Genomic DNA, 72,089 nt, shown 5'->3' on the forward strand with positions numbered 1-72,089 from the left:
ATTTTATGGATAATGCTTAAGGATATTGACATTGGATAGAATGATATATAAGCTAAAATTTCTACAAGATAATCCCAAGAGGAATTCTGGACATATGGATATAAGATTTCTGGAACATGTTTTTACCTAGATAGTAGAACAGATAGATGGGCTGAGAATCATAGAAGCTACAAATGAAAAGAAAGTGAAGTGACATGGTAATAACATGAGGAATCTTTCACTTACTCAAAATCAGTCATGTATCTCAAATTGTAGTTCTCTAAGATGTTTACTTTTTTGTGCCAATAAACCTAAAGCCAATTAATCAAAGAGTGATGGTATTCTGGATTTGAGTTTCCGTAGAAGGGAATTTCTAATCTCTAATATTCATTTTTGTTTTGTACTATACAGGAATTTTATAAGAGACTTATACATAAATAAATCTGAGGCCAAATAGTTTATACAAACTTTCAAATTATAACACATCAAAATTGCTCAATGATATATCAAAATTTACATATTAAAAATAAACATTAGTAATTGTGAATTCCAGTGCAGTACAGACACATATAATAAATATTGTTATAATTCAGAGATAATAAACATATAAGGAATATTATGCTTTTATATTTTATTGTTTATTTGGAAATTAGTTCCTGCTTTCTAATTCTTCACTATAATATATTGTATGGATTATGAATTTCTTTTCTATATTATTAAGCTACCACCTAAATTTTGGAAATGCTTTTTGTTCATTGCTCTTCTATTAGAATCAAGAGTAATATGCACTAGGCACAAATTTCTAAGAACTTCCTTTGTATGTGTGAGTGTGTGTGTGTGTGTGTGTGTGTGTGTGTATGTGTGTATGTGTCTGTGTCTGTGTGTAAGACAAATGATAGAAACAATGACCATCCATAGAAAAATGTCTCAAACAATCATCATCCATATCAAGTAATAGTCTGTAATTAGAGATTTTGTGTGGGTTTTGAGGTCCCATTGTTGGATAATATGATGTGTTCCAATTATTTTTCACATTCATAGGAGCTCCTTTTTAATTAGTTTGCTCTTGATCTTGTGGCTGGCTACATATATATGCCTAAGATTTTTGGACTAAGATGTGTTGCAGAATATTATTTTAAGATGTGTTACATTTGATTTTTGCTGTGGAACATGTGTTTAATGATGCAAAGATATGTTGTGTTCTCTTATGTTGTATTTGTTTAACTCCATGAAGCTGTATTACTTTGTCTGTCTAAATCACCTAATGGTCTAATAAAGAGATTAATGGCCAATAGCAAAGCAGGAGAAAGGATAGGCAGGATTGGCAGGCAGAAGAAGTCTGGGAGGAAAAAAAGAAAGAGCAAAAGAAAAAGGTGAAGAGGATGCTAGGGGCCAGCCACCCAGCCACTCAGTCAAATGTGGAGTGAGAAGGAAAGAAAATGTATACAAGAATAGAAAAAGAAAAAATCCCTGAGGTCAAAGGTAGATGGGACAATTTAAAGTTAAGAAAAGCTGGCAGGAAACAAGCCAAGCTAAGGCTGGACATTTATAAGTAAGAATAAACCTCCATGTGAGTATTTATTTGGGAACTGGTTGGCCCACCCCCGACAAAGAGAAAAAACAATCAACAACAAAGATGAGAGTTCTTTAATGAATATATTCACCTTGTATAGTGTCTGATTCAGTCCCATTATGTAAAATACATTCTCCCAGAAAGATTGAATTGTGTTAATATCTACATCACATAAATAATTGTCTGATGTCTTTGCAGACATACTTTGTGGTATGTAAGTTTTAGGGAAGACAATATATGTATCTCCTTTGATTCTTAGTAGCAAGTGGAATTATCCTGCAATATCCTCACAGTCTAATCATAAGCAGAGTTTGTTTAATGATGTGTTAGGTGAAGTTGGCAAATTATACTGCAAATCTCTGTTTTCATGTTACTTGTTCATTATGCTTTCTAAACTGTGTGTACTATAGGTAATAGTTGCATCTGAAATGGAGTCATGACCACTAATATTTTCTTATATTTTCTACTTTTACATATATCACAAAAATCTCATTGGGTTGGATGGACTGGGGCCCTGGGATTTCTTAATTTAAGTAGGCTGTTCTGATGAGCATTAGGAGTTCCCTATTGGACATTGCCAATCCACTGTCAGATGGGAAAATGGAACAAGATAAAAGAGGAGTAAGCCAAGGACTTTAATTAGAGAATATTTTAGTCATGGAAGCAGAGAAAATGCTTCTCATTGACACTGGTAGAAATGACCACAGTGGATTAGAGGGTTAGAGGAGAAGAGGGTTAGAAAGTATTCCAAGACTTAGCTATTCTCTTCTCTGGCTGGCTTCAAGACTTATAGTTAGCTGTCCGTATATCCCAAATTTTTTGAGGTTTTTGTTTGTTTGTTTTCTTTTTGAAAAAAAAAAAAAACATAAAGTAACAATGAGGGCCCACATTTGCTCCCTAGTAAGTCCTTACTCAAAGCCAGAAAGTCTGAGCTTGCTTTGTCCAGCAGGGTTACATAATTGGGATGCTTTGGCCAAGGGTATGTTTACCAGGTATTTTGAAGGGTCTGCATTTGCTGGTACTTATACCTCCACATTTAAAGGGGAGGTTTTTTCCCCTCCCTTTACTGATGTATGAAAAGCCCATCATGAGTAAAGTCAAAACGACTTGGTATTGACCCAGGTTCCTCCCAAAGATATCTTGTGTTGGTGTCTTTCTGGTCATCTCTGTCTGTATTTCTGTCTAACACTTCCTCATTCCACACTACTCTGCCTCAAGAATCCTTTGACAGGTCAGAGCCCGACTCCTATAAGTAAATGTAAATAATTCCTTCTTAATAAATTTGTCAGTCTTTCTCTTTCCTTCTACTAGAAGAACAAGTAACAAATATTTCTCTGCCTTGACAAAAGAGAAATTATAGCAGACATTTCTTTTAACAGGCTGGTCTGCAATGATGACCTTAGCTCTACAGTTTGTGTAATGGCTTCTCTTGCCTAAATTAATGCCTTGTTTTGATTTGCCTCAATTTTTCTACCTACTGCCCCTCAATAGGAACACTCTTAATTGTACCTGTGAATAACAGAAGACATGCCAAGGAACATGCAGGCATGGTTCTAAGAAAATAAGTATCCACATTTGTACTTTACAATTTCAAACTCCTGAATTGAGCTGCATCCAAACTTTTCCATTGTCAAGCCATCATTCAGATTCATTATTTCCTTTGTTCTTTCATGTTCACCCACATACAGAAACTGAAGGCAAATGTACTTTCTATTCCCCTTCAGACTGACTACCCTGCATGCGCCTTAGTTCTTAATAAAATCTCAGTATGCCAAACAAAGAAAAGTTCAAAGGAAAGGAACTCTTCTGAGATAGGGTTTCTAACCATATGCTAGTGCATTTCTTTCTCCATTTTGTACAATTTTGTGTAAAGAGAAATATATTACATTAAAAATTTAACATCAGGTTTATTTCAGGATATTTGAAATATTAGTACATTGCAAGGTCTGATATCATAAAGAGATAAGCTTAAACTGCTACAATCCCTAGGTGCTTAGCTCCAGGGCACATCCTGTACCCTTTGCTCTCCCACCTCAGCCCCAACAGTAGGTCAGCAGGTAAAAGTACTGTGGTCAGGCCACTCCACCATCACTGCCACCCTTTGGACTCTGTAACCTACAAGAACCACTGTACCACCCAAACCCATTGAACTCATCATCCTCTCCTAGCCAACCACCATTCACAAAATCAGCAGCCCCAAGAAGCACTCTCACCACGTGCAACAATTGGAAGAGCCCTTAGAGACACTAGCACCACCTCAACGAATTGGAAAAATAGCAGTCCCTAGAGCCACAAGCACCACTTCCACCATTTGGAAGGAGAATTTCTTGAGTCACAAGCACTACCTATACCAATTGGAAGAAGAGCAACCTCCCTGTGAACAGCCTTCTCCAGCAACATCAGCAGCTCCTATAGGCACAAGAGCCACCCACACCAGTTGAAAGAACAAGCACAGCCACAACCCATGCCAGTTGGAAGAAGAGACTTCATAGGCACAGGCACAACCCATGCCAGTAGGAAGAACAGATCCCATAGGCACAAGTAAAGCCCACATCAGTCCGAAGAACTGGACAATACACCTGATCTAGGTACCCAAACACCCATAAACCTCAGCCAAGACAATCCTTCTTGATTTGACAATCAGTCAGTCACCAGAACCCTTGACCATTCAGGCCAAAAAACAATAAAGGAAACAGACAATAAAGGAACAAAAGACCCATCCAAAACCACATCACAAAAATCAATACTTCTTCATATAATTATCCCAAACCCAGATGGGTTAAATGGCAGCATAAAAATACCAATACCTTCAACAACATAAAGAGTAATATGGCACTAACAAAACCCAGTAATACCACAAAATCAAGACCTGAACAACCCAATGCAGATGACACAGAAGAAAATGACCTAAAAAATAACTTTATGAAGATGATAGAGGTCCTTAAAGAGGAAAGAAAAATTCCCTTAAAGTAATCAAGGAAAAGACAAACAAAAAAGTTGAAAAAAAAATCAGTAAATCCCAAAAAGAAAGCCAAGAAAAAATGGAAACAGTGAGGAAACAGCTCAAGACTAAAAAATGAAATAGAGGCAATAAAGAAAACACAAGCTAAGGCAATTCTGGAAATGGAAAATCTGGGTAAGTGAACAGGAACTACATATGCAAGCATAACCAACACAATACGAGAGATGGAAGAGAGAATCTCAAGCATTGAAGGCATGATAGAGGAAATAGATTCATTGGCCAAAGAATATTTTAAATACAATAAATTCTTAACACAAAATATCCAGAAAATCTGCAACACCATGGACACCATGAAAAGACCAAACCTAAGAATAATAGAGATAAAAGAAGGAGAATTGCAGCACAAAGACACAGATATATATATATATGTGTGTGTGTGTGTGTGTGTGTGTGTGTGTGTGTGTGTGTATGTGTATATATACATATATATTTATATATATAAACATAGAAAAGAACTTTCCCAACCTGAAGAAGGACATGCCTATGAAGGTACAAGAAGCTTACCAGACACCAAATTGACTGGACCAAAAAAAGTAACCTTGCCACATAATAATCAAAACATTAAACACAGAATAAAGAAAGAATATTAAGAGCTACAATGGAAAATGGCCAAATAACATATAATGGCAGACCCATCAAAATTACACTAGACTTCTTAATGAAGGCTCTGACATCCAGACATTTCACAGACAATAAGAGATGATGGATGCCAGCCCAGACTACTATATCCAGCAAAACTCTCAATCACCATAGATGGGGAAAAACAAGATATTCCATGACAAAATCAGATTTAAACAATACCTATCCACAAATCGAACCCTATAGAAAGTAGTAGAAGGAAAACTTCAGCCCAAGGAAGATAGCTGCACTTATGAAAACACAGGCAATAGAAAAATTTCACACTAGAAAATTCCAAAGGAGAGAAACACACACACACACACACACACACACACACACACACACACACACACACACACTACAACCATCACCAATAAAACCAAAAAATAACAGGAAGTAACAATCACTGGCCATTAATAGCTCTGAGTAACAATGGATTCAATTTGTCTATAACAAAAACACAGGCTAGATTCAGTCCAGGCAGGTCCAGTCCCCTTTTTCCAGGCTGAACAAAGTGTCACCACATAAGCCCCAGGTACCAAACAGCGAGCTCATGAACTAAGGACGAGTCTAGGACCCAATGCCTGCGTGCCTCCCAAACAGTTCAAGCTATTCAATTGTCTCACTTATCCAGAGGGCCTGATCCAGTTGGGGGCTCCTCAGCTTTTGGTTCATAGTTCATGTGTTTCCATTAGTTTGGCTATTTGTCCTTGTGCTTTTTCCAATCATGGTCTCAACAATTCATGCTCTTACAGTCCCTCCTCTAGCTTGACAATTGGACTCCTGGAGCTCTGCTTGGGGCCTGGCTGAGGATCACTGCATCCACTTCCATCAGTTATTGGATGAGAGTTCTAGCACAACAGTTAAGGTGTTTGGCCATCCTATATGCAGACTAGGTCAGTTTGGACTTTCTCTCAACCATTGCCAGCAGTCTACAGAGGATGTATCATTGTGGGTTTCTGGGGACCTCTCTAGCACTTTGCTTCTTCCTATTCCCATGTGGTCTTCATTTATCATGGTCTCTTATTCCTTGTTCTCCCTTTCTGTTCTTGATCCAGCTGGGATCTCCTGCTCCCCTTAGCTCTCTTTCACCTCATTACCCCCACTCACATCTAGGTTGTTCATGTAGATCTCATCCATTTCTCTGTCATTGGGTGATCCCATTTTCTAGGTATCCTCCCTGGAGTTGTGTAGCAGTCTAGGTATCTTTGTCTTACATCTAGTATCCTCCTATGAGTGAGTACATACCATGTTTTTCCTTCTGAGTCTGAGTTACCTTACTCAGGATGATTTTTTTCTAGATCCATCCATTAGCCTGCAAAGCTCATGATGTCATTGTTTTTCTCTGCTGAGTAGTACTCCATTGTGTATATGGACCACATTTTCTTTATCCATTCTTTAGTTGAAGGGCATCTAGGTTTTTTTTCAGGTTCTGGCTATTACAAACAATGCTGATATGAACATAACCGAGCAAATGCCCTTGTGGTATGATTTAGCATTCCTTGGGTATATGCCCAAGAGTGCTATAGCTGGGTCTTGGGGGAGACAGATTCCCAGTTTTCTAAGGAAGCACCATATTGATTTCCAAAGTGGCTGTACAAGCTTGCATTCCCACCAGCAGTGGAGGAGAGTTCCCATTGCTCCACATCCTCTCCAGCATAAGCTGTCTTCTGTGCTTTTGATTTTAGTCATTCTGACAGGTATAAGGTGGTATCTCAGAGTCGTTTTGATTTGCCTTTCCCAGATATTTAGGGATGCTGAGCAATTCCTTAAATGTCTTTCAACAATTTGAGCTTCCTCTGTTGAGAAGTCTGTTTAGTTCTATAGCCCATTTCTTAATTGGATTGTAGGGCATTTTGATGTCTCTAATTTCTTGAGTTCTTTATATATTCTGGATATCAACCCTCTGTCAGATGGGGGGTTGGTGAAGACCTTTTCCCATTCTGTAGGCTGTCGCTGCTTTGTCTTGTTGACCATGTCCTTTGCTTTTCAAAAGCTTCTCAGTTTCAAGAGGTCCCATTGGTTGATAGTTTCTCTTGGTGTCTGTGATGCTGGTGTTATATTTAGGAAGTGATCTTCTGTGCCAATGTGTTCAAGACTACTTCCTACTTTCTCTTCTATCAAGTTCAGAGTAACTGGATTTATATTGAGGTCTTTGATCCACTTGGACTTAAGTTTTGTTCAAGGTGACAGAAACGGATCTATTTGCAGCCTTCTACACATTGACATCCAGTTATGCCAGCACCATTTGTTGAAGATGCTTTCTTTTTTCCATTGTACATTTTTGGCTTCTTTGTCAAAAATTGTATGTTCATAGGCGTGCGGGTTAATGTCAGTGTCTTCAATTTGATTCCATTGGTCCACATGTCGGTTTTTATGCCAGTACCAAGCTGTTTTTATTATTGTAGCTCTATAGTAGAGCTTGAGGTCGGGTTTTGTGATGCCTCCAGATGTTGTTTTATTGTACAGAATTCTTTTGGCTATCTTGGTTTTTTTCTTTTTCCATATGAAGTTCACTATTATTCTTTCCAGGTCTATGAAGAATTGTATTGGTATTTTGATGGGGATTGCATTGAATCTGTAGATTGCCTTTGGTAAGGTCACCATTTTTACTATGTTAATCCTGCCTATCCATGAGCATAGGAGATCTTTCCATTTTCTGATTTCCATCTTCTTCAATTTCATTTTTTTCAGAGACTTAAAGTTCTTGTCATATAGGTCCTTCACATGCTTAGAGTAACACCAAGGTATTTTATATCATTTGTGGCTATTGTAAAGGGTGATGTGTCTCTGACTTCCTTCTCAGCCTGTTTGTCTATTGTATATAGGAGGGCTATTGATTTTTTTTGAGTTGATCTTCTATCCTGCTTTGTTGCTGAAGGTGTACCAGGTTGAGCTGAATCCCCAGGGGAGTCTTTGTCCTGGAGGACATGGGAATAGGGGAGGGGCTGGGGAGAATGGGAGGCCTGGGGGAAAGGCCAGGGAAGGGTGGGAGTGGGGAGGACAGGGGAACCCATGCCTGATATGTAAAATTAAATTTAATTAAAAAAAAGACTAAAAAAAAGACACTGGCTAACAGAATGAATACAAATCAGGATCCATCATTCCACTGCATTAAAAAAAAAAAAAAGCATATCTCAACTTCAAAGATGGATATTACCTCTGACTAAAGGGTTTAGAAAGGATTTTTAGTCAAGTGGTCCTAAGAAGCAAGCTGGTATAGCTATTCTAATATCTTACAAAATAGACTTCAAACTAAAATTAATCAAAATACATGGAGAATGACATTTTATATTCATCACTAGAAAGATCCATCAAGATGAAGTCACAATTCTTAACTTTTATGCCCAAATACAAGGGTTCTCACACTAAAAAAAAAAAAATTACTGACGTTTAAATCACACAGCAAACCCCACACACTATTAATAAGATGCTTCAACACTCCACTCTCACCAATGGACGGGTCTGACAGACAGAATCTTAACAGAGAAATTACGGAACTTTCAAATGTTATGACTCAAATGGGCTTAACAGACATATAACATTTCACCCAAACACAAAAGAATATACTTTCCTCTCAGCACCTCATGGAACCTTCACTAAATTGATCACCTACTTGGTCACAAAGCAAATCTCAACAGATATAAAAAACTTTCAATAACCCCTTGTATCTTATTGTATCACCATGGATTAAAGTCAGAATTCAACAACACAAATTACAGAAAGCCTACAAACTCATAGAAACTAAACAATACTCAACTGAATCACCACTGTGTCAAGGAAGTAGTAAAAACATCTTAGAATTCAATGAATGCACAAAATAACTAAAATTAAGGGACACTATGAAAGCAGTGCTAAGAGGAAAGTTCATAGCGCTAAGTGCCTACATGAAAAATTTGGAGAAATCTCACACTAGTGATTTAATAGCACACCTGAAAGCTGTGGAACAAAAAGAAGCAAAGTCATCCAGGAGGAGTAGGTGATAGGAAATAATAAAAGTGAGGGCTGAATCAATAAGATAGAAACAAAGAGAACAATACAATGAATCAATGAAACAAAGAGTTGGTTCTTTGAGAAAATCAACAAGATAGACAAACCCTCATCCAAAGTAACCAAAAGGCAGAGAGAATATCCAAATTAACAAAATCAGAAATGAAAGGTGGAAATAACAACAGACACTGAGGAAATTCAGAGAATCATTAAGCCGTATGTCAAAAACATATATTCCAAAAAATTGCAAAACCTAAAAGAAATGATAGGTACCACATATCAAAATTAAATCAAGAACAGATAAACAATTTAAATACACAAGTAACTCCTAAGGAAATACAAAGCAGTCATTAAAAGTATTCCAACCAAAAAAAGTCCAGGGCCAGAAGGTTTCATCACAGAACTCTACCAGAATTTCAAAGAAGAACCAATTAACATCAGTCCTCCTCCTCAAGTTGTTCCACATAATAGAAACATAAGAAACATTGCCAAACTCTTTTTAAAAGCCTATAGTTACCTTGATACTAAAAAAAAAAACACCATAAAGATACAACAAAGAAAGAGAAATAGAGACCAATCTCATGAACAATGCAAAAATAGTCAAAAAAATACTGTCAAACCAAATCCAACAACACATCAAAAAATCATCTACCACAATCAAGTAGGCTTTATTTCAGAGAAGCAAGCATGTAGTTAGAGTTTTCCTGCCTGGCCCAGTCAGGACAAATCTCTCTTACCCGCTAGTCCCACAGTTGCTCAGACCCAAGCAAGAAAACACACAGAAACTTATATTGCTTAAAAACTGTATGGCCATGGCAGGCTGCTTGTTATCTACTTTTTCTATCTTAAATTAACCCATTTCTATTTATCTATGCTTTGCCACATGGCTCGTGGCTTACCAGTACCTTACATCTTGTCATGGCGGCAGCTGGCAGTGTCTTTCTCCAGCCTTTCACCTCCCAGCATTCTCTTCTCTCTTGTCCCGCCTATACTTCCTGCCTGGCCACTGGCCAATCAGAACTTTATTTACACAGAGTGATATCCACAGCACAAGCATGGTTCAACATATGAAAATCTGTCAATATAATCCACTATATAAACAAAGTGAAAGAAAAAAAAAAATGATCATCTCACTAGAGGCTGAAAAAGCCTTCAACAAAATCCAATACCCCTGCATGATAAAGGTCTTGGAGAGATTAGGAATAAAAGGATCATACTTAAATATGATAAAATATAATATGGCAAGCTAACAGCCAACAACAAATTACATGGAAAGAAACTCAAAGTGATTTCACTAAAATCATAAACAAGACAAGGCTCTCCATTCTTTGCATATCTATTCAATATAGTACTCAATGTTCTAGCTAGAATAAGATAACAAAAGGACATCAAGGGGTATAAATTGGAAAGGAATTAAACTTTCACTATTTGCAGATGATATGATAGTATATATAAGTGACCCCAAAAGTTAGGAAACTCCTATAGCAACAAACACCTTCAATAATGTGGTAGGATACAAGATTATCTTTAAAAAATATCAGTAGTCCTCCTGTTTACAAATGAAAAACAGGCTGAAAAAGAATAGTCAAAAACAATAAAAATATTTTGGGGTAACTGTAACCAAACAAGTAAAAACATGTATGGCAAGAACATTAAGTCTTTGAAGAAAGGAATTGAAGAAGATGTCAGAAAATGAAGAAATCACCCATGATCAAGGATAGGTAGGATTAGCATAGTAAAAATGGCAGTCTTACCAGAAGCAATCTACAGATTCAATGCAATCCCCACAAAATCCCAGCACAATTCTTCACAGACCTTGAAATAATAATACTTAACTTCAAATGGAGAAACAAAAACCCAGGATAGCTAAAACAGTCCTGTACAATAAAGGAACTTCCAGAGGTATCACCATCCCTGACTTCAAGCCTGCTATAAAGCTATAGTAATAAAAAACAGCTTGATATTGGCACAAAAACTGAAATGTTGATCAGTGGAATTGAATCAAAGACCCTGACATGTATTAACACACCATGGATACCCGATTTTTGAAAAAGAAGCCAAAACTGTACAATGGAAGAAAGAAAGCATCTTCAACAAATGGTGCTGGCGTAACAGGATGTTGGCATGTAGAAGAATGCAAATAGATCTATATCTATTGCCATGTACAAAACTCAAGTCCAAGTGGATCAAAGACCTGAACATAAATCCAGTTACATTGAACCTGGTAGAAGAGAAAGTGGAGGTATCCTTGAATGCATTGGCAGAAGAGACTGCTTCCTGGATATAAGACCAGTAGCACAGACACAGAGAGTGACAATTAATAAATGGGATGTCCTGAAACTGAAAAGCTTCTGTAAGGCAAAAGACACCATCAATGAGACAAAATGGCAGTTTACAGAGTTAGAAAAGATCTCCACCAGCCATAAATTTGACGGACGGCTGATCTACAAAATAAGTAAAGAACTTCAGAAACTAGCCATCAAAATATCATATAATCCAATTTAAAAATGGGGTACAGATCCTCAAATGCCTGAAACACATTTAAGGAATTGCTCAACATTCTTAGTCTTCAGGGAAATTCATGTCAAAAGGACTCTGAGATACCATCTTACATCTGTCAGAATGGGTACGATAAAAAACACAGATGACAGCTTATGTTGGAGAGGATGAAAAGTAAGGAGAACACTCCTCCACTGTTGGTGGGAGTGCAAACTTGTACAGTCACTTTTCTAATCAGTATGGTGGTTTCCCAGAAAAGTGGGAGTCGATCAACCTCAAGAGCCCAAAACACCACGCTTAGGCAAATGCCCAAAGGATGCTCAAGCATACCATAGGAACTCTTGCTCAACTATGTTCATAGCAGCATTATTCATAATAGCCAGCACCTGGAAACATCTAAATGTCCCTCAACTGAAGAATAGATAAAGAAAATGTGGTACATTTATACAATGGAGTATTACTTAGCAGTAAAAAACAATGACATCGTGAAATTTGCAGTCACATGGATGAAACCAGAAAAAAAAAAAAAAATCATCCTCAATGAGGTAACCCAGACACAGAAAGACAAACATGGTATTTACACTCTGATAAGTGGATAGTAGATGTAAAGCAAATGATAACCAGGCTATAACCCACAGTCATAGAGAAACTAGGTGACAAGGAGGATCCTAAGAGGTACCCATGGATAGCTCTAGGAAGGGGAAATATATGAGATTTCCTTGGTAAATTGAAGCAGGGTGGGAGATAGAAGGGAGAGGATATGAATGGGGGATGGGAACATGGGGGTTCAGGATGGTTGAGTTGGGAGCAAGAGAGAGGGAGAGCAAGAAAAAAGCTATCTTGATAGGGAGGGTCGTTATGGTATTATGGTGCCAGGGAGATTCCCAGGAATCCATAAGGATGAGCTCAGCTAAGCATCTTAGCAATGGGTGCCCGAAATGGTCTCTCCTGTAATCAGATTGGTAACTACCCTAATTGTCATCATAGAACCTTCATCCAGTAAGTGACAGAAGCAGATGCATAGATCCACAGCCAAGTACTGGGGCAAGCTCGAGGAGTCTCAATGAAGAGAGGGAGGAGGGATTCTATAAGCATGAGGGGTCAGGATCAAGATGGGGAAATCCACAGGGACATCTGACATGAGCTAGGGGGAGCTCATGGACTCTAGACCAACAGCTAGGGAGCCTATATGGAACTGAATTACGCCCTCTATCTGCGGTGGATAGTTGTGCAGCCAGGTCTGTTTGTGGGTTCCCTGGCAGTGGGACAAGAACCTCTTCCTGGCGCATGAGTTGGCTTTTGGAACCTATTTCCTATGGTGGGATGACTGACTCAGACTTGAGACAGTGGGGAAGAGCTCGGTCCTACCCAATTTGATGAGCCATGTTTTGTTGAATCTCACAGGAGCCCTTAATTTTTCTGAGGCATGGATGTTGGGGGTAGAAAGGAGATAGGAGAGCAAATGGGAGGAAAGGGGGAAGGGAAACTGTTGTTGGTATGTAAAATAAATTTTAAAAATTTAATAATAAAAACATTTAAACAAATAGACAAGCTTTTCTTTTCTGTTCAACAACATCTGCTAAACTTACATTAATACAGATCAATACTAAAATGTTACTGTCCATGTATTTTATCCACACCAGAAGAGCAATAGCAAGGGTGTTTCAATAAAATAAACATATTTTTTATGTATTAAGTGTATTCTTCCTTCATATTTAGTATTATACATGAAAAGCAAGGGTTTCTGCAGAGGCTTTTAGTTGTTTATATCTTTATGTACAAAAATATATGCACAAACATGTATATACAAAATAAAATAGAAAATTATTGAATGATAATTTTAAAATGAAATAAAATAATTGTTACCAGAAACTGAAGAAGTTTTTTGAAAGAAGTGTAGAAAATTTGTCAGTCTAGCGGTGTAACATTATAATGATTTCAATGCTATGGATTACATTATAGTGATCATACCAGTAAATCATGTAATACACATTCAAAATTAACTAGAGTAAAGGATTTAGAAAAGTCTTACATTAAAGCAATTTTATAGTTGCTTCTAATTCCTCATATCAACCTGGGATATATAGGGAAGACACTCCTGATTCTTCAGTTCACAGAAACCCTGAAATAATATGTATATGCTCTGTGAAAGAGATTTTTTCCCTTTTTTTAAATTATATTTATGTTTTAATTTTAGACATTAGCCATGGGTTCCCCTGTCCTCCCCCCTCCTGCCCCCACCCCCACCTTCTCCCCATCTCCTCCCCTCCATTCCCATCTCCTCCAGGGCCAAGACTCCCCTGGGGATTCATTTAAACTTGGTGGATTCAGTACAGGCAGGTCCTGTCACCTCCTTCCAGGCTGAGCAAAGTGTCCCTGTGTAAGCCCAAGGTTCCAAACAGCCAGCTCATGCACTAAGGACAGGTCCGGGTCCCACAGCCTGGATGCCTCCCAAACAGTCCAAGCCACTCAACTGTCTCACTTATCCAGAGGGCCTGCTCCAGCTGGGGGCTCCACAGCCTTTGGTTCATAATTCATGTGCTTCCATTCATCTGGTCTTTCGTCCCCATGCTTTTTCCAATCCTGGGCTCAACACTTCACACTCCCACAGTCCCTCCTCCTTCTCAACAACTGGACACCTGGAGCTCCACCTGGGGCCTGGCTGAGGATCTCTGCATCCACTTCCATCAGTCACTGGATGAGAGTTCTAGCACAACAGTTAGGGTGTTTGGCCTTCTGATCACCAGACTAGGACAGATCAGGCTTTCTCTCGACCACTGCCAGCAGTCTACAGAGGATGCATCACTGTGGACCTCAGGGGACCTCTCCAGCACTCTGCCCACTCCTGTTCTCATGTGGTCCTCATCCATCATGGTCTACCATTCCTTGTTCTCCCTTTCTGTTCCTGATCCAGCTGAGATCTCCTGCTCCCCCAAGCCTCCCTTCCTTCAAACCTTGCCCTTCATTTCTCCTACTCTCATCCAGGTTGTTCATGTAGATCTCATCATCCTGAGTGAGGTAACCCAGACTCAGAATGACAAACATGGTATGTACTCACTCATAGGAGGATACTAGATGTAAAACAAAGATGACTAGACTGCTACACAACTCCAGGGAGGTTACCTAGAAAATGGGACCCTAAGAAAGACAAAGGGATCACACAATGACAGAAAGAGATTTTTTTTATCTTGCAAATTAATAGAGATTGTACAAGAGCTAAGACAAAGTCTTAGGGACACATTGAGTAAAGAACATTATTATAGTACATATTTAAACAAGAAAAACAAAAACGCTATTTATTTAAAGCTCTTTTGTTTCCCAGTTTTGTTTGATACAGACATGAACAGGTTAGTGTAATTATGAAAATATATGTTCTCTGTACTTCCACTATGAAAATTTACACATCAGATAATATGTAGGGTGAAAGTGACCATTCTAGATTGACCAACATTGTAATAAATAATGAAGGATTGGGTGATAAAATATCATCTCACCCAAAAAATGAGAACAACTACTCATGTGGACCCTCAAAAATGATGCCTTGGTGTTGACCCCTACAGAAATAAATCTTAAGACATGTTATGCACAATATTCCATGCATCTTGTCACAGTCAAGTAAAAAGCATAATGTGTCATGATCCCATAAAATAGGACAACATATCTTAGCAGTTGAACATTTCTGAACCTTGAACTGGCCTCTGTACTTTAGCTGATCTGATTCTGCATTCTTTCCTTTAATAAACTATGATATTTTTTTAAGTGGAGTCTCAGGTATCACAGGCTGTTCTCAGTTTCTATATAGGTAAAGCTAATCTTGAACTACTGATCCTCCTGTCTTCTCCCCCTGGTTGCTATGATTACACATGTGAAACATTATACTTGAATAAGCTTTATAAGTTGTGCAATTTTTAATGATTCTATCATGAAAATGAGCAAATTTCAAGGTGGTTTAAAAATGCCCCAAATGTGCAATCATGTCAGAAAGAGTAGAAATTTCAAGAAGAAAATGTTGTCTTCTCAAATTACATAGCTGTGCTAAGTCTTGAAATAAGTTGACCATAGATGCTGGAGTTGGGGCATTGACTTTAAATGTGTAGTGGTTCACTGAATCAAGTATAAAATTTCTAGACCAGCTTTCCATTTAAGCTTATTTAAATTCTCCTTTGATCAATAACTTCTCATATAACCTTGAGCCTATCAACTGATCCAAGAGTAATGCACAGACAAGATGCCAGCCATTGAAGTTTTAGTGAATGTTCCTTACTTTCCTTTTCCTTTCTGGCTTTATCTGACTTTATCTCCTTTAAAGTCAATCAATTTTCTCTCAAGAGTGATCTTGTAGTTTATTTACTAACTGAGCTCAGATCCATTAAAATGTCTTTTAAATAAACAAGCATTCAAATATGATTACTTAAAATTTATGTGAAGTAAAATGCTTCTTCTTTCAATGAGGTCACTAGAGGATGAGCAGTGAAGTAATAAAGATACCAAAACACATTGTAGGTTTCCATTTATATTCTCTAAGGTGATAATTTTATCTACCACCTCCACACTTTCCAATCATAATAGGTTAAGGCATAGTTTTCAATTCTAAAGTTCATGTATTTTTTTTTATTTATTATAGAACAACAACCCATTTTGTCAGAGTGTTTTTCCAAAAAGAAATAGATTGTTCCATAACTATTAAGTCCAGTAATAAAATATTGAAATGAGAACTAGGATTCACTTCCTTCCCAGTCTGTAGGGGAGATATCATGCTCTTTTTTTTCTAGTTTCTAATGACTGGAGATTCCTTGGGTTATGGCTGCAATACTCTAATTTTAGTTGCTTTGGCCATATTGATCTTCTCTGTGTATGTGTGCTGTCCTTTCCTGTACATCTGTCATAAATTTCCTTTTTTGTTCATTGTGAGACACACAAGACTGCATTGACCTTCTACATGATGCACTACAATTATTGCCCCCAAAGATATTTAAGTTATATTGTTGTACATCTATGATAACATTCACAGGTTCTAGAGATGAGAATATGGATGTATTATTCAGTGTTGTCCATTTTGACTCCTTTTGGAATATTTAATTAAATAAGCAAGCTTTCAGTTAAACAGACTAATTTATACAAATGCTGTTTGTTCCTGTTTAATTAGCCAGTTTTCAAAGGCACAGTACTTCTTTCTATTGATTATCTTGAACAACTTTTTAAACCAGCAAAATATTAGTTTCTCATGAGGAATATAAAGATGACAGTATCTTCCTATGCTTAAGCTCTCAATTTCTGCTTCCTTTTGGAAGAGAACAAAAAATAAAGGTGTTGAATATATCTCCCATATACATTTCTCTTTCACAAGATTTGTCTTTTATTATCCTCAAAGTTAATTGTGGACAGCTTTTAGGTCACATAGCTTTTGTTTGATGAGGTATGAGCAGTATATAGAGGAGTATTTTATAATAAGTTTTGGAGGAAGTATGAAGGAAATCAATTTTCTTAGCAATAGATGTGAGGTGTATTTTGTTTGTATTGAAAGAACATGTGTCTTTTACTTTCCCTGGAACATTTTAAATGCACTTGAATGTTACATTCATTTTACAAGAAAGCACAACAAAGTCTCCAATGAATATCACAAAATAATTAAGAGTAATGTTAAGTGCAAGCTGAGACAAGAATGGAATGCTCTGCCAACTACATGTCCAAAAATAACTTGAAGATTACTTTTAAATCACAAAACTTAACAAATAACTTTCCCATACTGTTAAATGCTACTAAATGCAACTCTTACATTGTTGATACAAAACTTATGTAGAAAAAGCATAAAACTAAAGATGTGGATTTTTGTTAATTTTGACTTACTTTTCATAAGATATTTAAAAGTCCAAAGGGTTTTTCTTCCACCATATAACATTATTTAGTTATTACAGGGTTTTTTTTTTTTAACTCAACTCACAGTACCCATTTCATTTAGTTATATAACAATTTAAAAATATGAAAGATAAGTTTAATGCCAAATATAAATTTTTAGTGAACAATCCTAAATTATCTTCAGGTCTTTTTAGAGATCATCAAAGCCCAATCAGATTCAAGACCTTATGCCTATGTACTTGATAATAGCAGAAATCATGCTCACTTTTGACACAGCAGGTTTTGATACCCCTGTAAAATCCAGAACATCATTACTTCAGGCAAGGTGAGATGGGTAATCACTTTCTATAATTCATATTTTAGTGCCTGAACACCATTGAGGAAGCATTATGTCCTTGGTTACTACACCATATCATTTGCCCTCACGAAGGTATTTCAGAGAATTACAGGAATGACTCCAATTCAAAGAAGTAGTATTAGATTTTTGTCATTTTTTTTTAACATGCTGTAATTCAAAAGAATACTTGAATTGCTAACATTCAGTAGAGAGTTTATATCTTCCTTGCAGTAGTAAGTCTCTCTGGCAGTCTGAAAATCTGATGAGATCTTTTATCTGCATCTTTCTTTTTCAAATAAAGAGATACTGCATGAAAAATGTCAGAAGCACTTTGCATATAAAGTATATTGCTTTTTTTTCTTTTCTTTCTTTCTTTTTTTTCTTTCTTTTTTTTTTTTACTTAGAATTTTGTATCTAGCATATACAGTTTTGCTTGTTCTTTTTGGCAATGGTGCTGTTTTATCTCAAATGGCATAACTTAAAGTTTTGCGCTTCATAAAGGTATGAAAAAGAAGAACAGCTTTAACAAAATTATAGTGGATGAGATTCTTTAACTTCTTTCTATATGCATATATATATATATATATATATATATATATATATATATATATATATACACAATGTAAGTATGCAAGAGGGTTTGTATGGTGTTTGCCAAGGGGACTTGTCTTCTTCTGGTATGGTCTGACCATGTAAATGACTCATGCCATTTGCAACATGTAAATGTGCCATGCATGTTGTAAGATGTGTATTATAAGTCACTTTTTCTTTATTTCACATTTCCTAAAAAGACAATAATCATTGCCTTACATGTACATAACAGTCAAGGTAGAAGGTTTTGCATCTATTCTCTATGGAAGTTTACTTTTTCACTGGACACTTCCAGTTGCTTACTCTCTTGTTACCTATTGATTGCTCAGAGACCATTCTTATCTGGCCCTTGCCCACCTATCCAGGGATAGAACCACACACAGTGAACTGGGTACTCCCTCATCAATCACCAGTCAAGAATGTGTCCTCAGACTTGCCCACAGGGATAGCTTATGGATCTAACTTCTCAGGTGATCTCCCTAGCAAAGATATGTCCCAGGCCAGAAAACTCAGCCAAACTTTTTTTGTTTCTTCCTCTTCTATGTACTCACACTGTGTGTCACACCACTACCACTAACAATTGGAACTGGAGCTTCACTCTGGAGATGCATGTAAGCATTAGCTCATTAAGAGAAGTAGATTTTCATTCACTTTCCACCCCCTCAGCATTAAAGTTCAAACCCAGGGAATAGCAAATACAAGGCAAGCTGCTCTATACCTCAGGGCTACATTCCTACACTCTAATTTTATAAAAATAAAAATATTTGACTTGCAGTAAAAGTTGCCCATCTTCCTTCTTCCTCAACTAAAATGAGAAAACCTAAAATAGTGTTGCTTTTTCAGAAGTCTTCCATGTTGGCTCTAGGACCTGTGAGACCCTGATTACAAATAAGACTTGCTGGGAAATATGGATCATCATCCATACTTGTCTCACCTGCTTTATACTTAAATATCCTTGTCTTCATCTGTTGTTACTTGAGGAGCTTTAAAATGTATGTGATCCTAATTCTTTCCAGTGGAAACCTGTTTTAGGAGTGAAGTAATTGTTGACGATCCACAAGCTAACCTGAAGAACCAAAGTCACAAAATTTATGAAAGAAAGGGTCAATGAAATGATGAGGTATCTAATTACATGGCCTTGTGATGCCCTACCTGACATGGACAACATTGGAAATTGTCACTTCTAATCTCACAATGGCCTCTCCTTGCTTTTTACTGAGCTCGGCCATTTGCCAGCTGCAACGGCTGAAGGGAACAGCTAGTAATTGCAGCACACACTATGAAGTAGCTCAAGAAAGACTTGAATCATTTTAATAAGTGGAACATTTTAAAATTTTTCTATCACAAAGCATAAGGAAGGTTCTATGTATATGTCATATAGAATCAGAAAATGTATTATTTATATGAATTTTAAAATTTTATAACCCAAAAATGGATCAATTTTACTTGAAAACAGGACAGCTGTTTTTTTAATTTTTTTTCTGTTTTAAGCACAAATTTAAAGTTATCCAAGTAAAAAGGGTATTCTAGCTTAAAAGACTAACATAAAAATGTCAATATTTTTGATGTTTGTAATATAATTATATAAATATTTTGTTTTCTTGTATTTTATGTTTACACAGAATATAGATATATTAAATGAAGTAAGCAATCACTGATACTCAAACAAAAGTCTAAAATCATAAAAATTAGAACTTTCATTCAACATCAACTATAATAATATAATTGTCTTAGGAAGTATATGAAATAATATATATATGTAGCTAATATACAGTAATTTTATTGATGATTTTAGTTATTATATAAAACAATGGGTTTTATCATGACATTTTCATACACACATATCAAAATACTTTGCTCAATTCACATCCATATTGCACTATCATATCCTCTTTACCTCCTCATTTATATTATGTTTTATTGTATGTAATCAGACACATATATATGAATATACATAGATTCTTAAATGGAACACATAGTTGTAAAACTTAAATTGAATCATTCAATAGTTTAATTCTGGAAAATAAAAACATATAATAATCTTACCTTTGTGAACTAAAATATTTAGCAAGTTTAAGCACACTGCTATGTAAAAATAAAGTAAACTGAAAATAGATGTTGAAATGAAATAGCCCTAAAGAATAATCATCCTTTCAGAAATTATACTTGAGTTAAATTTTATATGATTTTGAATGATATTCTTATAAATCCTATTAATAAATAGTAACATAATTCTTTGGCCAAATCCTTTGCTACAAATTTGTGTATTTGATTGATTCTGCTTAATTATATTACAAATGCCATAGTATTTCAATGCATAACAAGAAAAATATCCATAAATACAAATAATCAACATGAAAGTAAATGAAGGAGCCTTATTTCTGTTTTGAGAATGTTACTTTTCTTAGTAAATAGGATTCACAACAGCATGGAATATCAAGACAAGCAAAGCATATTCATAACATCTATAAATTATGAATCATATTAACTACCTTTGGCGTTTTATACAAAATTAGTTATGATTGAAACCATAAAATCTCTGGACATCAATGCTCAATTTACAAAAAGTATGTCTATATTTAGTTTATTCATTTTTGACAATAGCTATCACATGTTAGTCACACCCTATGCCATACATACCTTGACATATAGAACGGTTGTGATGATAATTGTATTTTAGTTTAATGGTGGCACTTCTTGAAACAACCTGGTTATATCAAGTTCCAGGTTGATAAAAATGTGATATTAGCCTGGCTTTTTATCAGTATTGATAGAGCTCAACAAGGACACATTCCACGTAGCATGATATGAACACTTTATCAGACCTGATATATGAAGGTGCCGTGAATATCAGGGGAAAAAAATCTCAAGTAATAAGAGCAACTGAGTTCAATGTTTCAGAATCAAAAATGAGTAATTGTAGTTAAATAAATATTTTAAATATCCTACTATGCTTTTACTATATAGCTGGAAGGGAAGGAAACATAGATGGGAGAAAAAAAGAATTATAAGAAAATATGTGAAACAAAGAATATGAAACCAAGGGAGAGAGAAAAAGTAAAAAAAAAAAAAAAGCCAAAGAATAAAGGGAACCATTTAATTCATAAAGCTATTTGTAAAAAAGTAAAATTTAAGATCTTATTATATGTTTTATTGCATCTACAGAAACACACTGAATGAATTCTTTCACACTTAGCGGTGTCACAAAGGAACAAGTTAATAAGAAACAGTAGAGTCAGGAAATATAGGCAGGGACCTTAGATGTGAAAGTGAGAGTGAGGGGAGTGTGAGAAGGTTTGATGAAAACAGAAGATAAGGTAATCATTGTGATACTGGAAATAAGAAATGTTCGTGATACATTTTACAAAATCTACTGATGGAATAAAGGTTTAGAGGCTAGAGTAGGAAATTATAGGACCTTAGTCATTGTTGGGTGTTGACTTTGAATATATGCTTAACTCAAGGAGGAAGAATAGTTCTTTGTATGATTTGTATTTGTAACCTGACAACTGGATCTCCATGATATTGACCCCTAAAGTTAATGGAAGAACTTTAGTGTGTGTTTTCACAATATGATCTCTTAAACATAAAATTACAGTCTGTATTACCATATGTGCTTTTATTTATTTATTACTTATGGCTTTTACTAATGAAGGGAATATCAATTTAATTTAGTATATTAATGATTAGATTGCAATTGGAAATATTTTTAGAATAAATTAATCTTAAATTTCCTGTTTGGTATCCTCGTCTCTTGTTAAGAGGATAATTACTGACAGTCTACAAAGATCTACTCCTAAGACTGAATTATACACAGTCATCTTAGAGAATATTCCCTGTAGATGGTATTATGCTAATATGCAAGTCATTTTTCTCTGTAGTTCTTGTGAAATCTATTCAGAGGAGAATATTTCAAAGTAATTATGTAGCCATGCTGTTATTACATTCATTTCAGCTAAGAATATACATAGTGATTATAATACTTTTATGTCTTCCATCATCTCTTTATATGTGTTTAAATGTCTTTAAAAGATGACGGTGAAAATTGCCAAACACTTCAGCATGGAAGTCTTATTCTTTAACTTTGTACTCCAAAATAGATCCCAGAAATTAGCCATTTCCCCTAAAAAATACACTAAAAGGAAATAACACTAAAAAGAAGATACACTAAACTGTTGAGAACAACCTTATTTGAGAAAGGTTTTTAAAATCTTGAAGGCAAAATCATCGTCATATTTTCAAAAGAAAATCATCATAGAATATGTAGCGTTAAGGAATACAGATGGAAAATCTATGTGTATATGGAAGTAATACATCACTAGTGAATGACATTACAAACATAAGGGGGGACACTACTTAAAAGAAGAATAAATTACTTAAGACATGAATTATTTAGCTGCCAATAAATTTATAGCATTGTGTATTTTTATTTTGTACTTTTAAAGACAAACCTGACAGTTCAATTTTAAAGTCTCTTAAACATACAGGTGCAGCCTTATTACCATATTTGATATGATATGCAAATAAACTATTTAAATAACTGTATTCTTATTTGATTGAAATTTTAATTATGACAAGATGGTTCCTTTATTCATATGCATTTGGAAAAACCCATTAAATAATATCAAACTATTTCACTGCAAAGTTACTCATTATATACATTTTTCATGTTGTATTCTTTTTACAGTCTTATTAATTACATCAACTCAGAATGAAACTTTTTACTAACTTGGGCAGGAGGAGCAAATAAATCAGCCAATATGTTATTTTACATATATATGCATTAAAATAGGTTTGTGGATTTATATAAAGATGTAGGTATTTTTATTGTTGCTGTTTGAAATATGTTTCAGTGTCTATATGGGAATCATTATGGCTCATGAATATCTTTATCATCTTTTGATATATCTCTCTAATTTAGTTAATTTCTGCAATATTACTTATTGGAGATTTTATTTACATGTATTCACTTTCACTTCTCATAGTACTAAAGCAAGTGACCATTATGAACTTCTTTAAGAAATGTCAGCTTTTGGAGGGAAGGTGCATATTACTTGTATTAACTATGATAACACTGAAGTTAATACCATAGCTTACATTGGGAACTTGTGCTAAGACTCTTCTTAGGAAAATTCCTACAAATAAAGCGCATATTGTGAATTCCATTTTTATATGTGGAGAAAATGAAGTATATTTTAATTTATTTTTCTGTTCACACAAATGCATCATGCATAGGTGATGGCAATGTGTGGTCTACTTACTGAATCAAGTTACATAAATCAAAACATAATATCTTCTTGTTATTGAAAGCAACATTCTTATTTCTAAAACAGAAACATGGCATCAATATAAGGCTTACCTTTATCAAAACTTCTGCTTGTAAATGAAACTCAAACATACAAAGCTGTTTATTTCTCTGGTGGAAATTTCTTTAAACTTTACTCTGGTGGAAATTCTAAAAACAGTTCATTTTTTTTAATAACAATGATTTTTAGATAAAATAAGTAAGTGCCCATATCTTCAAATAAGGAGTAAAAAGAGAAGAGTGATTCCCTAGGTTAAATGCTCTTACCAATTTTAAACTGTACTTTCTGAGTACAGATTTTAAAGTTTAGCTGAAAGCTAAACTTATATACACGTTATATCTGTAGGTGTACAAGCATCAAATTTATAAGCAAACCAATAAAGGAAACAAGCATCTGGGGTCTGTTACCTCCTGCACTGCCAACACTATGAGACTCTCCTCATGGACCTCAAACCTATGGCTCCTGGTAAATACCTATTTTGGTTGACTCGACTTTTTTAGTATTAAGAAGAATAACACACAACCAAATATCAGGCAGAACTCAGTGAATACTGCAGAAGAGTGGGGAAGGATTGTAGGAGCCAGTGGGGTCGAGGACACCACAAGAAAACCCACAGAATCAACTAACTGGTCCTTATAGGAGCTCACAGAGACTGGACAGACTACCAGGAAGCCTGTTAGGGACTGACCTAGGCACATATGTTAAAGTCCTGTAGCTTGGTCTCCTTGTGTGACATCAGGGACTGTCTCTGACTCTTTTGCCTACTTTTAGGATCTTTTCATCCTACTGAGTTGCCTCATTCAACCTTAATATGAGGGAAGATGCTTAGTCTAACTGAAACTTAATGTGCTACGTTTGGTTGATATCCAGGGGAGGTCTGCCCTTTTTTGGAGAGAAAAAGGAAAAAGAGTGGATGGTACTCTGGCAGAAGGGAGGTATCATGGAGGGACTGAGAGAGAAGGAAAGAGGGGGAACTGTGGTTGGGATATGAAATAATAAATGATAATGATAATGATAATAATAATAATAATAATAATAATAATAATAATTTGTAAAATAGAAATACAAAGGGAAAGATTAATGAACCTATATATTGTATCGTATTCAAATCAGTTAATCAAGCCTATAGCAAAACATTATCCTTTGCTGATGCAAACTGTCAAAATCCAGCCTCTTAATTTTAGAATGTATCATCACTGTCCATAGCCCACATTTTGTGCAATAGCACACAGAATTTATTACCTTCTCACTGTAGTGTCACTTCATTCGACCTTTCTCTCTCCACTTGCTCATTCTTTCTGGTCTCTGAAAACCATCTTTTACCTGTAACTTCAGTGATTCCACATGTAAGCAAGACCAAGCAGTAAGTATTGCTTCCCAGTTCAATCCATGTTGTTCAAAATATACAGGACTTCTTTCTTTATAATAACCATTTTTTATTTGAGAATAAAAGAAAAGCTAGTGTTATAAATATGGAAGACAGATAACTAATTCTTTTTTATGTTTAAATCATTTATTCAAGAAATCAAGTCTTTTAAAAGGTTGTTGGTTTGTTTGTTTGTTTGTTTGTTTTTTAATTGCATTTGAAGACATTTCCAACAAATGTTTGTGTTTGAAGCCTTGGCTAAGTAATCCATCTGCACTAGTTGTCAGGTTTCTCTGGCACAACCCCATTGCCTGCAATGGTATTTATCAAAACTAAAAATGCTAGTACACTGAATATGCCAATACGCACCCAGTTGTCTATATCAAATATTTCATCAGCTAGGAAAAACCCAAAGGCAAATGGTGAATATATAGTACAAATCAACATTCTTCACAGAAGAAAACAGTTTGAGACTAATTTTCTATAACATGTCACCTGCTCATCAGTTGTTAAATTTACTGCAGTTATTTCAAGGATAAAATTGTGCTCCACTACTCAGGGTTTCTCAACTTAAAAAAACAAAAACTCTAGGTTCTAAAAGGTGTAAACAAGTATCCACATGGAATTGTTTTATAAACATCTTCTAACAGTGAACACATAGAGACAGGATGAACGTCCACTCATGTCGTTAGCAGTTGTTTGAATTCTGCTCACATGGCTATTGCCCTCTACAGGTGTGGGACATGACAGTGCAAACAACAACCTGTGCTCTGTGTACTTTAGTCCAGTTCCTGCAAGACATCATTCCGCTCCTGCTTGAGTTAAAATGTTCTCTACAAGCTGTAAAGCACACATCCTCACATGTGTGTGAATCAAGGGGACCATCTGAAGAGTTCCCTCCTGTTACTGACTTTTTGAGACCCAAGTTGTACAATGACAGTTTTCAAACTCTTCTCTTTTCAAAGCTCCAGTTTTTCCTGTGACAGACTTCATTCTGCAGACCCGTTCAACCCACGGCGTGGCCCCTGCTGCATCTTTCAGAGGTTTAGTTTCTGAGAAGTTTTCTGCAAACCTCCCTCTCGCTTTGTCCCAGTTTTTCTTGCTCTTATTCTGGAGAACGTGAAGGTCATCAACAGAGGGCGGTTTCCCTGTCCCCAAGCCTGCATGTGTCCGTCGGAGCTGAAACTGGATCAGGGTTTTCATCCCTCCACTGTCCTTTCCCAGGCCTTCTCCCTCTTTCCAGCCCTTCTTCTCCAGCATCTTCCGGCCTCTGTTGATATCTGTGATTTCAGAGTGAACAAATGCAGGGGCATCATCTCTCTGGAAAGGCCCTTCGCTTCCAACCTGCTCTCTGCGTTTTCCAGCTCTGTCTTTATATTTTGGATTCTTCAACACTTTTTCACCTTCATATTCCGTGTTCTGCAGACCGTACTTCACCCGTATTTTCTTGAGTGCTTTTCTCCTTTCCAACTCCTTTTCCTCCTTACTTAATGCTGTACCAACAAAAGGCTTATCTTTCCTGTCGAGCACAGGTGAGCTCTGACCTGCCCTGTCTCACAGCCGTGGAAGGTCTCGCTGCCAAGGTGGATGTGAAAAGACAACACAATCTCCCCGATCCTCACCTCATCACCGTGTTCATGGACGTAAGGGTCACTTTTAGTTTTGGGCTGAAGAATCTGCTTCCTATTGACAATGGTACCGTTCTGGCTGCCCTGATCCACAAGGACGTAGCTTTGCAGGTCATGGTCAAAATAAATTTCTGTGTGAAACTTACTGACACCAACTTCAGGGATTCGGAAAGTATGCTCCATATCCTTTTCTCTCCCAATGGTGGCTGGGTTGACAGCTGTGATGATAAACAGCGAGCCCGTCTGTAACACTGGAGATCTAATAACAATCACACAAATACGGGGCGGGGGGAGCCAATCTTTTCTTCATCTTCACCCTCCTCTTCTTCCACTGACTCCTCGTGCTCACTAGTACTATCTTCATCATAACTACCCTCGTTCTGAGAGTCTGTGAGCTCACCTTCTTCTGGCTCACTCTCACTCTCTCTTACTTTCTCATCCTTAGATGAAGCCGAATTATCATCACCAGGAGGCTCTCCAGTGTCTCCACTAACTGCAACAGTGGGCCGTAAGGGACTACTTCTGTGGGGAGCGTCTATTCTGGCCTTCTTTTTCAGATTGCCAGAATTGTCTTCCTCACTGCAGTTTATAAATTCTTAATAGACAGTGTTGTATTAGTCTGGAGAAGCACACATATGATATCATGTAACTCTCTACCTAGCGCTTTAGATATTATATTTCCTATTTAGCTCTCATGAGCACTAAACAATGCAAGTATACTATGACATTATGCCAGTAAAAACACTATTTTAAGTACATATTAAATAAATTCATCCAATATCCATTACAAACTTTGAAGATGTTAGAATAATTACATCCTAACTATAAATAATGACAATTACAGCTCTCGTAAGGTTCCTTCCTAAAAAGCCAAGGCTGTTCCAGGTACCTGGGTGCAGAGAATAGAGAAAACATCCTGCATCATATAAATCCAATGTTCTGGAAGATGTTAAATGTACTTAAAGAATATGAAAAATTTTACAATGCCCTTGATCAGAATTCTGGGTTACCTTTGGAAAATTGCTTCACAAGATTTTTCTTTAAAATAGTACTGTTGTAGATTTTTACTCTTTGTCCCAGAGACAAAATTTTGAGATAATGACCAAGTCCTAGGAAAACCAGCCATAACCTTTTCTTGTAGATATCACCTGTCAAGTTTCAGAAGGTCTTGCCTGATCAAACCTGACCCATATTAACCCTGAAGGAATCCACAGCCTCTCATCTCTGGTGGGACCAAAACTCCAAAGCATTTTTGATTTCCATTTGACATATATATATATATATATATATATATATATGTATACACACACACACACACACATATATATATATATATATATATTACTTTTTTAAAGTTAAGACATTCAAAAGTATACAGGTCAATTTATTTCAACAGTCCCTTTTTGACTTCCAGATCTCTTTGTAGCTGTCCTTTGCTTTACAACAATCAAAAAATTCAAAATCAGCACAATAACATATAGGATTGAGACTACCTGTGTATTTCCCATCTTACATCGCTTTTTTCTTTTATAGTACTTTTACTTTCTCTTTAAAGACTTTACTATTATTTTTAAACTATTCATATCTTTCTATGACTATAACTTTTTTTTCTTAAGCTCATGTACATTGTAAAATACATTATAAGTTGTGCAGAGTTTTTTCCTCTGGACCTCTTTCATTGTATATTATCGACACTTTTTAACCATGTGAGCAAACCTTGAAACTGCTAAACTACATCTGGATCCACTGCCTGTGGCTCTCAGCCGGCTCTGCCAAATCCTTGGGTCCTGAAAACCAAGCCTGAAAATTGTGGCCTGCTGGAGGTTTATCTGACCAGGAACTTCATTCAATGTTCCTAGAATTCTAGAATGCGGATACTTGTACTATGGCAGGTGTTTTTACTTAGTTTTTTGGTTCCTACTTAAGATATTAGCTGCTCAAGGACTTGCCAGCAGGTAGAAACTCTTAAAGGACCATATCCTCCCCCTCCCCCCTTTTTTAAAGCTTTCTCAGACACTAAGGAAATTCAAATTGGGCAAAACGAATGTTTTTGGATGGTTTTACTCTTTGCTCTTTTTGGGGGCCCACCACCCAGCTCACAACTAAATCACATATGGAATCTTATTATTACTAAAATTGTTTCACTATATGTCATTTGATTATTTGTTGTTTTGGTTTCAGTATTATGGTCTGTTACAGGATATTTTATCACACTGTGAAACCTGAGACTGTGTTAATAAAATGAATCTTGGATACAGGGGAGGAACTAGAAAATAGGTGCCATGAATCATCCATAGAGAGTAAGGAGGAGCCAGAGAAATGAACAGAGAGAATATGCACAGGAAGGAGTAGAGAAGGACTTGGAGTGAGGCAGTCTCTTAGGTTTGGGACTACTGGAGGGATGCTCTCTTGCTGCATCTCTACCCAAAATGGAAGGTCAGCTGGTTCCTTTCCTGACACTCTGAGGTTTTCATGCCAACAGCTGCCTATGTGCCTTTATGGATAAAAAGAATGATACAGACTTAGTTAAAAACTACATTTGGTGTCAACATCAGAGCCCGTGAATATTGGACCAGAAATACTGCCAGGCCAGGGCCTGAGCAGTGGAGCACTAACTGTATAGCTGCCACAAAAGGTAGTTAAAATATCAGTAGATTCAGGGGCAGCTTCTAAGGCAATAGAAAAACAACAACAGCCAGCCTTGTACATAAAGACATCAGTTAGAGAGTTGTAGATAAATAGAAGAGAGATGTGTGTACTGGTACATACTAAGTTTGCTCAGAGATGTCAGTCATATAAACCCACAATATACTTAACAATAATAAAAACCAGATCATAAATGCATTGCTTCCTGATACAATTAAGTTCTTTGATTCAGTTGTCTCTGTAGATTTCCCTATTATTATATTGGCACCTATCCCCCCTTGCTCATATAATCCCTCTTCCCTTTCTTTGACTGGACTCCCAGAGCTTGGCCTGGTGCTTAGTTGTAGATCTCCACTTTTGCTTCCATCAGTTACTGGATGAAGGCTCTATGATGACAGTTAGAGCATTCACCAATCTGGTTACCAGGGTAAGCCAGTTCAGGCACCCTCACCACTATTTCTAGTAGTCTATTCTGGGGACATCCTTATGGATTCCTGGGAATTTCTCAAGCACCAGGTTTTTACCTTACCTCATAATGTCTCTCTCTATCAAGATATCTCTTTCATTACTCTCCCACTCCATCCCTCTCCCATCTCGACCATCCTGTTCCCTCAGATTCTCATCCCCTATCCCCTCCCCTCTAGAAACCCATGAACTTAAGATCAACAGCTGTGGAACCTGCATGGGACCAGACTAGACCCTGTGCATATGGGAGACAGTTGTGTAATTGGGTCTGTTTGAGGGGTCTCTGATAGTATGATTAGGATCTATCCCTGGTGTATGAGCTGACTTTCTGGATCCCATTACCTATTGTTGGGCACATTGCTCACTCTTGAGGCAGATGAGGACAGCTGGGTCCTGCCTTAACTGAATGTGCCAGGCTTTGCTGTATCCCCATGGGAGAACATTTCCTTTTGGAGGAGGGGATGAGGAGTGGGTCAAGGAGGGAGGTTAGGCTGGGGTTGGGGGAGCTGAGGGAGGAATGAGAGGGAGATTTGTGGCTGGTATGTAAAATGAATAATTTTTTTTTTAAATAAAAAGAGGTCAGTAAATAGTTAAGTCAATACATATGGACATCTATGCGTATGACTATGTTTATACGTGTGTGTACATCACTATATTATAACAGCTGCGAACTCACCCTACTAAACTGTTTCAACTTTCTATCATTTATAATAGGTTTAAAGCATTCACCTTTTATGGAATATTTTCTGTTGAAACACAAACAGTGATTAGTTTCAACTGTATGCATTTCTGGTAACTCACTTCAAAGCAAAGCATAGACTGTCCCTACAAGGGTAAAGCAACACTTCTGTTTGGAAAGCTTGTGCAGCATTCTGGGGTCTTCTCCTGTTACCTTTAATGGATATTCACTTTCAAGGTCTTTATTGATTTCCAGAAATTTAGCACTTTTATAAAACATTACCTGCACTTGTTTGAACAAACAGTTGGTTGATTAAATAGATAAATGAAAAAATCAGGAAGAGATAAAACTTTACTTTCTGGGCCTGAGTAATTTGCAAATAATATATGTTTTATGGTTGTTTGGTTTTATTGTTTCCTCTGACATTGTATGGTATATTTCTGGGTCAAGTCTACAAGTTTTGTTAAGCTAACCATGCAATGACTCAGTATGAACATTACGATTCATTGGCTCTTTGGATGTGATTTATGTAAATGGATTCAGTATAGAAGTTTCAGGTGTTTCTATGTTTGGATTCTCCTCAGAATATTCTGATTAACTCACAAACTAACATCATGACTCAGAGCTGGCATGGAGTTGGAATCCCTGGCAAGCTGCTTTCCTGTAACCTATCTGTTAAATTAAAAGGCATTATCCTTCAAAGACCTTTCTATATCTGTATTTTCACATTTATTATGCAGAATACCCCCTCAAAGCCCTTGATATTGTCAATAAGAAACTCTCAGAACTACTGGATAATGGCTCTGTAAAATATTTATCAACCCAATTCTGTCTGTGTGTTCCTCAGAGACTACCATTTATGTGAGCAGTGTGAATGTAAGTCCTTTGATGCATTGTCCCTGTGCAATCAATTGTGCTGGACCAGGCTCATTCTTTGAAACCTTGCAATCCCACATGAAGAATAATGACAATAATCATTGCTTTTGACAAAATTATTGCTTTTTATGTAAAATAATCAGCAGGTCTCTGCTGCATCACTATTTTTCCCTCAAATAGTCATATAACTACAATTCTTTGCTCTGAAATAGTTGTTATTCTCATGGTTTCCATTATCTTCATGCTTCAAATAATATTTATATTGTTAACTGTCAAAAGAGGACAGAGTAAAATAAATAATCTTCACACAAAAGATTATTCTCTTACACATTCTTAATAACCCAAATCTGTAGGTGATGATTTAGAATTCTAGTCAAGCCAACATTTAATTGTTTGGGGCTTATATCATTTGTTAGATATATATTTTAAAATAAAACTATTTTTAAACATGAACATATCTTATCACATGTGGTTATATGGTAGTAGAGAAAAGAAACTAGGTCCAATGTTAGTGGTTTAAGACATTTAGATTACATTTAGTCTATATCTAGTCTGATTTATTTGTATAAATCACATAGCAAGCACAGCCAATGCTTCATTAGATAGACAATTCTTCACACTAAGGAAAAGATGCTTTAATCTGAGAAAATTAGTGGTTTATGTACCACATCCATTCTAAATAGGAAATTTAAAGTATATATTAATATTTATAATACACATTCATCATTTCTCGTGCACATTCTTTCTCTATATTGTATAGCAAGAGCAGAAGTTATCACCATGAAAAGTAAAAAACTGAAATGCTGTGGGATGTCTTTCGGTACATTGTGACTATGTGTTGCTCCCAGTGGCTAATAAATAAAGCTGTTTTGGTCCACACCAAGGCAGCTTAGAGGCAAGTGAGAAATCCATACAGAGATACAGAGAAAAGAAAGGAGAGTAGGGAGAGATGCCCAGCTGCTGCCCAAGAAGCAGCAAGATGCCCACAGATGGGTAATGCCACGGTCTCCTGACAAAATATAGACTAATAGAAATGGGTTAATTTAAGATGAAAGCCAAGAAGCTTGACATAGGCCATACAGTTTGTAAATAATATTAAGCCTCTAAGAGATTATTTTATAAGCAGCTGCAGGACCACAGAGCTGGGCAGGACCAGAGAAACTTACCACTATACTAAAACACATATACATTTAACCTGACTTAAACACTGTACAATGTATGTTTGTATGTATTGAGTCATTCCAAGACAGTATTTTGAATTTTGTAGACCAATTAAAGCTAAACATTATATTAGCATAAGTAAATTAAGAAAAAAAGGTTTTAACATTTGTTTTCAAGATAGCTCAGACTTGACTATATTAAGATACAGTACTTACAGTACAATTAGTATACTTTGATGTTGCATATTATTTTGAAAACACCACAAAATATTTAGGGTCTTCTTGAATAAAATATGTGTAAATATATTTGCAAAAAAATACATGGAAAAATTTTATTCAAAGACTTATGGAGAAATTAATATAATTATAAACTAAATTTGGCTCAATCTTAAAATTTCAATATTATACAATAAAACTTGACATTGAGTTGTTTCTGTTTACTTTTTGTTTCACAGATGTTAGATTTATCATAAGCATTGTATTTGCTGGTCTTTTGGCTTACGTTCCCTAAGTACTTCTGGGTTGTTAGGATTGTTATTTTAATTTCTATCTTTGTTGTTCTTTCAAAAAGTAACTATTAACTAATGTTACAAAGTTATCAGGTAGCTATCAGTCTATAAAGCAGGCAGTCTCTTTTATCCTTGCGTGGACCTTAGGAAGCACTCTGTTGAAGATGTGGGAAGATTGCAGGTGTCTTCCTATTGGACTATGTCAGTAATGATAGAAACTTACTACTACATTTCACTTTCATGATTTCATACTGCTTACCTAATTTGAAATCTCCAAAATATAAAGGGAGGAATTCAAATTGAAGTTTTATAGGTCATGTTAAATAATAATGTAGTTCTCACTTCAATTTTAGCTTTACTGACAAAATTATTCGAAAAATTATAACTATCTTAACCAGATAGTATCACACACTAGTCTTAGAACATTTGGTAAAAAAAAAAAAAAAAAAAAAAGTATATATTATATTCTAAAAACATACTTACATATTTGGTGTTAATCATTATGCTATATTAAAAAAACAAAGGAAGATATGTGGGCCCTTGCTTCAGTTAGTAAAGTGTTTGACTAATGAGAAATCCTGGGTTTCATCCAAGTATTGCATAATGTGTTTGTTGTAGCACTTATCACTCTCTCCTTCAGAAGGGTCAGGAGTTTGAAGTCATCCTCACCTCACAAGATAATGTCTCTGAAATGAGTTACCATCCATAATTTTGTTTCTCAAAAAACATTTACATGATGATAATGGAAATACTAATCAAAATACATGTATTTTCATCTGTGCTTTGCTTACATTTTTAAAAATTCCAAGCCCATGGAAAAGTGTCCATGCTAATTGGAATGATAGGCACATATCAATATGTAAACCCATAATATTCAGTGTGTTGCAAGACATAACTAGTGAGGGTGAAAGTCCGTGGAAGTGCAAATCATCTAGCAGCCTCTGCCCAAGGCCGTCATATTTTTATTTCTTTATTTTTTTAATAAACAACCTAGACAAAGTGTGATTTCACTGAGAAACTCTTCAGCCATTAGTGAAGCTTTAACTAAAAATAGGTATGGTAAAATAAATAAGTTAGTTTTCCATATTGCTAATATTATATAAATAAGAAAAATCTTTGGGAAAATGTCCACAGTTCGTGTTTTTAACTAGAAAATCAAATGTTCATTGATGAATATTTTATAGAATTTCTTAAAATTACATAGGTACCTCTACATTTTTAACTTTTTCACTTCCTTCTTTCTTTTGTGGTGTGTGTTTCGGTAGGGGTTTCAATGCGCATGTGTATTACTTGGGATTCCATGCCCTTTGGGGACTAATCCCTGCTCTGGTTTTGATTTTGAGTCAGGCTTACATTAGTTTTCCTACACTTGCTTTGAACTTACATCATGGTACATACTGACGATTAATCTATATTCTCCCTACTTCAGCCTTTCAAGTTCCCCAGTATGACAGGCCTGTGCCAACAGGACTGGACGACTTTACTTCTTGCTTTGTAATTTACTTTTTGATGAAAATTTAGAGAAACCCAGAGACTTATTTGTACTTGGAGAGATCGGATTCCTGTGAAACAGATGTTCCTTTGTACTTCATAACCATATGTGTATGTTTATGAATAAGTATATGTGTGGGGGAGGGTAGGTAAGTGTGTGTGTATATGTATATATGTATGCATGTGTATATGTATGGGGGGGTTATGTAGGTGTGTGTTTATGTGAATATGCATATGTGTGGTGGTAGGTATGTAGGTATGCATATGTGTGCATATGTCCTTGGGGGGGGGGGGGAGAGTGATAGGAATCAATCCAAACCTTTATTTCAAATAAAATTTAAGAAAATAAGTCTTTAATAGAAAAAAGTGAAAGAAAAACCTGGACTAATTTAGACAAACATAGATGCCATAAAATGTAGAAGCAAAAAGCAACTCATTGAGAACTGGACAATAACAGAATTTCTAAGCAGTTCTACATCCAAAGTTGAGTTTTGAAGTTACCACTAGAGATGGGAAATTGGAAGTTTAGATTTCTTTCACTGACAAACTTCAAAGTATATAATCTCGGTTGAGCAAAATTAAATAAGTAAATAAATAATAACTGTTTGGTCAAGCCTAAACAAAGGACAGAGATAAAAAAAAAAAACAAAAAAAAAACCTCAGTCAGAATCTTTATAAAAGATTATTAAAATAATATGATAAGGCCATTATACTGAAGTTTCTGCATTGCAAGTTTTGCACAAGTTTCTGACACATTATACAAAGCCAGTGCCTGGTACACTATGTACTTATCAATTATTTTGTTTGTTCTGACCTGTGGCTGTAGCTGAGGCATCTTTTTTTTTCTAAAACAGAAGAAAAAAATGTGAACCCTATTTCCAAACAATGAGCCATCATTTGGAAAAGGGGTGTAAGTATCATCTTTTTATTATCATCATCATTATTATTATTATTATTACTATTATTATTATTATATTTGTGTTTTGTGTTTTAATTTTACACATCAGCAATGGGTTCTCCTGTCCTCCCCCTTCCCGCCCCCACCCCCACCTTCCCCCAGCCCCTCCCCTCCACTCCCAACTCCTCCACTGCAAAGACTCCCCTGGGGATTCATTTAAACCTGGTGGATTCAGTACAAGCAGGTCCAGTCCCCTCCTTCCAGGCTGAGCAAAGTGTCCCTGTGTAAGCCCAAGGTTCCAAACAGCCAGCTCATGCACTAAGGACAGGTCCAGGTCCCACAGCCTGGATGCCTCCCAAACAGTCCAAGCCACTCAACTGTCTCACTTATCCAGAGGGCCTGATCCAGCTGGGGGCTCCACAGCCTTTGGTTCACAATTCATGTGCTTCCATTCATCTGGCCTTTCGTCCCCATGCTTTTTCCAGTCCTGGGCTCAACAATTCATGCTCCCACATTCTCTCCTCCTTCTCGACAACTGGACACCTGGAGCTCCACCTGGGGCCTGGATGAGGATCTCTCCATCCACTTCCATCAGTTATTGGATGAGAGTTCCAGCACAACTGTTAGGGTGTTTGGCCATCTGATCACCAGACTAGGTCAAATCAGGCTTTCTCTCAACCATTGCCAGCAGTCTACAGAGGATGTATCATTGTGGATTTCTGGGAACCTCTCCAGCACTCTGCCTATTCCTGTTCTCATGTGGTCTTCATTTACCATGGTCTGTTATTCCTTGTTCTCCCTTTCTGTTCTTGATCCAGCTGGGATCTCCTGCTCCCCTTAGCTTTCTTTCCCTCAAACCTTGCCCTTCATTACTCCCACTGTCATCCAGGTTGTTCATGTAGATCTCATCCTTTTCTCTGTCATTGGGTGATCCCTGTGTCTTTCCTAGGGTCCCGTTTTCTAGGTAGCCTCCCTGGAGTTGTGTAGCAGTCTAGTCATCTTTGTTTTACATCTAGTATCCTCCTATGAGTGATTACATACCCTGTTTGTCCTTCTGAGTCTGGGTTACCTCACTCAGGATGATATTTTTCCTAGATCCATCCACTTGCCTACAAACCTCATGATGTCATTGTTTTTCTCTGCTCAGTAGTACTCCATTGTGTATATATACCATATTTTCTTTATCCATTCTTCAGTTGAAGGGCATCTAGGTTGTTTCCAGGTTCTGGCTATTACAAACAATGCTGATATGAACATAACCGAGCAAATGCCCTTGTGTTATGATTGAGCATTCCTTGGGTATATGCCCAAGAGTGCTACAGCTGGGTCTTGGGGGAGATGGATTCCCAATTTTCTAAGGAAGCACTATATTGATTTCCAAAGTGGCTGTACAAGCTTGCATTCCCACCAGCAGTGGAGGAGAGTTCCCCTTGATCCACATCCTCTCCAGCATAAGCTGTCTTCTGTGTTTTTGATCTTAGCCATTCTGACAGCTGTAAGGTGGTATCTCAGAGTCATTTTGATTTGCATTTCCTGGATAATTAGGGATGTTGAGCAATTCCTTAAATGTCTTTCAGCCATTTGAACTTCCCCTGTTGAGAATTCTCTGTTTAGTTCTATAGCCCATTTCTTAATTGGACTGTTGGGCATTTTGATGTTTAATTTCTTGAGTTCTTTATGTATTCTGGATATCAGCCCTCTGTCAGATGTGTGGTTTGTGAAGACCTTTTCCCATTCTGTTGAGGAGTCTTAGTATATACTCAAAAGAGGATGAAAAAGTAAAAGCTAAGGGGTTTTTCAAGTCTTCTTTTATAAGTCATTTCAGATAGAAGGTAACATTATATTATATATTTTGTTCATATTCACCCTTCACAACGTTTCTTGTCATACAATTCCTTTCTGTTCATCATTTTATTCCTTCCAAATAGCTATCCATCTAATTTCTTTCACATATGTTCATATGCATGTTTAGGCACATGTACATATGTATGAATGTACGTGTGTGTGTGTGTGTGTGTGTGTGTGTGTGTGTGTGTGTGTGTGTGGGAGAGAGGGGAGAGGAGGGAGAGAGAGAGAGAGGGAGAGAGAGGGGGGGAGAGGGAGAGAGAGAGAGAGATTTCTGGATCTGCACATGAGACAAAATATGGACTATTTTGTGTTTTAAGTCTGTTATTTTGTATGAGATGATCTCCAGTTTCATTCGTTTTCTTACAAATGACACAAAATTATTGTTCTTATGGATGAACAATAGCCCAGTATGTATATTTTGTTTGTGTGTGGTTCTATGTGTTATTATTTTAAGAACTTTCATTCTAATTTCCAAAGAGACTGCAGAACATTTCACTCCCATCAGTGGTGTAAGGATTCATTACTCCCTGAACCCCTTGTTATCATTTCTTCATAGTCATGTCTTCAGATTCTAAGCAGAAACACTTTGATATAAATACATTTTTTTCTGAAATAAATCATTCTCTTCTGAATGATCATAGAATTGTATGATGGTGTTTTTTAGCTTGTTTGTTTGCCTGTTTCATCATGATCAAGCATCATTTACATTATATAATTGCCAGAAGACTTTTAAAGACAAAGGTTAATTATAAAGACAGAGCACAAACTTGGAATTTGTCTTCAAGATCAGAAGTAATTAAATGAAATGCTCAATATGTTGATCAATGGCATGCTGCACTGCCATGTATATGGCCCTCGGTTTGTTCTTTGCTAGGAAAGGAGAGAAGAAAGGAGGAGAGAAAAATGCTAGGAGAGGAGAGGGGAGAGGAGAGCACATCTTTTCTTCTAACAGTGGCTTGATGCAATGAGCCTGATTCATTATAACTGTCCCAGAGTAATTATAATGGATAAAGAAAAGTGTTATAAAATGCTGAGGATACATCATATTTTATTGTGACAGGAAGACCAATAACTGGGGGAACCATTTTTAAAGTTACTTAAAATAATAAATAATCATTCTATAATAGTAAAAGTTCTCAAGGCCTAGGATAAGAGACCATCCCATGGATCCTGGATTCTTATTAAGTAATCTTGCGACTTTTAGGAGAATCTTTTTTTTTCCCCATGTACACAGGTAATCTTACATTAAATTCTTTAAGCATTTTTGTACTTTTTATAGAAATAGGCTTTGGGGATTTTTTCCCTTGGCTTTGGTGTTCCCAATAAATTTGCAGGCATATCCGGCCTTGTACCCTGTGTGAACTGATTTCCTGTCATCCCTCCTTTAGGTGATTGCATGTCACTCAGATGCTTTTCTAAATCTGTAAAACATCAAAGATATTATTATCATATCAAGTGGGAAATGCAATACTTTTGCAAAGTGTAGGTAGGGTCTCCAAAGACCACCTGTTATTCATTCCAAGATAGTACCAGTTGCTCTCAGGAGTCAGAAGCTGGATTAGAAATTTACTGGAGAACACCTTTAGCTAAACCAATAAAAAGATTTCATTACTTGTATTGTTTTCTCAAAAGATCAATATTGAGTGTAGTGATGTGGATAGGAGGCACAATCCTCAGTCATTCTTCATGAAACTTCCTGTCTCTTCATCCTGAGATGTCCCTATAGGGCTGTGATGCATCTCTCTGACTCCAGATTACTTGGTATGATTGGGGCTGTCTCTCATTTTTATGTTCTGTCTAGGAACAAGAGAAGGAGAAGAGCCATACTCACATATACAGAGTGGCACAGGCTCCCTGGTACAATGCCTAGATGTAATTCATTGTTGTCTTTCCATTGGCCACACCTTGTCTGGTGTGAGTTCTCTTGGCTTGGTGTTTGTATATCATCACCATCATACAGTCTTTTGGAGGAGAAACATATGTTCCTAATTCTGGGGAAATAGCTGTTCTGCAATAAGCTTAGCATCTTTCACCTGCAATGTTCTCAATACTTTCATAAACTTTTCCTTGGGTTCCAAAGTCTTCCAGAAGTCTACAAGCATGAATTCCATTTTCTGTCCTTATTTATCCCATAGAAACATTGGCTGGACAAGAATAGTGGCACATTTGACTGTGACTGACGCAGGCAGGTTACTCTGACTCCTCTTACCTTTTTCTTATTCACTTTTGATTGTTTAAGCACATTGCTAAACTCATTTACATGCTATTCTAAATAATTTAGATCCGTCAGAGCCTTATCCTCAAAATAAACAACATAACCTACAGGACTCAGCAAAAGTACTGAAGTCCAATATCAATACCTGATTAATCAACTACCTTCTTAGTTTTCATCTGAACATTGCCTGCTCTGGCTTCCTGAACTTTGCATCAAACCCTGTCTGAACGGAGCATCAAATATTCCCAGTTACTTTATCAAATGTCAGCCCATTTTCTAGCTTAGTCTTATATTAAAGACTATTAGTGAGGGCATCTATGGATGATAACCAAGTTGCCCTAAGTGCTCTTATGAACCAGACCATCAGTGACTTATTTCTTTCCTGTTGCCTCAGATTAAGAAACCTCATTTTGTCTTAAAGATGAACAAGTAGCTATACTATTTTCTTTGCTTCCACAGTAATAATGCTGATTCTATCCACTGTCCATCTCCTAAGACGTATTGAAAACCCTATGAGAGACTCTCTCACGTCATCATTAAAAAACTTTTCCCAATTCCAAGAGTTCAAAAGTAGACTATTATCTGATAATCATAGACGTGTGTGTGTGTGTGTGTGTGTGTGTGTGTGTGTGTGTATGTGTGTGTTTTGCCCTAGATTACAGGCCCTCAGCCATTAGACAGGAAAACATAACACACTTCTGTTCATAGGTATATATAGGTAATGAAACAGTTACTACACCAGCAAAGAAATGTTTCCCCCTACCATATGGAAAAGTACGGTCATTTATGGCCTTCCTCTGCAGATGCATTACTGTTCAAAGTTTAGCTCTAGTTGAATCTTCCATCATCCATAGCAGAGACAGAGAAAGGCTGCCTCCCACTCTCAGTTTTGTTTCTGTGGTAGTCTACATTCAGGTACCAAAAGTGACATGCATGGTTTTTGGAGGAGACAAAAAAAAAATGATTATTCTACAAAGATAGACCAAAGAAACACTTTCACCCACGTGTGGCTCAATGATTACCTTTAGGAGCATGGGCCACATAGAGACAGCAACAACAATGATGAAAAAATTAACTCTCAGCTAACTGCATACATCCTTAGGAAGAGGTGTGGCCTCTACCCCTAGAAAATATTGTTCTTTGTCTCTGGATCTCTGAAAGAGTTGGGGCCTCTCAAGCCTTCTACTCCAATAGCTGATAACAGTCCATAAATCTTGGGAAAGGAAGGGACTGTGTGAGCTCTTCCCCCAACCTCTATGATGGAAAATTGATGGGCCCGATCTTGTGAAGATCTACTTCAGGTAATAACAGCTGCTGACTTTTCAAGAGGACGATAGCTAAGCAGTGTCCAGTGATCAGCATTCCACAACATTTTCTCATTCATTAATCCAGGCTCTTAAGAGGGTGTAAAAGAAGTGAAGAGGAACTTATTGACAAAATAAAGTACACTAAACTTCATTGACCTCATGGGAAGCAATGGTATTTTCCAGTCTTCCAATTTCAGGATTCTAGGAAATCCTGTACAATTAATTATGGGAAAGACATAAAAAGCATTAAGGTTGGAAGTTTCATTGCTGGGAATGATCATTAAATAAATCCAGATTAATGTGAAAATAATTCACCAATTCAATTACCTGTGGAAATGAAGATGGGAGCCCCCCATGTTATTGATGACAATAATGGAAAGGAGAAAGGGAACAAAGAGTTTAATTGAGTGTACATAGGAAGACAAAGCTATAGCTTCAGTGAAAGCCAAGGTCAGACAACAGGTCCTCCCCAGTGATAGAGATTTTAAAGGACTCAATGAAGGAGATTCAAGTCAGATGTGTAAAATAATACCTTTCAAGGAAAAGGAACAATGATTAATCCAAGGTTATGCAACTCCATAAAACACATTACAATAGTCCATAAAGCAGTACATTTTGTTTGTGATTTGTGAGTTAATAATCTGTAACAAGCTTCTCTTCAGTACATTTTACTCTCATTTGTCAAGTTTCTATTTTACCCAGGGGACTGTTAGATGTGACAGCTACCATAGTGATAGCTACACTCCTGAAGCTGGAATTAACTTCAGTCCCAAATGCAATAAAAAACAATATAGAAAATAATCATATACAGTATATATTACAATAATTTAAGAAAAAAATAAAGAATCTAGACATTAAAATAAAGCACATCATATTTATTTTTAACATATTTAAATATTCTATTGACAAAAAATTAGCTCAGTGGTAGAGTGCTTGCCTAGCAAGCGCAAGGCCCTGGGTTCGATCCCCAGCTCAAAATAAATAAATAAATAAAGACAAAAACTTTTAAAAAATCATCTGTAACCATAGTTACTCATTGTAGATGTTTATATTTATTCTTTGTATTCCTCCAATGAAGTTTACAGACATATATTAGTAGCAAGTAATACTATATAGCATTTGTGCCAAATATCTTCATTTGCATATCCCATTTTTTCATGTTAGTATCAAACATGTTATTATCAAATAATCACATTCTATCTGCAAATATTTTATTCAATGATATTCCACTTACATTCACTTATTTTATTAAGTTACACATGACAAAGTGATATGCCTTAGAAAATTTGTGGTTTTGTTTCTAATTCAAAATATTTCTTTGCCAGGAATTTATGGAACCAGAATTCTTGAATCAAAGTATGTGAGTAATCTGATTATGAAAAATAATAGTCCTAGAACAATATAAGTCACTTTACAAATTTCACTGCCAATACCAACATTTCCAATTGAAATTTCAACAAATATCAGGATGTTCCAGATTTGCAAAATGTTAATATGTGTGCATGCTCATGTCTAGAGAGGATTCCACAGACTACACAGGAGCTTTTCTTACAAAAGTGGAAGCTGATTTATTCAAATGAGCTAGGCAACTCCAATCACAATCTCTTCTACAAGTCCTACATTCAGAAGAATGCAGCTTGATTAAGGGGAATCCCTGTGGACTCCATTGTGATCTTGCTTAAAGCAAAGGGTATCTAAATATGGTACCACTGGTGAATACAAAGTTGAGATCCAGGCACAGGGGAGGAAGTTTTATTTTGAAAAAATAATGGCAGCAATAAATCTCATCTTTTCATTAAGATGAACTGTATCTTTTGTATTCCTTGGAATAATTTTATAAAATTATTCATTTAGGAATTTTTCTTTAAGCTTTCTTTAGATGGCTTTGCACATATCTAAACATGACTGTATATTTTTCATGAATTTTGCACAGACGTGCACAGATACCTGAATTCTCTTACACAGACACACACACACACACACACACACACACACACACACACACACACACACACACTTACTTCTGCTGCATTATCCAGAATAAATTTCATTTGGCTACAAATGAACCCTTTATCAAAACACAACTGTTTTTATAAAAGTCAGCCAACTCTAATTCTTCACAAAAACTTATAGATTCAGGCATTGCTTGAGTTACCTTATTGAAGAAAAGATAAAAAGCCTTAAAAACGCCTATTAATATAAAGGACACTTGCTACCTCAAGGCCTTTACAAATAAAGGAATAAATTGTACTATGTTATCACCAGTAAAATAGTGCCTAAGTCTTATTGTCAATTTAATGAGTAATGATTAGAACAAGTAAACAGTAGGTGGGTGTCAAGGGCAGTGGAGTAACCTGATTGATCCTAGTTGATCTTGATAGAAGAAAAGGAAATGGATCAAACACAGTAATAACTCACTGAAACTTGCTTCTCAGATAAAGCAAGGAAGGTCAAAGGACATCTAAACATATATTTAAACTTTCAATCATGTGAAACTACAGTGCTGGATAACGTGAGTATCAAATTAACACCAACACTCCAGAGGCTTTACTGACCCAGTTTTCAGTAAGTTATTAGAATTTTACTCAACCCAACCACTCCACATTACAACTGAATCCCAAAATGTAAAGCCAGAAGAAGGTTCTAGAATAACAGGGATTTCTAAGGTATCACATAGAAATAAATTGTTATTTGTACAAGCTGAAACCTAGAATACTAGTGGAAATGATTTTGTGGGTTAAATAATGAAGGAAATGTAATTGAGATAAACTGACATTCCCCATAAAGTGAAATTACCTGAGATCAGCTCACAAAAGTTTTCGTTGCACTTGCTATCAAGATTGTAATTGTGTAGTGTACTAGACAAACATAAAAGTCTAGCTGATCCTATCATCAACTCAATAAAATGTCTTGAAAAAATGCAAAATAGATGCTGTCATTTATTTGTTGGATTGAGTGCAATGGATATGATGAAAATAATGGCCTGACAGACTTGATAATGTGAATGGTACAGAAATGATATCTGAGAAGGGCTAATATCTAGACTCCACCTTCTAAAACTAGATTAAAATTTTGTGATAAAGTATCAGAATGTCATTAGATTAATAAATTCTGACAATGGTCAAAAGAGTGGTTGTGAATCAAATGAATAATCATTCCTTTCACAAAAATATATCCCTAAAGAAAGCCCAGGGTAGTTGGGAAATGGTAGACACACCTTTAATTCCAGCACTTGGGAGACAGAGACAGTTGAATCTCTGTGAGTTAGAGGCCAACCTGATCTATAAAATCAAGTTCCAGGACAGCAACAGCTGTTACACAGATAAACCTTGTCATGAGACTCTGGAAAAAAAAAAAAAAAAGAACAAGGTATATCTATTTTTATAAATGTGAAAATCATTGATAATGAAATTTTAAGGGCCCTATAGAGTCTAATTTCACATATGCATATATGTGGAGGGGGTGGGGGTATAAGAGAGAGGGAGATCTACACTGGAGATATATATATATATGTATTCCCATGAATTTTGAAAGGAAATACGGTAATAATGGCTCCTTTAATAGGGGATAATTTGGGGGTGGTGTAAGGATGGTGTGACCCAAGAGAATTCCTGGTGAATCATTTGTATTGGGTATGCTCAAATAAAAATAATGATCAGCCCAACAACTCCTAATCTGGAAGTGCAGTGTGAGCTTATACTCATCCCCCTAAGCTGGGATTTTGTCTGACTTTAACTTACACATATACTTTACATGCTTCCATCTGGCCTGGGACTTAGGCCTCACACTATGCCATGCTTTTTACTCTGGCTTCTGTCATGGAGAGAGGTTTCAAGTGCTAATACAGATCTCCTCACACCAGAACTATGTGTTTCAGTTGACTTAACAGCTTTGCTTACATATGTCTTTCTATGGACATTAAAAGAATCAGAACAGCATGAGCTATTTGACCTCAATTCCAATCGTAAGTGTTTACTAGCTTCGTGACTTTACAAAAGATACTGAAAGTATCTTCCTGAGTGCCATCATCAACAATGGATAAGATGATCATATTACTTTGTCTAGTCCTGAGAAATAATATAAAAAAAAAAAATCTGTGCACAATGCTTAACACAAGGTAAGCATTAGATGACCAACTATTTAAGTGAAATTACGGAAGAATTTGTTAGTGCATAAGATAAATGAGTATCATTTTAAGAATTGAGAATGGCTTTATTTTCATTGGCATCATAATAGGAAAAGCATAATGCCAAAGAGGAGGTGAGTGATCAGAGAGAAGAAGGGTGGATTGCGAGAAGTACAGAAGAAGGAGAGAAAAGGACTAAGGAAAAATAGTAAGGATGCCTGAATAAAGTCATTAGGAATAATATCATTAACTATTTCCCTACAAATTCCTATAATTCACATAACTGTGTTTATAAATATACATATATAGGTTCTCTTTTTTTTTTTAATTTTACAGCCTGATCAGTTTGTCCTGTTCCTCTCCTCCCACTCCCTTCCCCAAAACTCTTCCTCCCCACCCCCACCTCCACACTCCTCCTCCATTTCTCTTCAAAAAAGTACAGGCCTCCCATGGATATCAGCCAACCATGACATATCAAGTTGCAGTGTGACTAGGCACCTCCTCTCCTATTAAGACTGGAAAAGGCAACCTCATGGGAGGAAGGACTTCCAGAATTAGGCAAAGGAGTCAGAGGCAGTCCTTGTTCCCACTGTTAGAAACCTCACAAGAAGACCAAGCTACACAATTGTAAGATATAGGCAGAGGGCCTAGGTCAGTTCCATGAAGGCTCCCTGGTAGATGATTCAGTCTCTGTGAGCCCCTATGAGCCCAGGTTAGTTGACTCTGTGGGGTTTTGTGTGATGTCCTTGACCCCACTGGCTCCTACAATCCTTGTTCTCCTTCTTCCATTGGACTCCTCAAACTCCACTTAATGTTTGGCTGTGGGTCTCTGCATCTGTTTCCATCAGCGGCAGGATGCAGCCTCTCTGATGGCAACTGGCTTATGCACCAGTCTATGAGTATAGCAGAATATCATCAGGAATCATTTAATTGACTTTTTTCCTTTTTCTTTTTTGTTTTTGTTTGCTTCTATTCTACTTCTCTGGACTATCCAGCTATTGTGTCCTGGCCCTCCAGGCAGTGCCAGAGATGGATTCCTTCTCATGGTATGGGTCTCAAGCTGGAATAGTCATTGGCTGGCCACTCTCCCAATTTCTGTGCTACCTAGGAGCCAGAGGGATCAAGGAGTCCACAAGAACACCCACCAAACTAACTAACATAGGGGCTCACAGAGTCTAAATATCTAACCAGGGAGCCTACATAGGACTGACTTAGGCCCTTTGCACATACATGTTACAGTTCCATAGCTTGGTCTTCCAGTGGGAGCAGAGCCTGATTCTCATTCTGTTACCTGCTTCTGGAACCCTTTTCCTCCTACTCTGTTGCCTTGTCCAGCCTAAATAGGAGGGAAGGTACCTAGTCTGGCCGCAACTTGATATGCCTTGGCTAGTTGATATCCATGGGAGAGTAGCCCTTTTCTGATGATAAATGGAAGAGATGTGGATTGGGAGAGGGTTGTGGGGGGAATGGAGAGAGGGAAAACTGGCTGGCATGTAAAAACAAACAAACAAACAAACAAATAGATAAACACACAAAAAAACAAAAAACAAAAAACAAAAACAGAAACACCCTTGGAGTCATCTCTCCAGCTCCACGGCAGGGCAAATCTTCTACACTGTCTAATCTTCTTTTCCATCTGCTGTTTATCTTTGCTTATTACTTTACAAAGGTTATAAGTTAACCACTTACATTTTAAATATTATTTATTTCAAAGCACATGACCTTACAGGGCACCTGGGGGATTAGTAATCTTCTACTCCAAAATTTTAGTCTGGGAGCTTATTGAAGTCCTAGAGGTAAGGTAGGGAATAGGCTGTCAGCAGGGGTCCAGTGCTTTCTTCTCTCACTCATTTCATAAGCTTCATTGAGGCATCTTTGAAATGTGCTTGATTTCTTAACATTGAAGCTATAATTGATACACCAGTGGGCCACACCATAATCCTAGACAAAACCATCATTGTGATAACAGCAGTATGAAATAAAATATAGCTTCTAAATGTGGACTAGTCATCGCTTCTGTCAACTATATGTTTTCTTTTTTTAAATATATTTATTTATTAAATTTTTTTCATTTTACATACCAACCCCAGTTCCCCCTCCCTCCCCTTCCCCCACCTCCTCACCTCCCTGCCACTCTACCCCCATCCACTCCTCAGAGTGAGTAAGGCCTCCCATGGTAGTCAACAAAGTCTGGCTTACCAAGTTGAAGGAGAGCCTAGCCCCTCCCCATTGTATCAAGGCTGAGCAAGGTATCCCACCACAGGGAATGGGCTCCAAAAAGCCAGTTCATGCATCTGGGATAAGTCCTGGTCCTGCTGCCACAACTGTATATTTTCTATTGGCCATCTGCTCATCAGAAAGGAGAATGCTAGTGACAATAATTGCGATTGTCACAGTAACAGTAGTAATAGTAACACATTGATTATTATTTTTTCCCTTCACATTTGAAGCTAGTGAAACAAAGCCTCCACTTCTTCATTTCCAGGCCAGAATTTGCACCTTTCCCCAGGAGTTTAAGGCACTCCACTTGTGCCCACTGTGATGTCGGTCATCAGACTCAGTCTGAAGCAGAGACTGTGGACAAAATACAGAGCAAACAGTCTCAGCCTTCACCTTGGAACATTAGTGAACATTCCAACTTGTTTCTAAAAACCTGGTCTTTGTCAACTGGCTGTGTCTCACTTACTCTCCCCCAAAACAAACAGACAAACAAACAAAATAAAACCATTCACCATGTGGAGTTCTATAAGAACACCCCATCAATCACATCTTATACCTCCCAAAGCCCATGGTCCCATCCACCTTTGAGGATCATTGCTGTTTTAGGCCACTGGGTTTGAAGAGGAGCCCTTGTGCTGTATTCAGTGTTCCCTCCTGGAATAGACTTGAGAATAATATTGTGTTCTAATACTATGGCATTTAGGGTACTTTAGATTCTGATAATAAGCTAGTGAGGACAAAGAAAACTCTTGTGGTTATAATGAAATGTCAAAACTAAACAGACACACAGAAATCCAACTTTTCTTTTTTTTTTCCTACATGTGGTAACATTCACAAATCTGTCTGTATTTTTACTCACAGTAGTTCATTATTTATTTACAAAAAGAAAAGAAAAGAAAACTTCCTAACCTTCTATTTAAAAAATGGCAACAATTTACAGTCTATTAAAAGATATTAGTCATTACTGTATATATACTGTGAACATTACTAAATTTTAAATATTTCTCTTCATCAAATTTCAGATAATTTTTTTCAAGGACAGGAAGCATACCTTCAGGGTTTTTTTTTTTTTTTTTTTTCCAGTTCAAACAAACTTCTGTATTTTACACAGCACTTCTATGACAGAATCGAGAAACTGCAGGAAACACTATTCTGTTCCTACTTCATTGATCAGGAAATGTAAGCTCAAAAATGTTAAATCACCTACCCCAAACCAAAGAAGCGGGAGGGCATGATGATCCTTCCAAACTTTCACATTCAATTCAATATCCAACACACACAGTTTTCAGTGAAGCCGAACAGTAATACTTTGTGCAGTAGAACATCCAAAACATTTCATAGGCCTTTGTAAATCCTTTTACTCCCTATGAGATTGGAAAATCAAAATGTTTTATAGATAGCACAATGAATCATGGTGGTTTGTTCTACGGATTCAAAATGCTTACACATCAAAATACCCAATGCATTTTTGTTAACTCTTGGCATTTACAAAGCAGCATTTCAGGCAAAAAGGGTTTCAGTATTAGATAAGTAAGCTAACAACCAAATTCTCCTCTTTGTGCATTGGCTTTCTGTCCTTTCCTTGTGAAATCCCTGTTCAGTTTTCATAAAGGTAAATTATGATGCCTTTCTTTAGAGCTTTTCAGAGTTGTAAGATTCCAGAGTCAAATGAAATATTTTACAAAGCCTATGTACTTGAATGACAGGAAATGCCTGAATGCACTCCAGATGCAAAATTGTCATGTTCAGATTGTGAAAGCAAGTTTAGAGTGAGTATCAAAACAGGAAAGAATTCTATTGTAAAAAACCAGAGCAGCATAAACCCTATATACAATGACGTGCTGCACTACAACACTGTGTCTGAGGGCCACGTTATGCCAAAAGCCAGAGCCGGTAAACTATTGGCTTATCAAGAATAAGTCTCAGGGTTGGGGATTTAGCTCAGTGATAGAGCACTTGCCTAGCAAGAGCTAGGCCCTGGGTTTGGTCCTCAGCTCTGGAAAAAAGAGAAAAAAGAAAAAGAAAAATGAAAAAAAAAGTCTCATCAATTTATAGGAAAAATCTATGGAGAAAGTAAGATCAATATGGTCTGAGTGTAGAGGGAATATAGGGGGAAGCAAGGGGACCAAGTTTGAATTAAAAAATGGAGATACTGTACAAGATGTTCATGATGTATATGTCGTTCTTCTTTGGACAACATCTACAGAACCCAATATCACTAGGAACCCTAATGCATAGAGTAGACTCTGCATGCAAAGGACATGAGCATGGAGGAGTAATTAAAATACTTCATTTGTGCAGTACTTTGATAGATTAGGATGCTGTACACCTCTGAGAACATGAAGTGTTTGGGAATTGTTTTGTATAATGTACTAAATTAGGATAACAACTCAAAACTTCAAAAGTCATTTGGATTATAATACAGTTTGTTATTATGTCAGTTGTATCTTTTTTTTAGGAATTTTTAATATTTTGTCTAAATGTTACAGGCACAATACATTTAAATCTGTACATTTTAAAAAAAAATACAACTGTGGCATGTTTTATCTATTCTATTGACTAGATTCTATAATCTAGAGTCAGGAGGGAAATACCCTGATAGATGACTTTTTTGAAAAGATTATAGTGATATTTGACACACTATTATACAGGGTAGAAAACAGGAATCATGGAACAGGGAGGTGTAAACTGGGATAGAAGAGGGAAGGGCACACAAAATTAAATACAAAATTAATCACATGCCTTGTAGAAGTTTGCTTATTTAATATGAACCATCTTTGTTTGTGTATTCCTTTTTCTTCTTAATTTATTTCATATTTCTATAATATTTTTCCTCACTACTGAAATTTTTAGGAACCAAACAATTATAAATAAGTCATTAAAATTCCTTTAATTTAGCCAATAAATATTAAAGGATTTACCATAGAAAACGATAAACATTTGAGAAGACAAATATCCTTTTCCCTAATTAGACATTAAATGAATTCAGGCAATATATGGCATTCCGTGAATATTAAATTTCACATTTTGATATATTTCTTAAGAAAATAAGCTTGGCTTAGATTTAGTAATAGAATTAGGTTGAATTTGAAACATGTATGTAGCTACTGCAACTCAACTATGTGTGAAAACCATTATGAACATAGAGGCAACTAAAATTAAAACAACTATACTTGTTCATCAGTCATTGACTCTCAGAACAATTTTCAGTGAAATAAAATATGTGAATTTCATTAAGGATGTTGGAAATGAAAAGTTATTCCTTAAGGGCTATAGCCCCCATGCTTATTATAGTCTCAACCATCAGGATAATATCCTTTAGTTTTTATATGAGTTCTCCACAAATTCTCATAAATGAGAAATGAAATTCGAATAAACAAACGGGTTTATTTATTTCCTTCTAAGAGTTTAACAATTTAAGTTCTAAAATAAATCCTTGTGCCTGTCCATGGAAGATCTATTCACAGTGTCTGATCTCATTTTTAATGATTATATTTAATTCTTTTTATTCACATTTCATATTAATTTAGCTGCTTAACCTTGACAATGTGCCCAGCACTGAGGATATCATTAAGGTAGGTGTGGTGTGCTTGGCAGTGGTGGTGCACGCCTTTAATCCCAGCACTTGGGGGGCAGAGCCAGGCAGCTCTCTGAGTTCAAGGCCAACCTGGTCTACAAAGCGAGTTCCAGGAAAGGTGCCAAAGCTTTGAGACAAACCCTGTCTCAAAAAGACAAAAACATAAAAACAATAACAAAACAACAACAAAAATACAAAAAAAGTAGCTGTTTTGTGCTGCTGAGCTTAGCATTAACTCTGCATTTTTGAACTCTATAAATTTTACTTTCGAGTTATTTAAGACTAAAAAAAGAATGGCTATTTTCATCTTCAATTTTTTTTTAATTTCCCAATTTCCTGCAAATGTGAAGAAGGCAAAGTCTCAGAGAAGCAGGTGCTGTCACAGGATATCACATACAGCTTTCATTGATTTGCTTTCTCTAACAGATTTCTAATTACTTTCACAAGACACTGATTGAAAGCGCAATTTCTCCCCTTCACCCTCAGAAGTGCTCTAGCTGATTTTATTTTTTTAAGGGCATACGATGATTGTTTTCTTCTACACTTCCCCTCAGCCATCGATCATGGACATTTAGAGAAGAAACTATTTTCGTTTGTGTCAATTACCAATGCCATTCATTTGGAAATAAATTAAGCACATCCTGAATAGGAGAACATGTGTCTTGCTATTTTGAGCAGCAGTGATGTATGTGAATTTCTTCAAGAATCCCAACAAATCGTTCTTTCCAGAGATGGGCATAATTTAAGCAGGGCAAAAACATTTATATTAATAAGGTTAAGATGTGTTACTGACAGGTTTTAATGACTTCGCAGGATAAACACTCTTCATGGTTAAAAATGTGATATGGAATATTATAATTCTTGCCAAGATACTTAATGATATAATTAAGATTTTAAATATATTGAAAAATATCATTAATTGCAAGGGCATACCTTATTCTTCCTGACTTGAACTACATGTAGAAAAGTAAAATCTGATACTTTAAGATTATAAGACTATAAGAAACATTAATATATTACACTAATACACAATTGCAAAATGCTAATGTATTTTCATACCAGAAAATTATAAAACAATTATATTTAATTATGATTAAATCAATACTAAATACTTTGCATGGGATGAACTAGGTATAATCTCATTCACAATGTAAAATACACAAAGGCTCTAAAAATTTGGCAGGTATTTAAATCATGCACACTTAACATCTGAATTTCATGTTTCCCTCAAAATATCTACTGGCCATGCCCTTTTTCATCTCTGCACAGGACTAGACTGAAAATGAAGGTAAATGTTGTGTTTCAGCTTAATGGGCCTACAGAATAACCAGAAAGCAGGTAATTTGCTAGTTCTAAGTATGTGCTTGGAATTTTCCAGAAGAGACTGCTATTGGAATTGGTTAGCTTAAAAAAAGAGGTCAGATTCACCAATATGAGTTTTATCATCGTATTCAAAAACCAAGTAAGCAAATCAAAATACTTGAAGTCTATAAAAGCAAAAGTAAAACACTGTATCATATTGTTACAAAATAAAGTGTCTTGCTATAAACTCCTAATACCAAATGTAAATATAAAATAAACTATAAAATTCAAGACCAAAATATCCTGAGTGTAAAATTAGCAACAAAACATAGCAAAATGAACTATATTTTTTATTCATTTCATGTTATTTTTACATCTTCAAAATACCTTGCTAGAATTTCAAATTGGGGATATAATCTATTGAAAATTCAAATAATATGAGTCCCTTTTTTACCACTTTAGTCATTGTAAGATGTAATAAGCAGAGGTCCATATCTGGTAATCCCCTAAAATGATGTTATATATCACAAAACGGCCATCAGGAAAGATAAGCAAACATGGTGTGTAAATAGTATCTATCTCCATTCATACAAGTTTATGTCATTCATTGTTTTCTTGACATTAGTTCAACTCCTCATTTCAGATGGCTTCTATTGTTGGTGCTCTTCAGACAGGTTCCCTCCATGGAGAGGAGACTGACATGGAACTGGGGAAACTCCAGCTTCCATCTCCTGAATCACATGCTGAAGGTGTTTTTCACCACTCCTTTCAACAACTACTTTTGCTATGGATGATTAATTTGTAAATAAAACACTGATTGGTCATTAGCCAGGCAGGAAGTATAGGTGGGACTAAGAGAGAGGAGAATTGGGAGAAGAGGAAGGCAAGGGGAGAACTACGAGCTCCCACCATAACAAGGGAGATGTAAGCCACAAGCCACGTGGCAAAGTATAGATTAATAGAAATGGGCTGAATATAAGAAGAGTAAGAGCTAGACAATGGTAGGCCTGAGCTAATGGCCAAACAGTTTAAATAATATAAGCGTCTGTGTGTTTATTTTATAAGTGGGTTGTCAGACTAACGGGGCTTGGGCAGGGGCTGGAGAGAAGGTCTCCAGTTACATACTTTAGTTGTCCATGTTTTATACTAGTTTTTATTGCAAATTTTAATTGATTTTTAAGGAATTCAAGTGTCAGCTTAGAATGATACGCAAGAGACAACAGCCATTTGTTACTTTAAATCCACTATACATAAAGTCATGAGATACTTAGTCAGATGCTAATTAGAGAAAATGACATAGATGTCTGTGTTAGGGCCCAAAAGTAAGTAGTCACTTATTCAGAATCTTGATCACCTCTGAGTCTTGACTTGGAGTGTCCCACACTGTTGATAGAAGTTTCTCTGGCCAAGGTTGAGAACTGTACCATTCTATGCATATAAACATAAATTTGGAAGACATTGTAACTCTATGTCTATTTTGCAAAACATCTGTAGTAAATTCCCCCACAAGGCTTGTGGCTACTGCACTCATAGACATTGTTGCTAATTGTGCACTGCCAGGTATGTGTTTTCTTCTATGAAACAAACTCAAATTCAGTCATAATACAATTAGCTACTCTTAGCACAGTTGCAACAGTATTGACCACTGGGGTATCTTCCAGACAGTCCACGTGTGAAGTATGCAGAGTCTATAGCTGGGTATTTTCATTGATAATTTTGATGACTTTTAATTTTTGGATCTGATGTATTGGTTAATATTTGTCAATTTGACATAAACTAGAGTCACTTGGGAAGAGGAAACAACAGCTAAGGAATTGTCTCGAGCATGTTAGCCTCTCAGACATTTTTGTCATTGCTAGTTAATATGGGAGGACAAATCCTGCTGTGGGATATCTTTCTGTATGCTGTGAATATGTGTTGCTCTGATTGGTTGCTAAATAAAGCTGTATTGGCCTATGGTAAGGCAGCTAAGAGGCAGGCAGAAATACATTCAGATAGACAGGAAGAAGAAAGGGAGAAGAGCTGAGAAGACACTAGCCTGCCATCCAGGGAGCAGCATATAATGGCACACAGGTAAAGGCACAGAACACATGGCAACATATAGATTAACAGAAATGGGCTGAGTTTAAGTGTGAGAGCTAGTAAGAGTAAGCCTGAGCTGATGGCTGAGCAGTTTTATTTAATATAAGCCTTTGTGTGTTTACTTGGGACTGAGTGACTACAGACCAGGCAGGACACAGGAAATCTTTTAGCTATAAAAGCCTTTTATGGACAGTGTCATCTTTAGTAAAATGAGCATGTAAGAAAGGGAGTTGAAAAAGGCTGAGAGAGCAAACTGGTGAGCAGCTTCAACATCTCTGCTTCCACTCCTATTTGCTGGCTCTTCCTTGAGGTCCTGTTTGGCTTTCACCCATGTGGACTATAAAGTGCAAAAGGAAAAGAAGAAGAAGAAGAAGAAGAAGAAGAAGAAGAAGAAGAAGAAGAAGAAGAAGAAGAAGAAGAAAGAAAGAAACCCTCGCCCATCCCAAGTTGCTTTTGGTCAGTGCTTTATTATATCAAAGAGAATCAATGAGAGCAGCTAACATACAAGATCATACAAGAGGATGATTTTCATCATGCTATTTTAATGCATTCCTATTTTATCCTTTGATCCCTACTTCTCACGGCCCTATCTTGTGTCACTCATGTTTTATTAATCTATTTTCCTTCAGCTTAAAATATTTTCATGTGCTGGATTCTCCAAAGAAACAGGCAGATATTTCCCCCTTTAAAACAATATGTATTTTATTTTTTGAGATTATAATTATATAATTTCCCTATTCTCTTTCCTCCCTCCAAGCCTTGCCATATATATCCTTGCTTTCTCTCTTTAAATCCATGGCCACTTTTTCATTAAATATAATTTCCTAAATATAGTGATATTTTATTTGTATTGAAATGTGATTTTATTTGTATGTCAATAAAATTGCCTTGAGGTCAGAGCAAGCCAGAGCAGAAGCCGAGCAGTAGTGGGGCACGCCTTTAATCCCAGCACTTGGGAGGCAGAGCTAGGCGGATCTCTGTGTGTTCAAGGACACAGCCAGCATGGCAGACACACGCCTTTAATCTCAATACCAACCATAGAAGACCTGGAGGTCTGTACAAACAGGCAGTGACAAGGAGGTCATGTGGCTGGGTTTACAACCAATGAGAAAACAGAACAGAAAGTCTTTAAATAGACAGGACGCACAGAAGTAGGTCTCTTGTGGAGAGGAGGAACCGCAGAAGCAGTGAAGGGTAAGGTTTTCCGCTTTTCCTCTGACCTCGTGGTTTTTAACTCTGCAATCGGTTCTGTGTTTCTTATTTAACAAGCTGGTTACATCTACACCTAAATACATAAACACAAGCTCTCAGTTGTATATTTATATATAGTTACATGTAGGTATGCTTTCAGGGCTAACCATTTGGTATTGGGCCAGAGGAAGAGGGAGTTTGTCTTCAAGAAAAGTCAGAATTTCACAAGCTATACCTATAAAGTCTCACCAACTTGACTACCTCAGCAGACACCTACAGGAGAAATAATAGGCCTTCTAGTGTGGACAGGGGAGGGTAGAGCCAAAGAGGCCTTAACTGTAGGAGAAGTAGACTTACCCAAGGGAGAATACACCCGTTGTTGGTTCCCCATGTTTTTACCTGAAATTTTTTAAAGGATGCCTCATTGTGGTCAGTCCATATACAGTGTAAACTATAAATATGAAGTGTGCTGCTTCTTGATAAGTTCCCACATTTTTTTATCAATAAAAATGGGTCGTCTATGTAATTGACTTTTATGTAGCACTCCAGTACTACTGTGAAATTGCACTTTCTCCGGTATGACAGTGAGGGAAAGGTTACAGAACTCCTGTTTACTCTCAGAAGCAGCCTGGCTAGCTGACACAGCTGTTATGTTAATGGTAATTGGGTGCTGAATGAGAAAAGAACCATCCAGGGAGGAAATTTCCATAACCTTTGCATCTAATATCAGACTTAAGAAGTAATTTTCTCCCACGCTGAATCCTAAATTTTTCGTGAGTTCATATGAGAGAATATGGTAATACATTTTTATCTATCTATCCAGCATTAGCTTTTATAATTCCTTTGTTCACCTACTATTTTTCTTGGCATACATAGTTTAGTAATAGGACATGGAAGAAACTAATAGGGATTCAAATATAGACCTTTCCAATGTTCTCAAAGCTAATCATTTAGACATGTGCATGTGCATGCCTAAACATGTGCAAGACACAAATAGTCCTAAAAGTGAATTTATGGATAAAATAAATTTTCCACAGACATAATTAATAAATATTTATAATAAGAGAACACTTTAAAACTCTAAGGAACATATAGTGTCTCCTTGCCAGATTTGTTTGGAATAGTGTAAATGTACTATAGAGACATCATTACCTCTAATTATTCTTTCTTTTTTTTTTTTTGGTTTTTCGAGACAGGGTTTCTCTGTGTAGCTTTGTGCCTTTCCTGGAACTCACTTGGTAGCCCAGGCTGGCCTCGAACTCACAGAGATCCGCCTGGCTCTGCCTCCCGAGTGTTGGGATTACAGGTGTGTGCCACCACTGCCCAGCTCTAATTGTTATTTCTAAAAGAAACATTTACAATTGTATAAATTGGGCAGTAATTTGACTATTGTCAGGAGTGCTAGGAAGCTCTAGGCATCTGGAACTATGTGATTACATTCTGTTTTTACCTTATAAAACTAGTTATACAGCATACATTCAAATAAAATGAAATCTAATGAAAAGTCTCTAAGAATGACTTAAGTAAATATGGTTATATATTAAGAAATATGTTTATGCATTCATCAAATATACTGAGATATACAATGGAAGCACATACTTATACATGTATGGTTAATTCTGCTTTTAAAAATTTTTTTGCAGTATGTAAATATATACAAAGAGTTGTTTGTTTTCTAGTTGGCACTCTGTATTGATGCTCAATATTTAGCTTAAGACTAATACCCTCACAAATAACATGAATAATAGTTTGAAAAAATAGCTTTGAAAAATACCACATAGGTTTCAAAGACAGTCAATACTGTGGGGGGATAAAAGAACTTGGCTATTGAGAAAACTCATTGAAGCAAATGAACATACCCAAAGCTCTTCTTCTGAGGTATTTGCTGGTGCACAGCTACTTCAGAAAGACCTACCAGGAAAAAAAAAATGTGCACAATACTTTATACGTTTTATACTATTTAGCAAAGAAAAAGTGGAATTTTTGGTTTTTAAAGGTAGCTTAGCTTTCAGAAAATAGAATACCAGGGGTGGGGGGAATAAGTTAGAAGTGAACCCAATATTTCATATAAATTTCTTCTTGACATACCCACAAATCATATGCAGAATAAAAATGGATTAGCCCTTGAAAGATCAAGCAGAATGCATCTGACACCCAGAAATAGCATCAGGTGGAGACTTCATCTTTCTTACAGTGCTGAAAATCAGGTAGGCAGAAAGATGGAAAACTGTGGAGTCACTAAAAAAGAGAATCACCCTGAGACTAGTGAAGCTTGAGGTCATCTGAGATTTCAGAACTCTAACATACTTGCCATTAATGTTGCAAACAGAGACAGCATTCTTTTTATATAGAGACATTTCAAATACTGTTGGTAAAATAACAGTGAATCAAGCTTATGCCTAAGTGTAGACAGCCTTTCTTCTTCATCATTTCTAAACTTGTAATTTTCTATAAATCTTAGTAGAAAGTTTACTTATATTAAAAGACATGCTCTAACACATTGCATAACTCCAGGCACTCATGTCTTTATTTTATCAGATTATAATCACATCCATAGCTCCTCTGGAGCCAACCTACAGTCTCAGTCATAAAAAGGTGGGAAGTTGGGCAGTGATGGTGCACACCTTTAATCCCAGCATTTAGGAGGCAGAGACAGGTAGATCTCTGAGTTTGAGTCAGCCTGATGCACAAAGCCAGGGCCTCACAAAGAAACCTTGTCTCATCAAACAAAACAAAAAGTGGGAAAGGAACAAAGTGGTTGCTTAGAAATCTACCCATAATGAAATTCTAGAATAAAATTCCAAAATCCTATATACTTACTCCTGGGATATTTAAAAGGGATTCTCCCCAGATGACCATGCACCCACTCTTACATGTGGCCTCATTTTTTCCTGTGGACCTCTTTTTCTATTTTTGATAAACGTCATCTCTGCTTCACAGTGGCTTGTACTGAATTTCTTTCTGCTGTGAAGTGCCTACGGTGGGACACTTTGTGCAGCCTTGGTGCAGGGAGGAGGGACTCAACTGAATGTAGCAGACTGCTGACTCCCCATGGAAGACCATGCCTTGGAGGAGGTGGAAATGAGGGGGAATTGAGGGGGAATATTGGGGGTGGGGGTGGCGGGAGGAGGTGAGAGAGGGGAATCTGTGGTTGGTATGTAAAATGAATAGAAAATCTCTTAATAATAATAAAAAATATTTTTAAAAATTCAGAGAAAAATATTTGTCACTTTAAGTCTGTGGAAAATAAATATGTAGTAATGCAATTTTATAAAATTTGTATATATCATATTGTTAATATAATTCATATATTATTTTTCAAGATCTAATAGTCTAAATACTGACTGTAAACAGAAAATGTTGATAGCAAATTATCTAAATATGACTATAATAGATGATAAATAAACATTTTGCTTACATAAAAATTCAAATCAAATATAACCTATTAAAGTATTCAAAATTATAATATAGTTTATAAAATTATGAATATATTATACTGACAATACAAGTGCCAGACAACTTTCTAAAGTGAGCTATCTTTCTACTAGGGATTCTCTTTCTTAAACTTGAGTAATAAGGCTTGATTAATAAGGGCTTTTATCTTGTGAGACCTCTTCTATTCACTTAAAGTAATTTTGGAAGGGTTAAAAAAATGCAGCTAATGAGTTGATAGAACAAATGTTCATTTTAAGGGGAGAAATAGGAAAACAGAATTTCAAAAACGAGACTGAAAAGTTGGTAAAATAAGCAAAATAACACAATTAAACCAGATAGGTCACTACATTTTTTTAATCAAACTATATAAATGATAATCTAACTTAATGGGAACTATCGGGGTTGAGCTCTTCAATAGTCCCCTCCCAGGGTCCGGGAAGAATCTATAACCAGCTGATAAAAAGATGAAAAGAAATGAATCTATGTACACAAAATTCCTTAGTCAATACATTTTATTATTCTGTCAATTTTCTCTCTACAAGCTTATACTCTGCTCTCTTTTTTAGCTCCTTTCTTGCCCAATTTCTCTTTACATTTATTTGTTGTCTACTCCAGGTTCTATCTTAATTCCTTCATCTAGTTCTGTCCCTTCTAGATTCTCATCCATCTAGTTATTTCCCATATCAGCTCCTCTCCCATCTCTGTCTCTCTCATCTTGTTCTTCCTCAGTTTGTTCTTCCCCATCTGGCTCTTCCTCATCTTCCATCTCTTTCCTCTAGTACTCTCTTCTAGCCCTTTAATCTAGTTCCCAACTCTGTTCTTCTCAAGTTCTTACCCCTCTAGTTCTTCCATTCTCTTTTCTCTTCTCTGTCCTCTGTTCTCCACATTCTACCTAAGTCTCCAAGGAATCAAGTTATATCAAGTCTCTGGTCAAGCAAGGTCACAGGATTATAAAGGCAGGTAGGAATTTTTCCTCAGGCCATGACCACCAGGCTGTCTTTTACCATCCAAAATGGAAGTGGTAAAAGAAAAGGTCAACTGAGTGCTAATGACTGGTTAGCATATCAAAAAGGGGATCTATGTTTTCAGTCTACATTCCTAGAAGTAGTTAGGAAAGACGTTAGGGGTCTACTAGTAAGGTTGTATAAGAAAGGAGGGCCCAAGCTAAACTGTGTAAAGCTATTATTTAACATCCATCTGACCTAGGTGGTGTCTCCTTGTGGAATTAAATGTTTGTTGACTGTTTGTGGGCTGTTATCATTGTTAGTCTTTGAAAGTGGCTAAGGGAGATATCCGATTCCAGAGAAAGCCTTTCCTGAAGCTGTTCTCCAAATCCCTGGAATGTGTATGTCCAGAGAGTGATCAGTCCACACTGTTAGCCCTTTTAGGGAAAAGTCACTATGAAGGCACACATGATTTTCATAACAGAATACAGCTGATATATAACAAGCCAAATTACACCCAAAACTCCTTGGAATTTGGCTTCCTATGGAGGAATTCCCTGATCCCTCCAGGTAGTGACTTTGCCATAGTCAGCTGAGTTCTAATGATATATTTTTTTGGCGTGTAACACTACCTACAGTTAAATAATGCAAAATTTTGCCAAGAAATGTGACTCCAGACAATACTTTAAATCTTTGACTAACACAAGAAAAACAATGAAGATAACATTTTATTAAAATTAAACCAAACAAAAATTACCAAAGTTAATGAAAGACCTAAGGTTTCACTTCTCCGTTTCCTTTCAAAAAGATTAGTCTTCCCAGGTATATCAATTGAACATAGCATAACAAATTAATCACAATAATTCTAGGTATAAACCCTTATATCAAGGCTGGATGAGGCGAACCAGTAGGAGGAAAAGTGTCCCAAGCACAGGCAAAAGCATCAGAGATAGCCCCCCCACACACACTCCAACTGTTAGGAGTCCTATAAGAACATCAAGCAGATGTTAAGAATATATAAGCAGAGGACCTAGCTCAGACCCATACAAGGTCCATGATTGTTAGTTCAGTCCCTTTGAGCCTCTATAGTCCCTGCTTAGCTGATTCTGTGGGTTGTATTCTCATTGTGTCCTCAACCCCTCTGTTCCCTAGAATCCTTCTTCCCCTTCTTTGGTGGGGTTTCCCTGTTGTCATTTAGTGTTTGGCTGTGGGTCTTTGCATATTCTCCATCAGTGGTTGGATGATGCCTCTCTGCTAATAATTAAGCTAGGCACTGATTATGAGCATAGCAGAATCACACTAGTAATCTTGGGGAGAGGGGAGGAAGTAGGGGGACTGAGATTTGGGGGTGGGTTGGAAGGAGTAGAGGTTGCTGTGGGTGATTGATTGATAAATAAAACTCTGATTGACCAGTGGCCAAGCAGGAAGGATAGGGTAGGTGGGACAAGGAGGAGAAGAATTCTGGGAGGTGGAAGGTTGAAGCAGAGAGATGCTGCCAGACGCTGCCATGACAAGCGAGATGTAAGGTACCAGTATGCCACGAGCTACATGGCAACTTATAGACTAATAGAAATGGGTTAATTTAAGGTATAAAAACAGCTAGGAAGAAGCCTGATCCATTAGGCCAGTTTAAATAATGTAAGCATATGTGTGTTTATTTTATAAGTGGGCTGTGGGACTGCCAGTGCTTGGTGGGACCCTAAGAGAAAAGTCCAGTTACAAGAGGTAAGGGAAACTTGGGTCCAGATGTGACATATGCAATGAATTTTAAAAAAGAAAGAAAAGAAAAAGGAGTACTATACATACCAAGCCAGTCACAAATTTTTATTTGCCATGGTACACTGTTCGAAAGATATGCTAGGGCAATGGTGGCAAAAAGTTGTGGGAGTAACCAATTAATAACTGATTTGGCTGAGGGTCCACTCCATGAGATGTAATACATACCTGACACTGCTTGGTTGACCAAGAACCTGAGACTAGATGTCCCTGAGTTCCAGGATAAACCAAATAATACTGGTCTAAAAAATGCGGGGAAAAATTAGTGTTAGGTGATATTTTGTCTGTGTTCTAACAAATAAAGCTTGCCTGGAGATAAGAGAGCAGAGCTAGCCACTAGATAACCATAGAGACCCTGTGGTGGTGGCTCATGCCTTTAATCCTAGCACTTGGAAGGTGGAGAGAGGAAGTGATAAGGCAGGGCAGAGATAGGATCTTGACCCTTTTGGTTGGAGGATCCAGAGAAGTAAGAAGTCACTGGTGGCTGCTTTTCTGACTCTCTAATCTTTCAGGTTATTCCCTCCCCACAAGAAAAAAAGGTTTCAGATTTCATAAAAGGCATAAGCATACATGAAGGATAATTCAGAATTATAAAATACTTATGTAGTGGATAGCTATCCCAGCATTGGCCTGGAAGTTCCAACCCCCATTGAGGCTTCAGTAATGGTCACGCCCACAAGGTGGGGCAGAGGAGGGAGCCAAAGACCAAGGATCGGGAGGAGGTCTCTCTCTTGGTCACGGGACCCTGGACGCTGGAGGTAGACCAAGCAGAGTTCTCCAGAGAATACCGCTGGACTGCGCTATACCTTTGCCAGACCCTACAACCTACCCCTTCATTTGTAAGTTACCCCACAAAATAAACCTCCCTTTTAACTACGTGGAGTGGCCTTAATAATTTCACCAATATACTTAATTTAAGTGGAAAATATAATTATAATTGTCCATCAACACATTTGAACATGTATATGTAATAATAAACATATAACTGGAAGCATGGACTGTGTATTTGGGAATGGAGGAACAGGAGTAGAAAGAACAGTCTCTTAGCAATGGGCATATTCAATGTATTTAATTCTATGCTAGTTTTAAAAGTATGTGTCATAATCACCCATTGATGTGAGCATGTAATGGTCTACAAACTCAAAATATTAATTTATCAATCATGTCAATATCTTTCTATTGGTGAAATTATTAAGGCAACTCCATGTAGTTAAAAGGGAGGTTTATTTTGTGAGGTAACTTACAAATGAAGGGATAGATAAGAGGGTGTGGGAAAGGTGTACCACAGCCTGGCGGTGTTCTTTGGAGAACTCTGCTCAATCTACCTCCAGCATCCAGGGTCTAGGAACCAAGAGAGCCGGCGCATTAGTATCTCAGGACTTTAGGGTCCTCTTTCAGCCCCGCCTCGAATGCGTGACAGTTCCCAAAGCCTCAATGGGGGTTGGAACTTCCGGATCAAAGCTGGAATGGCTACCCACTACATCTTTCTACTTTTGTCTTCTTCCTTTCTATGATGACAAATTCCTTAGAATCACTGTGGTTATGAAAGATAGAATCAAATGATATCTATGGTAATTGTGATGACCAAGTAAGTAAAACACAACCTCTGCCTTTCTCAGGAATGATTTCTAAGGTCTCTAATACCATGCAAGATTCTAACCACTAGCCTTTCATAAAAGCAAAGAATAATTAAAACAGCAATTAGGGAACATGTGTCCATGCCCCATGGCAATCAGTAAATTATGAAAATTCACACTAATCCATGAGTATTGTTTTAATAGCACAGCTGGTGATTACTTGATTTTACACCAGTGATTTACAGACTTTATAAATACAGCACAAACAGTCCTTGATGAATTTCTCCACATTCAAACTCATTTTTTTTTTTTTTTTTTTTGGCCCTTTAAATGTCCTTGTACTCAAAAAAGCACTTTTATTTTTATCATTTCTCATGGATATCAGTAATCACATATTCACAAATTCTTTGAAGAGAAAACATTTACTGTGGAAAAAGGAATTAAATTCACAGATTGAAGCTTCAGTTATTTAAATAATAACATATAGACGCTTATCTCATATGCTCTAGATCAGTGGTTCTCAACCTTCCTAATGCAGGTTGTGGTGACCCCCAACCATAAAAGTATTTTATTGCTACCTCATAATTATAATGTAACTTCAGTTATAAATTATAATGCAAATATTTGTATGCATGATATCTTATATGCAACCCCCAAAGGGCCTGTGACCCAGAGGTTGAGAAGTACTGCTCTAGAAGTCCATCAATGTTCTTAGCTAAACAATGGCTTGGTGAGAACATGGGGATAGAGGGGGAAACCATGCACTCATGTGGAAAGTCTTCTCTTCATATCTAGGAGGAAAGGGGCTTTTAATCATATTTAACTATGAGAACTTTCTTTCATAAAGCATTTAAACCCACATGAAGTGGAAAATTACACCAGGAAATATTAACTATACAGTTTAAGCATAATTCGTCCTAATATTTGTTTTTAGTTTTCAAGGAGAACAAATATTTAAGAAAATTTGACTTCTTGTTTATTGAAGTTATGTTTATGTCACATAAATTTTTACATAGCTGTGGGATGTTTTGTAAGTCAAATGTGTTGCTCTGATTGGGTAAAATAAATGAAGTGCTGATTGGCCAGTACCCAAGCAGGAAGGATAGGGTAGGCAGGACAAGGAGGAGGAGAATTCTGGGAAGTAGAGGCAGAGAGAGAGACACTGCCAGCTGCCGCCATGACAAGAAAGAGATTAGGTACTGGTAAGCCACATGGCAAAGTATAGATTAATAGAAATGGGCTAAATATAAGAGTAAGAGCTAGACAATCTTAGGCCTGAGCTAATGGCCAAGCAGTTTAAATAATATAAATGTCTCTGTGTTTATTTTACAAGTGGGTTGTTGAACTAACAGGGCTTGGTGGCACCTGGAGAGAAGCTCTCCAACTACATGCAGGCTCATCCTATTTACATTCTTCAACAGTTCATAGATTCAGTGAATGCTGGGGTGGGCCAACTCATAGTCCTAGTTGTGGGCCTGAGTGTTAGCTCGGTTGGTCAGCCTACTAGCTTTCGTTCATATTCACTACCTAGGAAATCTCTCCAGCACTGCCCTAGGCTAGCTCACCCAATACATCCTACAACAAAGAGCAGGGCCAGTTCTTCTGCTCTCAGGCCCTCTGATCTGGTTCCCCCACATTCACAAAACCAGGGTGTAGTTAGTGTTTTCCTGCCTCGCCCAGTCAGGACAAATCTCTCTCACCTACCAGTCCCATAGTTGCTCAGACCCAACTAAGAAAGCACACAGAGACTTATATTGTTTACAAACTGTATGGCCGTGGCAGGCTGCTTGTTATCTACTTCTTCTATCGTAATTAACCCATTTCTGTTAGTCTATACTTTGCCACATGGCTTGTGGCTTCTCCTGGCAGCAGCTGGCAGTCTCTCTTCCCAGCCTTCCTGTTCTCCGCCTCCTCCTCTTCCTTGTCCCACCTACCCTATCCTTCCTGCCTGGCTACTGGCCAATCAGCACTTTATTTATTTTAACCAATCAGAGCAACATATTTGACATACAGAACATCCCACAGCACCAGGGTTAGCTCTACTCTTTAGCTCAGGCAAGATGCAAGCTCTTTCTCCTGATTGCTTTAGGTGAAATAGGAGGAGGAGCTGAGTCAGCTCTCCAGCTCTCATGCCCTCAGGACTAGCTCACCTGTGTCCCAGATGACAGCTTCAGCTCTAAGTGCTGCCCAGGCAGGGTGCATTCCTGTGGTGAGGGGTGGGGCCAGCTTTTCCCTCAAGGGTAGAGCCAGCTTGCCTGCTGAAGTATTCAAATAAGCCAGCCATCCCAGGGCCAGTGAAGGGTAGGGACTTCTGCACAGTATGGTTCCTATGACCTCTGTGCTAACAATGGCAATGGGTTTCACCACTGACCCTACCTAGGGCCATGGGCCCAGACACAGCCCCTTGTCTGCAGGGTTTAGAGACATTTAATGACTGCTTCTATTTCCTTGGTGATTATAGGTCTATTAAAGTTGTTTATGTATCTTTATTTAACTTTAAGTGGTACCTATCAAGAAAATTATATATATATAAAGTTTTACAATTTAGTGGAGCACAGGTTTTTAAAGTATGCCCTTATGATTGATGATAATGGGGTATTGAGGTCTCCCATTATTCCTTTGTGAGGGGCAGTATGTGATTTAAGGTGTAGTAATTTTTCTTTTACAAACATTAGTGTCCTTGTATTTGGGACATAGGTATTAACAATTGAAATGTCATTTTAGTGGATTTCTCCTCTGATGAATATGTAGTGTGCTTTCCCATCTCTTTTGATAATGTTTGGTTTGAAGTCTATTTTGTTCAGTATTGAAATGGCTACACCAAAGCTTGCTTCTTAGCTCAGTTGGATTGGAATATCTTTTTCTAATCCTTTATAATGAGGTGAAGTCTATCCTCGATGTTGAGGTGTGTGTTTTTTTTTTTATTTTTATTTTTTATGCATCAGAATGATGGATCCTGCTTTCACATCCAGTCTGATAGTTTATTTTTATTGGAGAATTGAGGCCAATAACATTAAGAGACATTCACCATTTATTGTTGATTCCTGTTATTTTGTTGTTTCTGGTAGTGGTAGTAGTGGTGGTGTTGGTGTGTGTTGGTGTGTGTGTCTGCTTGTCTGTCTATTTGTCTGTCTGTGCTTCTCTTTTTTTTGTTTTTTGTTTTTTGTTTTTTTCCACTGTGAGATTATTTATTGCCCAGGTTTTCATGGGTGTAGTTAAACTCTTTCAGTTGGAGTTGTTTGTTTGTTTGTTTCTTGTTTTGTTTTGTTTTTCCCTAGGACTTTCTGTAGGGCTGTGTTTGTAGACAGATATTGTTTAAATTTGACTTTATCACAGAGTATTATTTTCTCCAACCTTGGTAATTAATAGTCTTGCATTTTATAGTAGTATGGGCTGGTATATGGGAGCTCTTAGGGTCTACAGCACATCTGTCCTGGCACTTTTGGCTTTTTGATTCTTCATTGAGATGTCAAGTGTAGCTCTCATAGATCTGCAGATCTGGCTTTATGTTACTTGGTATTTTCCCTTTGAAGTTTTTACTCTTTTTTTTTTTTTTTTTTTTTTTTTTTGGTTATGTATGTTTAGTGTTTTGATTATGTGGCAGGGAAATTTTATTTTCTAATCTATTTGATACTCTATATGCTTCTGTATGCTTTTGGTTGTGCCTTTATAGACATCCCCTTCTTCAGTTTAGTAAAATTTTCTTCTGTGGTTTTGTTGAAGGCATTTTCTGGACCTTGAGTTGTGTTTTCCTTTTTTTGTTTGTTTGTTTATATACTATTTTTATGCTTTGGCTTTCCATGGAGTCCCAGATTTCCTGGGTGTTTTGTGTCAGGGTTTTTTGGGGGGTAACATTATCTTTGATTGACATATCCATTTCTTCTATCATATAGTCTATGCCTGAGATTCTGCCTTCCATTTTTTGTATTCTGTTGGTAAAGTTGCAGCTACAGTTCCTGTTAGAATTCCTAAATGTTTTGCTTCAAGAATTCCCTCAGTTTCTGTTCCTTTTATTGAGTCTCTTTCCATTTACGGATCTTCAGTAGTTTTATTTATTTATTTCAGCAGTGTGTGGTTTCTTGGATTTCATTAGGAAATATATTCATTTCCTCTCATTTTTGTTTGTTTGGGTTTTCCTTGAGTTTTTCTTTTTCATCTTTTTTTTTTAGACAGGATTTTTCTGCTTAACAGCCTTAGCTGTCCTGGAATTACCTCTGTAGACTAGCCTGGCTAGTCATAGAGACCTGTCTGCCTCTACCACTATGCCTAACTTTTCCTGGATTTCTCTAAGAGATTAATTCATTTCATATTTAAGTACCTCAACCATCTTTATATAGTTGTTTTAAGGTTCTATTCTTGTTCTTCAGCTATGTTGGAATATTCAGGGCCTGCTGTGGTAGGATAGCTGTCCTCAAGTATAGACATATTGCCTTGATAGTATTGATTGTGTTTATATATTGGTATCTAGACATCTGCGTTTGGGGTGATTATATATCTAGGTGTAAATTTCTGAGTTTGTCTTCATTGGGTGGGCATTTTCTTACTTTGTTTCCATTTCCTCTTGGGATTTTCAGAGAATGTGATGGCTGTATGTTGCCTGTTTTCATGGCTTGCTCAGCTAGTATCTTCACAGGAAATGTCTGCTAGTGTTGGAGGTAAGGGTATTGGGATGAGTTAGGGGAAGGGAAAGTGGAGAATATCTTTGTGATCTGCTTAGGACAGAGTTAGAGAAGAAAGGTAGATATTAGCAATTTTCTTGCTCCAGAGCTGGGGAAGAGCCTGGGGGATTGGTTCTCAGGAGCAGTAGGAGATGTGTGGGCCTGACTTCAGCTTACCTGTCACCCTGAGTAGAGTTGCACTTGGGTTATCTGGGGATGCCTGTTGGAATTGAAGTCTGGAACAAAGCATCAAATATCTTGGGAGAGATTAGTTACAGGATCCACAGGAAATAGGAACAGGGTAGCAGGGAATGCTGCCACTAGTGTTTTGTTGCAGAGCAGGGGATAGACTTGAGGATTGTTTCTGGGAGAACAGAAAGAGAAGAAGAGACCTGTAAGGAACCTACATGATTGGCTGGCATAGCCTGTGGCTGAGAAATGGGTGTCTTCTGAAGTTGGGGGGTCAGATACAGCAAAGGGTGGTTAGGAAGGGATGGTTTATGTGGTTCATGGGAAATGCAAGAAACATGGAAGGTAGTCTGAAGCTGCTATTTTGTTGTAGGGCTAGAGATGAGACTGACCATTGAGTCTGGCAGAAAAGAAAGAGAGGAGAAGGTCTGCAGGCAGCCTACTTGGTTTTCTGGCAGTCACCAAGTATCTCATTTATTATTGTTATGTATTTATTATTCTCTCACATTATATCCTAACCACAGTTTCCCTCCCTCCTCTCTTACTAGTCCATCCCCTCCACCTCCCCTCTCCCACAGACCCATTGCCCCTCCACTTACCATCAGAAAGGGGCATGACTCCCAAGGATATAAAGTTGCAATAGGACTATGTATATCTCCTCATGTTAAGGCTGAGCAAGGCACCCCAGTAAGAGAAAGAGGGTCCCAAAACCAGGCAAAAGAGTCAGAGCTAGCTCTTGTTTCCACTGTTAGGAGTCCTCCAAAAAACACAGAACTACACAACCACAACATATAGGTGAAGAACCTAGGTTAGATCCATACATAAAGATAACAGAATTTTCCCAAGTTTTTGCCCTGAGAAAATTCCTCCCAGAGTCCCGGAGAAGATGCTATATCAGGTGTGGGGTGTCTGAGGGAAAGGAATCTATGTGCACTATGCTCTTTTGTCCGTTTACTTTATCCCTTTATGATAAAACTTTATCTATACAGCTTCAGTTCCATCCTGAGTCTCAGTTCCTCTTTGTACCTCCTTTTTCTGTTCCCTCATAGCCCTGGTAATAACTAAACCCTTATGCTATGGGTCTCATCTTTGTCCTCTGTTCCTTAGTCCTTCCTGGCTCCCTACCCCTGGCCCTTATAAACTCTGCCAGAGTTCTGCCTTACCCTCCACAGAATCTCTGTCTTCCTTTCCTTTCTCTGGCCACATGGTTCTGTGTCTGCCTTTGGAATTCCACTTCAGTCCTTATTGCATCTGGTTATACAAAAAGCCCTATTGTCCTCTGTCAATCTCTCTGCCATGCCCCTAGGTCTAAAAGAAGGGGATGATCTGAGCTTCATTTGAATAAGAAGCAATGCTATTCATCTACAGCCTACTTATCTCCTAGGCTCAGAGAGGGAGTTAGTTACCTAGAGGTTCAGCAAGTTGGAGAAGCTGCACTGTTTCCCAAGGGGTCTAGTAATATATGGGCCCACAAAAAATTCATAGGAAGGCACAGCTGAATATTAAGGCTATATAACACCAAATATTCTCTGATAAATGGCTTCCCATTTCACCAACCCTTGGTCAGTCAAAGTATAGCTTTAATACACAGCTGAATCTCTATAGTATATTCTTGTGGCCTGCAAGACATACAGACTTACTGGTTGTCAGTTCAGTTTCTGTGAGCTCCTATGAGCCCTGGTTAGTTGTTTCTGTTGCTTTTCTTGTGGTGTTTTTGATCTGTCTGACTTCTACAATCCTTCTGCCACCTCGTCTACTTTCTTGGCTGTGGATCTCTTCATGACTCCTGTCTACAAGTATAATAGAGTGTCATTAGAAAACTTTTTTTTTTTTTTTAAATCAGGTTTGATTCTATCCTAGGTCCTAAGACTCTGGACTTTCCACTCTCTGGTTCCTGGCCATCCAGAGAATGTTGGGAATGGGCTTCTCCTTTTGGAATGCATCTCAAGCTGTATGAGTCTTTTGTTGGTCACTCCTACAAGTTCTACACTAACTTTAGCTGACCATAACTTGCATGCAGGACAAGTTATAGGTCAAGGGTTTGTGTCTGGTTTGGTGTCCCAGTCTGTCTACTGAAAGCCTTACCTGTTTACAGAAGACAGCCAGTTCAGTCTCTATATCGTAAGTTACTGGGAGTCTTTACTAGAGTCAGTCTTGTGGATTCCTGAAGGTCTCCATTGCAGTGGGTTTCCACCTCACTCCCTAAATGTCCTCAATTACAGTTGTCTTTTCCAGTAATCTCTCCTTCCTCCCCCCACCATCTGATCTCTTTGTCCCCATCTTCATCCACCCTAGCCCACCAGGGAAATCAATTCTATTTAAGCACACCACTTGAGTTCTCCTTGGTACTTAGCTTCTCTGCATCTATGGAATGTAACATGATTATTCTTTAGAACTAATATTTACTTACTTATACGTGAGTATACACCATGTTTGTTTTTCTGGGTCTGGGTTACCTCATTCAGGATGATCTTTTTTTTTTTTTTTTTTTTTCCTAGTTCCAACCACTTGCCTACAAATTGCATAATGTCATTGGGTTTCTTTTTTTTTAATTCTTTTTTTTTTCCTTTTTTTTTACAACCAATTAATACTCCATTTTGTAAATATACCACATTTTCTTTATCCATTATTTGGTTGAGGGACATCTAGGTTGCCAGAGCCCAGCCCCAGCAGTTGACAGGCTCCAGAGAGAACACAAGAAATAGGAGAGGGAAGAAGTGAGTCAGGCCATTGATGTTTTGGAAAATCTTGTAGCCTGATTAACTGGCAGTCATGGAGTTTCTTTATTTGTGCAGAACTCAGTAAGCAGGGATAGAGTCATATTGACCCAAAACATAGAAGATACCATTTCTGTCACAGGACGCCTGTTTTACTTTCTCTTACCAATTTGGAGTCCCAAGTATAGTCATCATTGGTAGACCATGATAGAACAGAGTTATCTTTTATAGTCATTTTTCCTCATCAACCCCATAACCTAACATCTAGGAATCTAAGAGGAATGGACAGCTGTTTTCAGGCTGGCAGCTCTACTGGTTTCAAAGATGCTAGAGAGAAAGAAAATCTCCAAGCCAGCTCCAGCAGAATGCTTTGTCACAAGCAGTGTATTATTGTGGTTTTGCATATATGTTCATGTGGGAAATATGACTGTTATTTTCTTTTTTCTTTTTCTTTTCTTTTCTTTCTTTTTTTTTTTTTTTTTTTTTGTTGAGTCATTGTGTGGTTTTGGTATCAGATTGATTGTGTCCTCATAAAATGATTCTGGCAATATTTCTTGTGCTTCTAGAAGTATTGGTATTAGCTCCTCTATGAATGTCTGGAATAATTATTTGTTAAAACTATCTGCCCCTGAACTATATTTTTGTTGTTTTAGAGACTCTACTGACTGATTCTATTTCTGTAGGGTTTATAGGTCTATTTAAATTATTTATCTGACCTTGATTTAACTTTGGTATTATCCATCTAGAAAACTGTCCATTATTTTTAGATCTTCCAATTTAATGGAATACATGTTTTTGAGGTAAGACCTAATGATTCTTTGGGTTTTCTTGGAGTATATTGTTATGTTCCCCTTTTCATTTCTGATTTTGTTAATTTGGATATTCTTCCTCTGTCTTTTAGTTAGTTTGGATAAAATAATCTTCATGACTTTCTGAAAGAATAAACTCTTTGCTTCATTTATTGTGTATATTGTTATTTTTGTTTGTATTTTATTAATTTCAGCGCTCTGTTTGATTATTTCTGGTTATTTACTCCTCTTGGGTGTGTTTGCTTCATTTTGTTCTAGATCTTTCAGATGTTGCATTAATTTGCTAGTATGTGATATCTCCCTAATTTCTTTATGAATGCACTGAGTACTATTACCTCTCCTCTTAGTATAACTTTCATTGATTCCTATGAACTTGGGCATGTTGTGTATTGATTGTCATTGAATTTTGGGAAATCTTTATTTCTGCCTTGACCCGCAAGTAATTCAGTAGAGAGTTGTTTAGTTTCCATGAGATTGTGTATGTTTTTTCTTCATTTTATTGAATTCTAGGAAGCCTATTTATTTATTTATTTATGTCTTGACGCTTTTTTTTTTCATTTAGTAGAGTGTTGTTTAGTTCCCATGAGTTATTAAGCCTTCTGTTGTTTATGTCGTTAAAATCTACTT

General features: G+C 36.9%; 1 protein-coding gene across 1 annotated transcript; it reads right to left on the bottom strand.

Annotated features, from left to right (window-relative positions):
* Window positions 1-26,040: 26,040 nt before the first annotated feature.
* On the bottom strand, window positions 26,041-55,748 carry LOC118569866 (angiogenic factor with G patch and FHA domains 1-like). Its single transcript, XM_036168116.1, is given in 4 exon segments — window positions 26,041-26,666; window positions 26,669-27,053; window positions 27,056-27,360; window positions 55,715-55,748. Coding segments are annotated over 4 exon segments (1,350 nt in total).
* Between the last annotated feature and the right edge of the window lie 16,341 nt (window positions 55,749-72,089).

This window comes from Onychomys torridus, chromosome 18 (genome assembly GCF_903995425.1).
Source record: "Onychomys torridus chromosome 18, mOncTor1.1, whole genome shotgun sequence".
Classification (NCBI taxonomy): domain Eukaryota; kingdom Metazoa; phylum Chordata; class Mammalia; order Rodentia; family Cricetidae; genus Onychomys; species Onychomys torridus.